The sequence below is a fragment of the Patiria miniata genome, unplaced genomic scaffold, assembly GCF_015706575.1.
Source record: "Patiria miniata isolate m_02_andy unplaced genomic scaffold, ASM1570657v1 HiC_scaffold_14, whole genome shotgun sequence".
In the NCBI taxonomy this organism is placed as follows: Eukaryota; Metazoa; Echinodermata; class Asteroidea; order Valvatida; family Asterinidae; genus Patiria; species Patiria miniata.
The window spans coordinates 13534986-13607074 of NW_024037052.1; the positions used below are offsets into that span (position 1 = coordinate 13534986).

At 41.4% G+C, this 72089-nt stretch overlaps 5 protein-coding genes and 1 long non-coding RNA gene across 6 annotated transcripts; all 6 read left to right on the forward strand.

Moving 5' to 3' along the window:
* The first annotated feature begins 10430 nt into the window (after positions 1 to 10430).
* LOC119722159 lies at positions 10431 to 13954 on the forward strand. Its single transcript, XR_005270422.1, has 2 exons — positions 10431 to 10549; positions 12610 to 13954. It is a non-coding gene; the product is annotated as an uncharacterized LOC119722159 (long non-coding RNA).
* A 787-nt stretch (positions 13955 to 14741) lies between these two features.
* LOC119722158 (cell adhesion molecule 3-like) lies at positions 14742 to 17610 on the forward strand. The gene has a single exon (XM_038192206.1). It carries the CDS (start codon positions 15061 to 15063, stop codon positions 16762 to 16764), a length of 1704 nt encoding a protein of 567 aa, XP_038048134.1. The 5' UTR covers positions 14742 to 15060; the 3' UTR covers positions 16765 to 17610.
* A 6683-nt stretch (positions 17611 to 24293) lies between these two features.
* Positions 24294 to 25804, forward strand: LOC119721806. Its single transcript, XM_038191763.1, has 2 exons — positions 24294 to 24476; positions 24739 to 25804. Exons 1-2 carry the CDS (start codon positions 24294 to 24296, stop codon positions 25768 to 25770), a joined length of 1215 nt encoding a protein of 404 aa, XP_038047691.1. The 3' UTR covers positions 25771 to 25804.
* Positions 25772 to 27048, forward strand: LOC119721807 (the record flags this gene model as incomplete). Its single annotated transcript, XM_038191764.1, has 1 exon — positions 25772 to 27048. A coding segment is annotated over one exon (351 nt), but the record flags the coding sequence as incomplete, so codon positions are not given.
* An 8577-nt stretch (positions 27049 to 35625) lies between these two features.
* LOC119722160 (kin of IRRE-like protein 2) lies at positions 35626 to 42217 on the forward strand. Its single transcript, XM_038192208.1, has 3 exons — positions 35626 to 36315; positions 40203 to 40548; positions 41064 to 42217. The coding sequence occupies exons 1-3, from the start codon at positions 35774 to 35776 to the stop codon at positions 41550 to 41552; spliced, it is 1377 nt and encodes a 458-aa protein (XP_038048136.1). The 5' UTR covers positions 35626 to 35773; the 3' UTR covers positions 41553 to 42217.
* A 25831-nt stretch (positions 42218 to 68048) lies between these two features.
* Positions 68049 to 71843, forward strand: LOC119722161. The gene has a single exon (XM_038192209.1). It carries the CDS (start codon positions 68211 to 68213, stop codon positions 70179 to 70181), a length of 1971 nt encoding a protein of 656 aa, XP_038048137.1. The 5' UTR covers positions 68049 to 68210; the 3' UTR covers positions 70182 to 71843.
* Positions 71844 to 72089: the final 246 nt, after the last annotated feature.

A 72089-nucleotide genomic window follows, 5' to 3' on the forward strand; every position in this document is an offset into this window, starting at 1 on the left:
ATTTATTGCTGAACAGAAAACTAAAATTCAAGTGTTAATTATTAAAACAGCACAAATGGATTTCAGGGTTCAGATTTTCATTTTCCCATCTGCCATATGTATTTGAAGTTAGTAACAATATCATTATTGTCGCTTTTTGGGTTGGTAAAATAACTTTTTCCATACAGAGTGCTGTGAAAAAAACAACAGTACGCTACTGTTTGTAATAGTTTTGAATTGGCATTACAATGCTCATGCTGATATAAGTTGAGTTAATCCTGCATGAGCTACTTAAATTGACGTCTTATTGTGAGTAATATTTTTCAGAATGTCAGGTGATGTTAAGGCCAAGTAAAAAAAAAAGTTAAGCTTCCTGCCTTTTTGAAAACAAGGACGGAGAAGGCCCTTTTTTTAAATGGCCCCCACTTGGACTCAGGCAGTGGCGTAGCCACCGAGGGGGGGGGGGGGGGGGGGGGGGGACTGCCCCCCCATGAAACCTTGTCGGGGGGGGGGGGGGGACTGCCCCCCCCCATGAAACCTTGTCGCCCCCCCAGTTGCCCCCCACTGAGATTTTGAGTTTCTACAAAAATTATCATTGATCTCCATGACGCCATGGGCCCTATTATGTACTACAATGTATCTTTTGCGTAGAAAATATTGGTTTAAGTGGTCAGAAATTGCCTCAGATAGCACCACAGAGCATTTAGAATCCAAAATTTTTCGGGGCCCTTAAGCAGGCCCGGAACCCCACGCCTACAGCTCAGAATTCTGGTAGCTGATTCAATGACTCCAACCTCGAAAACAATGTTCACATAATTTTCTTATGCCTTTAGCTGAGAAAACCTCGAAAATTATGTTTAAATTATTATCTTTTGTGCTAAGATAATTACTGGTTAAAGTGGTAAAAAAATTGCCTCAGATCACACCAAAGAGCATCGAAAATCCAATTTTTTTTCTGGGCCCTTAAGCGGGCCCTGAACCCCACGCTAATAGCTCAGAATACCGATAGCTGATTCAATGTCTCCAACCTCGAAAACGATGTTCAAATAATTATCTTTTGCCAAGAAAATATTAGTTAAAGCATGGAGAAAAGTCGTAAGAAATTGCTTCTAATCACACCACAGAACATCTAGAATCCAATTTTTTCGGGGCCCTTAAGCGGGCCCCGAACCCAACGCCGTAAGGGCTTCGCGCTTGCATCAGTTATGATCAAGGTATGTCCCCCCCCCCCACTTTTGAGAAGCGATTGACGCCCCTGCTTGACGCCCCCCCATGAAATGTTCCAACCCAGCGCCCCCCACTGAAAAATTCCTGGCTACGCCACTGGACTCAGGAAATGAAGTACCAGCTTTATATAGGCTAGATGCAACAGACAAAGAGGCCAAAATAATGTCAATGTTTAAAATGCATATTTTTTTTCAGGTTTTTTTTCTCAATTTTTAAAAGGAGGCGGTCGGCCTCCAAAAAGGAAGCGGGTGGGGACACTAAACATATTTTTTTTGGTTTTATTTGGCCTAAGAGGTGCTATCTATAGCCATAAATATCACGCCATTCAGTCAGATACATACACACGGTCCATAATTCAAGGAGGAAATAAAATTCAACCAAGGCAGCTCACGATCCAATAAAACTATCTAGGCTAGACCCATTACTGCCAGTGGCAAATAGAAAGATAGAGTGTCAGAGACTAGTGAGACGAAAGATTGCCCTGTGATATGTACCATGAACTTGCGTGTTTCTGGAAACACAGACTGGTGACCTGACAATGTGTTTGAGAACAGGCAGTGACCTTCACAATTCTCAGCTTTCATTGGCTATTCTCTAGGATTGTCGGTCAACTAGCCCCCTGGCCGACTCGCCCTTTACCAACTCGCCCCCTGGCCAATTTGTCCCCTGACTAACTCGCCCCCTGACTAACTCGCCCCCCCCCCCCCCGCCTACTCCCCCCACTGCCCAAATTGTCCCCTGACAACTCGCCCCTCAACCTACTAGCCCCCTTTCCAACTCGCCATCCCCCTACCTACTCGCCCCCTGTCCAACTTGCCCAACGACCAACTCGCCTCCTTGTCAACTCGCCCTGTGGCCAGCTGGCCCCCTAGCCAACTTTCCCGCCCCAAGCATATTTTTTGTCCTAAACTTTCTAAAACTCCTTCCCAGGCTTATATTTGAAATGACGACTGACAGGAAAATTCACTCTTATAGAATGAAATATATGTATTGTGTTCTTTTAGTTTTAAAACTTTCGTGAAAAATGCTGAAACAATGAAAGGCTTTAGTTTGGTGTCTTGGAAGGAATGATGACACTGCATGAGGCTAGAATGCCATGATTTTACCCAAAACAACTCCAAATTCCTTTGAAGTTCAATTCAACTATGCGAAAGTAACTTTTTTTGTCTGAAATAGGTTGTAGAAAGACTGAGTAAGGCCAACAAAAATGGTTCTGCTTCCGATTACATGTCGGTTTCAGAATGGGGTCAGTTGGTCAGTCGGTCGGGGAACATTCCATTTTGCACTTTTTTATGCTGATTTGCTCATGCTTTGGTCCCGGGTGTATTTCATATCCAGTAGTACAAAAAATTTGCTCCACAAAAGTCATCAAAAACTTGCCTCCTAAAACAACAAACAGTAAATTTTGCTTTAATTAAAATGAATGTTTTTACAACAGACGAGTGGGGAGTTTGATGGTTGCATGGGCGTCGCAAGGGCTCAGGGGGGGGGGGAAGAAAGAAAGAAAAATAGGTGCAAAGTCATATTGCTTTTAATTTGATGGGGTGGGGGGGTGTCGGTGGGTGGGCAAATGTCCCCCTGCCCACCCTCGAAACACTGATAAATTGAGAACATGCTGGAAAAGTACAGGACTTTTGGGGCAAACAGGACTGCTGGGGGGGGGGGGGGGAGAGGAGGGATGTCTCATGACATGTTGAAACCTAGGATGTTGTCTCCTACATTTTAAGGCAGTTTGAGAATGAACACATTTAAGAACTTTAGCATTCAATTGATTATTTTGCTGATACATGATTTATTGCTGAACAGACAACTAAAATTCAAGTGTTAATTAACATTAAAACGGCACAAATTGGGCATTCTTGATTAAAAATAAAAGCTATTGTATCTCTGGAATGGTCTAATGAAGATTCTGGCTTATAGATGCATGTTTGACTTGGAAAAGCCACATTTAAGACCAATGATCATTCTTTTTTTTTCTCAAAATTATGCAGCACATGAGAAATAATTGTGTCTGGAGAAGAGAGAAACTTTGTTAAAATTTGGCCTCTTTCAATAGTATCTTGCTGCAGTATGGATACCAAATGTCATATGGTAAACAGTTGTACAAATGTAAACTTAAAGTAGTGAGGGTTTGTGATGGTAACAGCATGTGGAAAAATCTCTTTTGAGAAGATGTGTGGTTCTGAAAAGAACCGTTTGGTTGTGAAACTCGACGTTCTGATCAGTATGCTCTGATCGTCTCCAGGAGAAAGCCAAGACAGGGTGGATGAGGCTGTATTTTTAGGGCTGGATGATTACTGAGGCGTGGAGTTGTGGACACTGAAGGCTGATCGCTGAGGCGTATAGTTGAGGATGCTGAAGGCTGATTGCTGAGGTGTGGAGTTGTGGACGCTGAAGGCTGATCGCTGAGGCGTGGAGTTGTGGATGCTGAAGGCTGATCGCTGAGGCGTGGAGTTGTGGATGCTGAAGGCTGATCGCTGAGGCGTGGAGTTGTGGATGCTGTTGGTGGGGGAGTGGTGTGTGCTCACTATGAAGCCGGTTCTTTTCAGAACCACACATCTTCTCAAAAGAGATTCTTCCACATGGTGTTACCTCAAACCCTCAATAGTCTACACTACCACCATGCAAAGTTTCAAATTTTTAAGGTAAACTATTTTCTCTTTCTCACAAACAAATTTGTTTTCCAGGTGAAAATTTAGACTTATGCCAACAAGCCATCACAACAAAAATGCATTTAAAACAATTAGAATCATTAATGATGTTTCAACAATATTTTGCATAATATACAAGCCATTCTGCTAATCTACAATCATTTAAACCATCCTACTTTTTTAGCAGCGAAGATCTTTAAAAAAGAACTAAAAATACCATTATTTCCATCAATAATTAGGATTTAATGAAAATGCTAATGACATACTATGTAATTATACATGTAGTCAGTGACATTCCAATTGTACACCTTTTAATCACGTAATCTAAGAATTTCTCGTTCGCTTTTTCCTCTACCCCTTAAAAATAATTTCATCAACTTCAAAATGGAATAGAAATAAAAATTGAAGTAAATCAAGTACTTTTTAAAAATCCTTTTTTAAAGTGTTAGTTTATAGGCCCTTTGCGTTGTTTATCTTTCCTTATTTTGCAGTGAACATTTTTTTTGTCATAAAAGTGAAATTGGTTCATGTTTGGAATAAATATCTCACAAAACTGAATGAGACAAATAAAAGGATTTGTTTGGTAAATGAATATATCCAATTCATCATAAAAGCTGCACTTTTCAATAGTGCAAAGTGGGGATTATCATCGATGGTTTGTTTGGCTGATTGGCTGTTAATTGATTTAAATCTTTATTTAACAATTGTTTTTTGCACCATATACAAGCCATTTCTAAAAAGTTTACCTTGATCATCTGCAATCACATGTCTTACATGTACTTTTAAAAAAAATTGATTTAAATATTTATTTAACAATTGGTTTTCTTCGCAGTATATACAAGCCATTTCTAATACGTTTACCTTGATAATCTACAATCATATGTCTTACATGTACTTTTTTTAAAATTGATTTAAATCTTTATTTAACAATTGGCTTTTTTGCAGCATATACAATCCATTTCTAATAAGTTTACCTTGATAATCTACAATCATAATATGTCTTAGGCCAAAAAAAAAAAGTCTCCGGTTTCTGGTATGGAGCTTGCCCAAAAAGTGGTGCGGCGACGCGGCTTTTTCTTTTGTTTTTACCTGTTTTTTTTGCTTCAAATGTCGGCTGATGACTGCAAATGGTGCCCGACTAAATTTAGTTTAATATTATGGGAGACCAGAGAGGCCACATAAAGCTTATTCTCGATCATAACCCCATCTAAAAACACGTTAAAATTGTGCAGCAGCAGGATTCCAGTCAAACCAGTGAGTTTGGTGGTTTTGAGACATCATCTTTCATTGAAAAAAAAAACTTTTTCATTTTGCCGACGCGCATGGCTACGGCGACGCGCGCGCATACCAGAAACTGGAGACTTTTTTGGGGGCCTTACATGTACTTTTTTTTTTTACTGAATATACCATTAATAAAAATAATAGAGAACATTCACCAAATTCGAATAAAAACCCTCCTATGCATACACACATTCTGTGCCAAGATGTCCTTTCAGTTAAAATCAATCAAGTGACTGTTTTCAACAGTTCACAAGCTCCCTGCCAACAAAGAACAGGATTGACTGGCTGTGACTGCTTATGTAACTTGACACGGCTATGCCTTGACTGTAGGTGATTGATAAGCCAGCTGTGTCTACCACTTGCCTGCTTTTGTCTGTTGACTGAGTTTGACTAGTCAGAGTGCTTCTTCGAAATATGATCTGACTGTTGGTGACTAGCCTGTGTAAAAGGCATGGCAGGGAAGTGGATGGAGTTTTGACTGTCTGTGACTGTTTAAACAGTTGGATGATTACAATATAGGATAGAAAGATGTTAAACTTTGTACAAAATTAAATTCCATTATTCCATTTTCATTGACAGTATTGATTAATCAAACAGCTGGTTCATTTGACATCAATTGGTAAATATAAATGATGCTAACAACGGAACTAGCTAATCGACCTGTCACGGTTTCCGAACATTATAGTCTTGACAATACCTCACCAAATATCTCAGTTTTGTGTTTTTGTGTGGAATTTGTTTCCCACACAAAAGCCACAAGGTGTTGTGGCTTGAGAATTTTGTTTGGGAAGTGTCTCTTTAAAGTGACCTTTAAATGTAACTGACTAACTACTTGAATAATTAATGAAATAACCTAAATACATACATTGTTGCGAGCTTCAGTCAAATTTCTGTCTCTCTTTCTCACCCATTCATAAAAGTAAACATAAGGAATGTTAAAGAAGGTTAAATGTATTTTTATTTTTTCTTATATTTTTTTTGGTGATTTTTTTTGGTGATTTTTTTTTGTGATTTATTTTTTTTTTGAATTTTTTTTTGAATTTTTTCGTCCGGCATATATTCATTAAAAGTAACAACTGATACATATTACAAATTTACAAATTGACTGTCAATTGAGTAAGATATAATGTATTTTTTTTTTTTTTTTTTTGATTTTTTTTTTTTTGATTTTTTTTTTGATTTTTTTTGTCCGGCAGATATTCATGAAAAGTAACAACTGATACATATTACGAACTTACAAATTGACTGTCAATTGAGAAAGATATGTATTTTTTTCTTGTACTATTTTCTCTTTATCATTGTAAACATTCATGAAAATAAAAACCTAAGAACTAAGATTATAATAATAATATATAGACAATTAAAGCGCACATTCTATCCATCTACTCATGGCGCTGCAGCAATACATGTACAATGATTAACATTGCGAAAACTGAAATCCATTACAAAAAAAACAAGTTAGACACAGTATGCTTGTGTAAGTAGCTGTGTCTTAAGCTCTGTTTTGAGTAAGAACTAAGAATTGAAAAGTAAAATCAGATTACAATCTGAAAACTGACAGTTGATAACGAATGAAATACCGCAGCTGCCTGATGAAAAAAAACAAAAAAACCTAAGAACTAAGAATATAATAATAATATATGGACATACATACATGTACATACGTGTATAAAGTGCACATTGTACATTACTCATGGCACTGCAGCAACACATGTACAATGATTAACATGAAATCCATTGCACAAAACAAGTTAGACACAGTATGATTATAGCAATGTCTTAATTTCTGTTTTGAATAAGAACTAAGAATTGAAGAGGGAAATTAAAATGAACATCTGAAAACTGACAGTTGATAACTGAAAACTTTTAATCAGTTATTATAAATTTGACCAAAGACATTGACTAGAGTGGGATCTAATTGCTCCATATAGCAGCCAATATCTTTTTCAACTTTTTAATTACGATACATACATTCATCCAGTCAGTTTACCTTTGTGGTTTTCACTGAGCTATCTTACTACACTACATGACTCAAATGGGATTAGCTCCTAGACTCTTTATCTACAGTAGCAATTGTTGGATTACTTTGTCATCTATTTCACAAATTACTCTTTAGTTTGATGTCTCTGTCGAGAAAAAAATCAATCTGAGCTGTCTTGACTATATAATCGTTGTATAGGAATGTATGCGGTTGCAGGCCACATAATAGTTTCTTGTCCCCTTGCTTTTGTTGAACACCCAGTTGCAGTGTTGACCAGGATCTTGGCGGGGGGGGGGGGGGGGGGGGGGGGGGGGGGGGGGGGGGGGGTGGGCAGGGGGCTCATTCACGTTCATTAACAGTCTCATTTTCCTTCCATCTTGTACTGTTTACATTTCTTGCCTGACATAGTTCCCTATGGTGGGTGTGCTCCATTACCTCTATTCGTCATCAAGCCGCAACTTGCCTAAGTCATCTTCTATTTCTGATGTTGCCTTTGGGGTTGTGCCACCAGTGCTCCTGCGTGATGATTTCTTGGATTCCGAGCTTGGTGTGGTTCTTTGGCTCATCTTAAGTGAAAATTCCTTCAGTGCTTCTTCGTCTGGAAAGCAGAGGTTTTTCAGTTCATCTGGTACTGGATTCGTTTCCTTGCTAAATTCACAGGCCTCAAACACTCTAGTGCTTGCATATTTATGTTCTTCGGACATGGCTTTGATTCTCTGCTTGATTTTCTTGATAAAACCTTGAGTGGTAATGACCCATTCCGTTGGCACAGGAAAGTTTAGCTCTTTTGCTTTTTCCTTGGGTACTTTGTGTCCAAGTGCAGCCCTTATCCTTTTTTCCACCTCCAAAACTGGTGTGCAGTCAGTTGGGTGAATGGGGAGGCAGAAGAGCACACCTGCAGCTTTCGGACACTGGTATTGTTTATTTACGAGACTCTGTACAGTCTCCATCCGATTATCAGTTCCGGGCGTTGTGTCAACTTGAGTGTACCCGATCTTGCAAAATTTCCACTCTTCCTGGCTATCCTTCAAGTCAAACGGGTAGTTTACAACATCACAATATATGATAGGCCTCTTTGCCTGACTTATGAAGTTTTGAGAGTGATCACGTTGACCTTTGTTCAGTTCATCTATCAACTCATTGCCATTTTTTCCTGTCCAAAACCAACGCTTGAAGTCCTTGAGGTTTTCTTCATTGTTCAGGATCAATTCTTTCCATTTTGGTATTGAATTACTTGCCATGATGAAGGCTGTAATTACTATGCTTCAAGATGGTGCAATTATTGACAATACTCCACCAGGACTATAAATATTCCTCTGATAGCTGTGTAGGTGGTTGTGGCCTTTTATAGTGTCTGGCTTGCTTGCTGAACAGAGGGAATGTTTTTTTATGATCATAATGTACTTGACGTACAGTGGAATATGGACTAGTTGATTCTTCAAAATAGGGGAGTACATGCACTCCAACATCAAAGCATGCCAATGTTCTTTCTCCCATCTATAATTTGATTGTATTGTAGTAACTCACACAAGTGTGTAAGCACCTTCAATCGTGGACCCCCTGTTGTCCTTCTTTTGTTTGTACACTAACTTTTTTAGGAAGACATCCCATATGTTCTGTACACGATCGTCAATTGTGGACCTTTGGAAATTGTGGACCCTATTGTCCTCTATTGTTCAACGTCCCCTACTTTAATGCAAATTGAAAACAAGCCCAATTCATTTCTGAATCTTTGTTGGCTCAAAGTGGCAAAATTACTCACTTTTGTACTGAACATTTCTTTTTCTTTATAGAGTTTTGTGAACTAAATCATTTTTGAAGGTTTTATTCCAGGATCCCTAATAAGGAGAACAGTTCATTGATAAGTGACGAGTAGCTCCATGCGAGACCCCAGTAAAATAACATAGAAAAAGTAAATAAATAGAAAGCAAACAGCGCACTAGTCCTAGTTGATAGAGTAATAACAGTGTGATATAAGGCATCTGTATTAAAGGGAAAATACAACATTTGCAAACATCAAAAAATAAAACCACCAAATCATTTTGAAATACCTGCTGGACTGTTCGTGAATGACAGTGTAAAGCATCCTATAAAATCATGGCACCTGGTATACTGTCATTTTCAAGAAAAGTGGTATTTTTGTATCAATTTCCAACGCTGATCGGCCGATCAGCGTTGGAAACAACTGGCTTTTTTTTTCAAATACTGGCCCCAATTGACCATCGCACTTGTTTGCAATTGATTACAAACCTATGAACAGGTACGAACCAGCTAGACTGGTTGTCTGACCTTACAATTCCCCAATGTATGTAAACTGCTCTGTTTCTTCTTATATGGAGTCAGGGAACCAGACTACAGAAAAATGATTGTTTTCATGGTTTTTATAGCATTTTCGAACCCAAAACCTCGAAAAAGTCAGTGTAACTATATTTGCTATATATTTCCAACCCCCCCAATTCCATCCATTTCTGAAAATTACAGCAAAAGCAAATGATGTATATTCTCTTTAAAGTTTGTATCCCACTCTCAGGAATCTGGCCAATTGGAAATTGTTGAAAATCTGGTTTGCTAAAATGCAAAGTTGAAGCTCAGGGAAATGTATATGAGTGTCCTTAAACCTAACTCCCTAGTGTCTTTACTAAGTACAGACTACAGGACCAAGTCCGCCAAAATCCATCACTGACCCTGCTTCACATATTAGCTTCAGGACCAAATTTGCTGAAATCTATCACAAGACGTGCGCCACTCATATAGGTGGGTTTTGATGGGCTTGGTACTCATGGCTTGCCTACCAAAACCCCCAAAATCATGAAAATGGGGAGATGGATTTTGATGGGGAGTTGGGAAGGTTAGGGTTATAAGCTGCATTTCAGAGCTCTCTGAAGATTACTTGGGAGGGACCTGAACCCATGACCTCCTGCTCAAGTACAGACATATCTTTACCATTTAACCATTCAGCTTGCAAATTAAATGTCACATCAGTTCCGCATGATATTAAAATAGATTCAGTAGTTTAATTGGCTTTGAATTCAGGGTCGTATTGAGATCAGTTTGGTGCGACGTAAAAGAACCAACATGTAAAGGCCAATGTGGTGAGAAAATGATACTGGTTTCCATAGTTGATCTCTTGTCTTCTGAACAGTAATTCTGTCAGGAAGAAACTGCAGGTCATGTGGGGGTCAACATGAGGTCAAAGTTCATCCTGTAAACCCCTGGCAACATAAAGTGAAACTAGATCTATTTGCCTTGGATTATGTGAAAGTTTTGAAACTCACAAACTAATTTAAGGTTCTTTTTTTCTTTTTCTTAATATTTTTTTTTCAGGGTGAAAGAGCTACCTTCTGTTCATCCCCAAATTGGAAAATACACTCGTCCTGACAAACCGTCCCCTTTGACATTGGAAAGCATACTGCCTGAATGTGGAGTAAAGGTGAGATTCCCTCTGGCTTTATCTTTCTCCCTCAGTTTTTCTATAAGTTGCTGGTTGTTCCCACGGAAAGTTGTTACCAAATTGAATAGGTGGTATTCAATGGAAAGTCAGTTCTGGGCGTTTCAAGTTTTTGTCCGCTTCATTACGCCTATTCAAAGGGAAATGACATGCAGTTTTTTCTACAAACATCCCACGCATTCTGACTCTATGGCATCATTTTTTTTTTTGGGGGGGGGGTTTCTGGCAATAAAAGAGTTCCACTATCAACAAGGAAGCTAGTAGCAAATAATAATATACAGAACTGATACTGGACTGTGGGAAAAAATAAACCCTGGATTTCTGTAGAATAGGACAAGAAATAGTTCCTCTTCAGAGCATTATACAGGGCGGATAAAAAAAAAATCTGAGATATTATTGCTAATTTGAACAGAAGTAGGGCACATGTGAATCAAACAGAGATACCCTCTGTTAGGGTTGAATCTCCTCTTTAAAATGACACCCTGGTCATGTCATTACATTCATGGTTGACTGAGCAGTGACCGATTTTATGAAAGGGTCTATTAAGAGACTTGCGCCACTTTTCAATTGTGGTTTTTGTTGTCAGTTGTCACAGAGTGAAAGGCTATGGTTGCCAATCAAGGCAGGTGGGGGAAAAAAAGAGATTTAACCATGAAAAGTGGCACAAGTCTTATAGACCCTTTCATGAAATTGGTCACTGCCCAGACAGCCGTGAATGTAATCACATGATCAGGGTGTCATTTTAAAGAGGAGATTCAACCCTAACAGAGGCTATCTCCCTTTGATTCACATGTGCCCTACTTCTGTTCCAATTAGCAATAATATCTCGGTTTCGTTTTATTTATCCAGCCTGTACATAGCTCCATAATGAACGCATTGATCTAATGTTTCATTCTTACGAACGTGACAATTTCTTAGTTTTCATTCAGTAGAAAATTTGCCATGTTATGCGATGTACATTTTGGTATTTGGTTTTGCACTTGACTGATAAATTGTTTTTAGAACAGTGTACTGAATGCTTTTTGAGAGCTTATGCAACAAAGAAAAAAAAATAGAGAACATTTGGGTGGGACTTAATGCTCAGTATGTTTGACTGTTTCGGTATTCAGTTATTCAAAGTTGGATTTGATTGAATATTCACAACATACCAATCAAATTTTTAGATGTGCCATACACCAGCCGAAATGGAATGCATCAGTTGCTAATGGTCTCCCAATTTTCTTTTTAAAAAATTGGTTAAATATCAGTCATTTCACTACCTCTACTTTACATTACTTATATCTTTGTCATTCTTCAACAACTTCAGGAGCATGCGAATACCTGATCAGTGACCAGTTAAAGGGAAGATACCACATTTGCAATCATCAAAAAACAAAATGATCAAATTATCACGAAATTTCTTACTGGACTGTTAGGGAATGACAGTCTAAAACATCCCGTAAAATCATGGCACCTGGTGTGCCGACATTTTAAAGTAAAGTGGTATTTTTGAATCAATTTCCAAAGCTGGTTGGCCAACCAGCATTTGAGAAAACTGGATTTTTTTCAATTCTGCTCCTTGTTTTTTTTTATTTAATTGTTCCGCATTTGCTTTCCAATTGATTACACACCTGTGAAGGGGTACAAGCATTCTAGACTGATTCCCTGACCTTACATTTCCCCAAAGTCAATAAATTGCTCTGTTGCATCTTAAGTGGGGTCAGGGAATCAGACTACAAGAACATGAGTGGTTTTCTTTGTTCTTCCAGCATCTACGAACCCAAAACATGAAACAAGCCAATGTAACAATATTTGCTATAACATACTTTTCCCTCCAAATCCATTTATTTCTGAAAATTACAGCAAAAGCAAATCCTGTACATTCCCTTTAAGGCTGGCGCATGTTAAACTTGATTAGCACATTTTGAGTATTTTGATCAAGTCCACGAATAATCAAATACTAAATTATAAAAAAAATGCACAGCCTTACAATATCCTGATTTTATATTCCATATTTGGTTTTCCTTGTCACTGCACACATGTTTCTTCCTTTGTATTTACAGGAAGCTAAGGGTTTGAGTTCCTTCTGGACAAACTACGGAAAGTTTCTACCGAGTCTGGAATGAGGAAATATCCGTCGTGTCCGCCAACAAGATGAAAATGAAGAGTGTTTCATGACAGCACTTTCTACTCCCTGATTTGTCGGGCACACAACTGACCCATCCACACTCACTGCAATTTGGAAATCTTTCAATATTCAAACCCTTTCCCCTGACTTCAGCTTTTGCATCATAAATGATTTGCTAATGTCAGACTTGGAGGTTTTTTATTATTATGATGATTTGTTCTTAAAATGAAATGAAGTGGATTCTCCACTGGCACTTGTGTAACTAACTGTACAGGGCGAGTCAAAAAGTGAGTGACCGAGTCAGAACAAGCAAGCGCAAACCTCCACCAAGGCTAAACAATTCCCCGCCATATTGTGAGTACAGTACACCCAAAAGAAACACTCGCATAAATGGTGAAGAACACTTGAAATAAATCCTGCATCCAGACCAAGATCCGGATCACTTCCAAAATTTAATCGAATTTTATGTGCAAATACATCCATAACTGTTTGAGTTATCTTGTTAACAGACAAACCAATAAGATAGATGTGGGGATTAATAAGATTGTGGGGATTGATTCATGCTTGCAGAAAATTTAATGTCCTACCTGATTGTAAAGTCACCAATGTGATCATTTAAGCATCCTGTGAAATCGCAGCTCCTGGTATGCTGTCATTTTCAAGAAAAGAGAAATTACCATCATTTCCTATGATGGTTTAGACGGAGGAATTTGCAATCAGTTCCATATCTGTAAATGAGAACCATTTTCCCAAGTCACAAACTGGGATCATACCACACAAGGTTTCAAGTCAAAAAGTATCAATAAACAATTTGGAAGGGACGGAGGGCATTCAACGGACCCTCTTTTTCTTGTCGATCAAAACGAAGATGTACTTTCACAGTCTTCCCAAAAGGAATATGTATTTGAGCTGAAATTTCGACAGATTAGTTTTTCAATATCCTGCTTCACATTTGTTGTTCCTTGAATTGGCACAAAATGTTTAATTTTTTTTTCAAATGGTGTCCATTACCTTTAACTTGTGTACATAAAGAGAAATTGTCATGGAAAATATTGGTTTCTCAAGTTTTATTCTGATAAATATTTTTATGTATTCATGTATTTCCTGAATCCAATTTGAATAATTAATTTGCCTACTGTTTTAAGTATATGTAAATATGTATTTATTGTCTGTGTTTACAGATTTTACAGGGCATCGTGTTTTATTATAATTTTTTTATGTTGAATTTGTATACTATACTGGATTAACAATAAATATTTGATTCCATAGTGCCTCCAAAACAAAGGCCTGCGTGTCAGTTTGTATATTTTGCTTCTCCTTTTTTTTGGACAGTCATAGAAATAATTGAAAAGTCATGCTCAAATCCATAAGTTGGCACTTTTCCAACATATAAACATGACATCCAATTCCCAACGAATTCCCTTTAAGTCGATATCCTGGAAAACAGCACCTGTCATTGTCCCATTTGTCCGGTCTGCAGTTTATGACGGGTTGCAAAAACACATCAGAAATTCGATTCCATGTATTGTTTGTTTGTTTAGGAGGAGGCAGAATCGAAGGGCCAGGCACTGGATGTGGATTTCCACAGATTGTGAAGGCTGCAACCCAGTAAATAAATCCCCATAGCCACGTCTTTCATTTTCTTTTCAACTTTTGGTGGGTTAACCGATGACTTTGAGAGAAATTCTCAGCCAAAGTAAACCAGCCTAAAACGAATTATGTTTCCCAAACTGGTAGCCATTTTGAAAAAGGATCCCTCCACCACATGGCTAAATAGCTTCACTTTCGGACCCAATTCATCAAAAAATGCTCAGAATTGGAAGCCCCAAGTCCAGGCCAGAGGTACAGGGCCATTTTATGTCTCCAATCCCCAAATTCCATGCCTCTCAGAACTCTAAAATGTTGAGAGTATAGGCTAACTTTTATAATTCGTGAGCTCGGCGGACGGTTCTCTGGCCTACTTACTGGGTTGCACCCCTGAAGTGGATGTGGCATGAGACAGCAAAAAATACTTGAAAGAAAAGGAAACGGTGGGTGGATGTACACCCGTGGCCTGTCCTTTTATAGCTAGATTACCCATCAGCAGATTCATTGCGATGTTTAGATTAGACACTAGTGCAGGTTCAGCATTGTGACAATTTCCATTGTTTTACGAGTTGTTACTAGTGTATGGATGCTTTGCTTAGAGATACCGAATTCACTTACAAGAAACTGGACTTACATTTTCATCTGTTGGAGTGTCTTGATTGATGTGTGACTTCTTGAATACTCTTTTGTGAATGTACTTTGATACAAACATATTTCAGACTAGATGTTGATCTGCTTGATTGTGAGTAAAGAGTGAAATCACCTTTTAATTTGAACTTGACTGATTGACAAAGTTGTGATGATGTGTACATCTAGGGTTGTATCGACGAGTGTGCTGTGGGGTCTGCTACTGTGTCTGGCAGCAGTAGGTGCCCAGCCGAGGATTGAGATCGCTCCTCAAACGACCACCGTCGTCGCGGGACGCACCGCTATCCTGTACTGCAAAGTCGTCAACAAGGGAATGTACACGGTCACCTGGATCAAAAATAACAAAATAATCAGTAACGATGGGTCCATTATATCCACAGCAGTTCCCTCTACTAGATACTCCATAGTCGGTGACCCCATCCAAGGCAACTACGACTTGATGATAACTGAGGTTTTTACTACGGAAAACAACGTCCCGTTCCGTTGCAAGCTCCGTGCGCCACCGTCGGGGGGTGAGGACATTGTTTCAGAATCGGCGTATCTGATCGTTCAGCATCCACCAGGGGAAGGTTGCCCTCAATGTTCCCCTGATAACCGTAGCACCACGGGGTTACAAGTCGGTCAGCAAGTGAACTTCAGCTGCTCCACGGAGAGGGGAGAGCCGGCAGCGCGTCTGAACTGGACTCTCGACGAAACGGAGGTCCCAGCACAACTGACCGAGTCACCTGGGTATATTAAACTGAACTTCGCCATCAATGTCGATGTGGAGGACGACGGGAAGAGTTTCATCTGCACCCTGACGCACGAACTTATGCCAGAACTGAGGGCTTGCGAGGTAGGACCTTTTGATGTGGTCTACCCGCCCGTAGAGACGACCATCTCAGCCACGCCGCTTGTTCCCAAGGAGGGCGGGACTCTTGTCCTGGTCTGCGGTGCGACGGCTAACCCAATCTCGGATATTTATACCTGGTACATCACCCCGCCAAGCCCAGAGATTGGAGACAGCCAAGCAAGCAGAGAGGATAGACCCGGAGCTACCGGAAGTTTATGGGTCCTGAGAGATGTGGCTTACGAGGATGAAGGCACTGTGGTTGTCTGTGAGGCAAGGAACGGTCTAGGAGCACTCAATGCCTCCTTCACCATTGATGTCTTCAAGCAAACCACGCCTCCCCCGCGCCCAACACCACCCCTTGTGGTCCCAACCAAAGCCCCGCCTCCAGCCACTCCTGAGCCTAAATCTGGTGACTCCCTGATCACAGCTCCTTACGTCATCATTCTCATACTGATAGCTGCGGCCTTGCTACTACTGACCATCGCTTTGGTCATCTTTGTCGTTAAGAGGAAGAAGCGACCGACCCAAGCCGTCATCACAGTGACTGATCTAGACAACATCCACGCTGACGTGCATTCCTTGGCTTCCTTCGGTGGCATCTCCCGGACAGGCACGCCTTATCTCGACCGTGTCGACTATGAACTCAATCGTAGTCGCTCCCACAGCAGGGACATGTTCGACAGCGTCAGCTTGGACTCAGCCTCCATTAACAGGTCGCACTCTCGAGACTCCCCTACCCACAGGAAGTACAGTGTCGACTCCCTAGGCAAACCCCTCCGTCATGATCATGGCCACCATGAGTACCGCAGCCCCAGCAATGGGTCTCCTACCCACCGTCCCGCCAAGCGCCTTGACTCATCCCCCATCAAGGAGCGCAAGCCAAGCGACTCAGCTCACAGTCAAGCCGGTCGCCCCTTGCCCAAGATCGCGGAGCCGATACAGCAGAACGAGTACGCCGAGCTAACACCGATCTCAGCCCGTAAGCGGTATAACGAATCGTTGACGTTCTCATCAAACCCTTGAATGACTCCTACCCACCCCTCCATTCTTCTAATAACTGCATCTGTGGTCGCAAGATGTCCCACGTCGAGGTCTGATGCTGGTATCAATTAGTCTGGTGTCGAAGAGTCGAGTGCGGTATGATCAAAACTTTACTCGTTAAGTTCCCTGATCGTAAGGTCCAAGAAGACCAGAACAAAACCATTGGTTGCTGACAAAAATACGTGAAGGACCAGTCCCTTACTCGTGGTCAGTTTGTGCATCTGAAGGACTTTTGGTCACTTTCTGCCACTCAAGACTATTTTGCATATAGTTTTGTGATGTGAATACTATGAATTTCCACCTGGCTGTGGTAATGAGTAACAAAATGGTGCACATGTATGAAAAACAAAATTGCAAAAACAGCTGCAAAATTGCGAATCAGTAACCAATATCATGGTCAAAGTGGACTCAGCATCCGGGAGCTGAGGTCAAAGGTAATGGTGAAAATGTCAAAGGTCAAAGGCAAAAGGGCTTGAACAAAAACGTAAAAGGCTTTTGGTTCGGTAGGTAAAAATCCTTGTAGCACTGTAACGTTGGGAAGAACTTTAGCCGTGACTTTCTTTTCTTTTGACAAAAAAATCTCTATCAAACCAAATTGCTCATCTGGAAGGAATCAGTCAAACGTGAATGTCGTGGTGTAAAGATAAATTGGTGACGATAAGATTGCAAAACAATCGAGTAGCCAATGTATGTCTGAGCAGACGGAGAACAGCATTTTTACAAAATAATGTAATGAACTGAAAATATACTAAAAAGAGTAAAAGCGGACGAAAAGTTGTATTTTTTGTTTGCGTTTTCCGAAAATTGACAGTCTGCTGCAGAGAAAGTTTACTTGTACAGAGCGTTCTAGTCAGGTGGCATATGGTCGGAATCGTGACCGACTGGTCCAAAGCACCAAACTTGGCAGATAGATTCTTATAGCCCTAGAGAAGATATTTAGAAGGGGTGACACCTGAAATTCTTTTGGGAAGGGTGCCTAATTTGCATAAATCGTTAATCCCTGCCGTGTTATATATTTATTCCCATATTTGGGTATATTTTTAATTTTTTTTTTTTTTTGCAAAGTGTATTTTGGTGATTCTACTTGCATATTCTTACTTCAATAACATTTTGTAAAACATATAAGTGACTGAATAATTAGGAGGACATAATAAACAAAAAAATTGCTACCATTTTACCCTAAAGTTACGCGCATTTACCTTTTCCTCATATATCATCAACTAGTCTCGCCAAACGTGGGTATTGATGAGCTTCAAATTCACAAAGTTACTTACTGGCATAGTTACCCTAACAAAAATAAGTGGGAAATCAAGTGAAAATTGATAACATCTTGATGTTTAGCCCAAAAGACCAAAAAAGGGGAGAAAATGTGGTGTCCGTAAATTGGGCTAGTACGGGAAGGGTAACGTGGGGACTTGAACAAGTTCAACGAAATCCCCCTAAATAAGAGATTATAATTGTTGTTTACAATAATTTTGTCTACGCCAAAACGTTTTCTCAACAATAATTTTGGAATTTCCTTGAACTTGTTCCAGTGTTCCATGTTAGGCAACCCTTCACCTACTTGTTAGCCCAATTTATGGACACCTCGTTATTTCCCAGTTTTTGTTTTCTGGGCTAAATATCACAATGTTATCATTGTTCACATGATTTTGCATAAGGTTTTAATAGGGTAACTGTACCAGTAAGCTACTTGGTGAATTTGAAGTTCATCAATGCTGATGTTTAGCAAGACTAATTGATGATATCTGGAGACAAGGTAAATGCGCGCAATTTTAGGGCATAATAGTAGCCATTTGGATCGTTACTATGTCCTCATAATTATTCAGTCACTTATATGCTTTGGAAAATGTTATTTAAGTAAAGATATGTAAGTAGAATCGCCAGAATACACTTTTCAAAAAAATAAAAAAATAGAAATATACCCAAATATGGGAATAAATATATTACACGACAGGGATTAACGATTTATGCAAATAAGGCACCCTTCCTAAAAGAATTTCAGGTGTCACCCCTTCTAAATATCTTCTCTAGGTCAATAAGAATCTACCTGCCAAGTTTGGTGTTTTGGACCAGTTGGTCACGATCTTGACGAAAATTAGATCTAAGCCACCTGACTATTCGTATCATGAAGTAACACGATCCCCATCATGACGTCATTAAGTTCGATTGATATCAGTTGCGTAACTGGGGTTTCACTTGAAGGGGAAACTTGGGGAGGACTCATTTTTGATAGGGGCACACAAAATTAATGAATTTGGTCATAGTTTAAAACAATCTGACGGTTGGTGCATTGGGGGGGGGGGGGCATGTCATGCCCCTCTTAGTTACGTGACTGATTGAGATATTTGAAATTGTAAAATATATGCAATAAATGTAATGTGCAAGATATTTGTGACGGGCATTATTGAAACCAGAAGATTGTTGACATTTTTTAATGTTTAAAGATAAATGAAAGTGCTTTATAAACTTGCTTTTAGAAACTAACTTACGAAATGATATGTTAGAGGTAGTCAAACTTAAGCTAAAAACACACAAAAATTTTTTTGAGGAACAAAATCGATGTAGACTGGGTAAAGACCTTTCTTTCGCAAATCTTTTTTTTGCGTGATTTGAATTACTGAATAAGCTCACGCTCATGAGCGTCGCGACGGGGGGGGGGGGGGGGGAGGCAAGGGGCGCTTGCCCCCCTGGACAAGCAAACAACCCCCCCCCTCCCCCCAAAAAAAGAGGGGGAAAAAAAAGAAGAAAAAAAGAGGCGCGAAATCATATTGTTGTTAATTTCATGGGTGGGGGTGGGGGGGGGGGGCAAATGTCCTTCCCACCCTCGAAAGAAATTGTCAATCGGGAAAATGCTGAAAAATATAGGGATCTTTTGGGGGAAAATATGCTTTGCCCCCTCTAGAGAAAATTCTGGTGACGCCCATGTGAATAAGATACAAACACATGCACACATACGTGCTTACAAAAGAAATGTCAATGAATATTATTGTTGGGCTTATCCCTTAATTAGTAAAACTGAAATTTCGACTTTAAATATTTATGGAACTTAGTATAGTTTTGATCTTTTTAGAGTGACATACATGAATTGAACTAAATTTGGAAAGATGGATGCTCTCTTTTTGAGTGTAGACCACAAGAAGAACCGACAATTGATGACTTTAAGCAAAAATAGTTTAAGCAGGATATCAACTTTTGAAGATTTACATCACAAAAAAAATGATGTGTCAATATTGATATGTGATTAATGTGTTTTGCTTCTTCTTCTTAATATGTACTTGTAAAACCATATCATATGATGATTTTTATAATTTTAATTTTTTTTTTATATATATCTGAGAACTTTTAATTTTGCAATAAAATATATTAAGTAAAATTAACTTACATAAAGTTTCTTATTTTTTGTTCTTATTGGGTTTAGTCAGTGTTCATTGTTCTCGGCTTCCGAGAACAAAACAGTGATCGTTTTCATGAGTTTGGGATCATAAGGATGCATGACGGGTAGATGGGCGGTTACTTACGACTTCGTTGTAGGGGAGGAACCCGGTTGAGCTGGACTTCAAAATAGGAGTTTAGCCCTCGAAACCTTTAGCTGATGGAGCTGTTTTGATTAATGTTCTTTTATTCGTGTCATTGTTTCAAATCTGAAGTATACATATTGGAAAGTATGTAGTATTCAGACGCCACTTCTTTGGTTGTGTACAAAGTCTATGAAGAGTCAAGAAAATTGAGTATTGAAAATTTTTCAGTTCCAGATTTATGTCTTTTCAACATTTTTGCAATGACTGACCTTTATATTATTGAGATGATAATGAAGAAAAATGTGGCGTCAGATTGCAACATTCTTTCCTGTATATTTTCTGGGCTCTTCAACATATCATCCCAACGAATTTTCATTCTTTTTTTCCGAATTTGTTTTTTTTTGTTTGTTCAATTTTGGGCCTCTGCATCATCATCTGAGAAAATATATTGTGCGTTTATAAAGTACTGCTGCTCAAGGCGCTACATCATTTATTTATTACCCTGCTCATTTGGGTCAATGAAACATTCTAAAGACAATCTCAGCTGCCTGGGGAGTATACACTGCTCGATGCTGTCATTTCGGCGCAAAGCAGCTAGAATCAATCACAGCAAGGTACCCACAACTCCATGGGAGGAGATCTAGAGAAGCAATGAGTGACAAAGTGCCTTGCCCAAGGGCACACGCACCAGACCCCAGGCTGGACTCGAACCCACAACCTGCAGAATTACCCGCAGACCACGAATTCAATGCTCCAGTCCAGACCACGAGGCCACGGCACTCCACATAAATATAAAAATATACATATAAAAAAAAACATACTTTCAGGTGGCCGCTCAACAACGCCATGACAGTAATTCTGTGCAGAAGACCCAATCATTAAATTAGTTTTCCACACGTAAAAATTAAAGTTGATACCCCGAACTCGTCACAAGCGGATTGTTTTCTCCTAACGAGTTTTCATTTTGTTTGTTTGTTTTAACGGAAATGCACACGTTTTTCTTCCTTAGTATTTACAGGAAGCCAAGGGTTTGAGTTCCTTCTGGACAAACTACGGAAAGTTTCTACCGAGTCTGGAATGAGGAAATATCCGTCGTGTCCGCCAACAAGATGAAAATGAAGAGTGTTTCATGACAGCTCTTTCTACTCCCTGATTTGTCGGGCACACAACTGACCCATCAATACTCACTGGGATTTAGAAATCTTTACATATTCTAATCCCCTTTCCCCTGACTTGAGCTTTTGCATCATAAATGATTTGCAAATGTCAGACTAGGAGTTTTTTTATTATTATAATAAATTACTTGTTTCTTGAAATGAAATGAAGTGGATTCTCCACTGGCACTTGTGTAACTAACTGTACAGGGTGAGTCAAAAGTGAGAGACCAAGTTAGAACTAGCAAGCACGCAGAGAGCGCAAACCTCCACCAAGGCTAAACAATTCTCTGCCGTATTGTGAGTACACCCAAAAGAAACACTCGCATAAATGGTGAAGAACACTTGAAATAAATCCTGCATCCAGACCCAGATCCGGATCACTTCCAAAATCTAATCGATTTTTTTTGTGCAAATACATCCATAACTGTTTGAGTTATCTTGTTAACAGACAAACCAATAAGATAGATGTGGGGATTAATAAGATTGTGGGGATTGATTCATGCTTGTAGAAATGTCCTACTTGATTGTAAAGTAACTAATGGAAAGCATCCTGTGAAATCGCAGCTCCTGGTATGCTGTCATTTTCAAGAAAAGAGAAATTAGCATCTTTTCCTATGATGGTTTAATAGACGGCGGAATTTGCAATCGGTTCCATATCTGTAAAATGAGAACCATTTTCCCAAGTCACAAACTGGGATCAAACCACAAAAGGTTTCAAGTCAAAAAGTATCAATGAACAGTTTGGAAGGGACGGAGGGCATTCAACGGACCCCTCTTTTTCTTGTCAAGAAAAACAAAGATGTACTTTCACAGTTTTCCCAAAAGGAATATGTATTGAGCTGAAATTTCAACAGGTTAGTTTTTCAATACCCTGCTTCACATTTGTTGTTCCTTGAATTGGCACAAAATGTTTATTTTTGTTTTCAAATGGTGTCCATTACCTTTAACTTGTGTACATAAAGAGAAATTGTCATGGAAAATATTGGTTTCTCAAGTTTTATTCTGATAAATATTTCATGTATTCATGTATTTCCTGAATCCAATTTGAATAATTAATTTTCCTACTGTTTTAAATATATGTAAATATGTATTTATTGTCAGTGTTTACAGATTTTACAGGGCATCATTTTTTATTACGTTATGTTGAATTTGTGTACTATACAGGCTTGCAACTGTTCCTTGGATCAGCTAATTTCCTCTTTTTGTTTACTTCCCATGTGTGCCATTAAAAATAGCAAAACACCCTACAAAGTCTTGGAAAGATTTGAATTTCCTCTTTTTTTGTGTGACTTCCCAGTGCATGCCTGACTATACTGGATTAAAAATAAATATTTGATTCCATAGTGCCTCCAAAACGTAGGCCGGCCTGTCAGTTTGTGTATTTTTCTTCTTTTTTGGACAGTCATAGAAATAATTGATAAGTCATGCCAAAATCTCTAACTTGGCACTTTTCCAACATATAAACATGACATCCAATTCCCAACAAATTCCCTTTAAAGTCGATATCCTGGAAAACAACACCTGTCATTGTCGGATCTGCAGTTTATGACGGCTTGCAAAAAACACATCAGAAATTCGATTCCATGTATTTGTTTGTTTGTTTGTTTTAGGAGGAGGCAGAATCGAAGGGCCAGGCACTGGATGTGGATTTCCACAGATTGTGAAGGCTGCAACCCAGTAAGTAAATCCCCATAGCCACGAGTGATAAATCCCTATACTTCAATTATTTGTTTAAATACTCAGAACTCTCACAGGTGTTCGGCTGCACAGAAATATGATAATCAACACGTCATCTTTCATTTTCTTTTCAACTTTTGGTGGGTTAACCGATGACTTTTTGAGAAATCTCAGCCAAAGAAGACCACCCTAAAACGAATTTTGTTTCCCAAACTGGTAGCCATTTTGAAAAAGGATCCTTCCACCACATGGCTAAATAGCTTCACTTTCGGACCCAATTGCATCAAAAATGCTCAGAATTGGAAGCCCCAAGTCCAGGCAAGAGGTACAGGGCCATTTTATGTCTCCAATCCCCAAATTCCATGTCTCTCAGAACTCTTAAAATTTTGAGAGTACATGTGTATATGCTAACTTTTATAATTCATGAGTTCGGCGGACGGCTCTCTGACCTACTTACTGGGTTGCACCCTGAGGTGGATGTGGCATGAGACAGCAAAAAATACTTAAAAGATACTTTTAAAAAATATCTTTTTAAAAAGAAAAAGTCAATATTTGGAATTTCTGATCGGTAACAATGACCACGAAAAACCAAAACTTGATTGCATCATAATTTACAGAATTGGATGATCGTTTTCCAGGCGGAGTAGGCCTATTTACATTTGATCACACAACAATCACCTTGGAATCCAGCCCTATCATCCTAGTTGCGGCTTCCGTAAACGATCTCACTGCGGTAGCTAGAACGGAACAGAAACACAGCTCAGACAACACCCAAGCAGGAAACAGTGGGCGGATGTACACCCGATGCCTGTCCTTTTATAGCTAGATAACCCATCAGCAGATTCATTGCGATGTTTAGATTAGACACTAGTGCAGGTTCAGCATTGTGACAATTTCCATTGTTTTACGAGTTGCTACTAGTGTATGGATGCGCTTCTTGGAGATACCGAATTCAGATACAATTTTGAGACTGGACTTATATTTTGATTTGTTGGAGTGTCTTGATTGATGTGTGATTATATAACTTCTTGAAAACTCTTTTGTGGGTGTACTTTGATACAAACATATTTCACACTAGATTTTGATCTGCTTGATTGTAAGTGAAGAGTGAAATCACCTTTTAATTCGAACTTGACTAATTGACGAATTTGTGATGATGTGTACATTCTGGGTTATATCACCCAGTGTGCTGTGGGGTCTGCTACTCTGTCTGACAGCAGTGGAAGCCCAGCCGAGGATTGAGATCGCTCCTCAAACGACCACCGTCGTGGCAGGACGTACCGCTATCCTGCACTGCAAAGTCGTCAACAAGGGTATGTACACGGTCAACTGGATCAAAGCAACAAAGTGATCAGTAGCGATCGGTTCATTATAGCCTCAGCAGTACCCTCTGCCAGATACTCCATAGCTGGTGATTCCATCCAAGGCACTGACTACAACCTGATGATCACTGATGTTTTGACATCGGACAACGCCCCGTTTCAGTGCCAGCTCCGCGCGCCGTCGTCAGGGGGTGAGCCCATCGTTTCAGACCCGGCGATACTGATAGTTCAGCATCCACCAGGAGAAGGTTACCCGCAATGTTTTCCTGATTACCGTAGCACCACGGGGTTACAAGTCGGTCAGCAGGTGAACTTGGCTGCTCCACGGAGAGGGGGGAGCCGGCAGCGCGTCTAAACTGGACCCTGGACGGAGCAGAGCTCCCAGTAAAACTGACCGAGTCAACTCCAGGGTTTATTGAGCTGAACTTCGCCAGGAATGTCACCGTGGCGGACGACGGGAGGAGTTTCATCTGCACCTTGACGCACGAACTCCTTCCAGAACCGAGGATGTGCGAAGTAGGACCTCTTGATGTGGTCTACCCGCCCGTAGAGACGACCATCTCAGCCACGCCGCTTGTTCCTAAGGAGGGTGGGACTCTTTTCCTGATCTGCGGTGCGACGGCTAACCCAATGTCGGATATCAGTTATACTTGGTACATCACCCCGCCAAGCCCAGAGATTGGAGAGAGTCAAGCGAGCAGAGTGGATAGACCCGGGGCTACCGGTAATTTATGGGTCCTGAGAGATGTGGCTTACGAGGATGAAGGCACTGTGGTTGTCTGTGAGGCAAGGAACGGTCTAGGAGCACTCAATGCCTCCTTCGCCATTGATGTCTTCAAGAAAACCACGCCTCCCCCGCGCCCAACACCACCCATTGTGGTCCCAACCAAAGCCCCGCCTCCAGCCACTCCTGAGCCTAAATCAGGCTCCCTGATCACAGCTCCTTACGTCATCATTCTCATACTGATAGCTGCGGCCTTGCTGCTACTGACCATCGCTTTGGTCATCTTTGTCGTTAAGAGGAAGAAGCGACCGACCCAAGCCGTCATCACAGTGACTGATCTAGACAACATCCACGCTGACGTGCATTCCTTAGCTTCCTTTGGTGGCATCTCTCGGACAGGCACGCCTTATCTCGACCGTGTCGACTATGAACTCAATCGTAGTCGCTCCCACAGCAGGGACATGTTCGACAGCGTAAGCTTGGACTCAGCCTCTGCTCTGGTCAACATTAACAGGTCGCACTCTCGAGACTCCCCTACCCACAGGAAGTACAGTGTCGACTCCCTAGGCAAAACCCCTCCGTCATGATCATGGCCACCATGAGTACCGCAGCCCCAGCAATGGGTCTCCTACCCACCGTCCCGCCAAGCGCCTTGACTCATCCCCCATCAAGGAACGCAAGCCCAGCGACTCGGCCCACAGTCAAGCCGGTCGCCCCTTGCCCAAGATCGCGGAGCCGGTACAGCAGAACGAGTACGCCGAGCTAACACCGATCTCAGCCCGTAAGCGGTATAACGAATCCCAAATGTCGGTGACGTCCCCTGAGTCTGGCTTTGGAGAAGATGACGTTCTCATCAAACCCTTGAATGACTCCTACCCACCCCTCCAGTCCTCTAATAACTGCAACTGTGGTCGCAAGATGTCCCACGTCGAGGTCTGATGCTGGTATCGATTAGTCTGGTGTCGAAGAGTGTGGTATGATCAAAACTTTACTCGTTAAGTTCCCTGATCGTAAGGTCCAAGAAGACCAGAACAAAACCATTGGTTGCTGACAAAAATACTTGAAGGACCAGTCCCTTACTCGTGGTCAGTTTGTGCATCTGAAAAACTTGTGGACACTTTCTTCCAAGACCATTTTGCATATAGTTTTGTGATGTGAATACTGTACAATGAATTTCCACCGGGATGTGGAAATGAGTAACAAAATGGTGCACATGTATAAAAAAAATTGCAAAAACAACTGCAAAATTGTGAATCAGCAACCGATATCATGGTCAAAGTGGACTCGGCATCCGGGAGCTGAGGTCAAAGGTTATGGTGAAAATGTCAAAGGTCAAAGGCAAAAGGGCTTGAACAAAAAAGTAAAAGGCTTTTGGTTCGGTCGGTAAAAATCCCTGTAGCACTGTAACGTTGGAATGAACTTTAGCCGTGACTTTCTTTTCTTTTGACAAAAAAATCTCTATCAAACCAAATTGCTCATCTGGAAGGAATCAGTCAAACGTAAAAGTCGTTGTGTAAAGATAAATTGGTGATGATAAGATTGTAACACAATCGAGTAGCCAAGGTATGTCTGGGCAGACGGCGAACAGCATTTTTACAAGTTAAATGAACTGAAAATATTGTAAAAGCTACCCCCAAAAATTGCGTTTTCCGAGAATTGACAGTCCGCTGCAGAGAAAGTTTAGTTTTAAAGAGCGTTCGTGTCATGAAGGTGTGACACGATCCCCATCATGGTTCGATTGAGATCAGTACTCAGTAGCGTAATAACTGGGGTTTTACTTGAAGGGAAACGTGGGGAGGGCTCATTTTCTGTAGGGGAACACAATGTTTTTGGTCAAAGTTTAAGACACTCTGACGGTTGGTGCAAGGGGGTGGGGTGGGGGTGGGGAGGGAGAGGGGGGGGCAGGCCATGCCCCCTTTAGTTACGCCACTTGAGATATTTTATATTGTAAAAATATGCAGTAAAGTAATGTGCAAGATATTTGTGACGGGCATTATTGAAACCAGAAGATTGTTTTACATTTGTTTTTATGTTAAAAGATAAATGAAACTTAGGGGGTTGAGGGGGGCCATGCCATGCCTCCTTAGTTACGCCACTGATTGAGATATTTGATATTGTAAAAATATGTAATAAAGTAATGTGAGAGATGTGACGGGCATTATTGAAACCAGAAGATTGTTGACATGTTTTAATGTTAAAAAGATAAATGAAAGTGCTTTATAAACTTGCTTTTAGAAAATAACTTACGAAATGATATTTTAGAGGTAGTCAAACTTAAGCTACAAATACGTACATTTTGGGGTTTTTTTGAGGAAGCAAATCGATGTGGACTGGGTATAGACATTTCTTTTGCAGTCCTTTTTTGCGTGATTTGAGTTACTGAATAAGCATTGGCGTCACGGGGGGGGGGGGGGGGGGGCGCTTGCACCCATGGACAAGCAAAAAAAAAAAGAAGAAGAAGAAAAAGAGAAGCGAAATCATATTGTTGTTAATTTAATGGGCGGGGGGCAAATGTCCCTGCCCACCCTCGAAAAAATGATCAATCGGGAAAATGCTGGAAATTATAGGGATTTTTTTTGGGGGGGGGGAAATGTGCTTTGCCAACCTCTAGAAAAAATCCTGGCGACGCCCATGTGAATAAGATACAAACACGTGCACACATACGTGCTGACAAAAGAAATGTCAATGAATATTATTGTTGGGCTTATCCCTTAATTAGTAAAACTGAAATTTCGACTTTAAATATTGATGGACTTCAGTAAAGCTTTGATCGTTTTGGAGTAACACCCATATGACTTGAACTAAATTTGGAAATATGGATGCTCTCTTTTTGATTGTAGACCACAAAAAGAACCGAAAATTGATAACTATAAGCAAAAATAATTTAAGTGGGATATCAACATTTGAAGATTTACATCACAAACAAATGATGTGTCAATATTGATATGTTATTAATGTTTTTTCTTCTTCTTCTTAATATGTACTTGTAAACCTACATGATGATTTTTACAACTATTTTTTTTATATATATTTCTGAGTACTTTTAATTTTGCAATAAAACATATTAAGTTAAGTAAAATCCACTTATATAAAGTTTCCTAATTTTTGTTCTTATTCATTTTTTGTCAGTATTCTTGGCTTCCGAGAACAAAATAGTGATCATTTTCATAAGTTTCGGATCATAAAGATTGCATGACGGGTAGATGGGCGGTTACTTACGACTTTGTTTTAGGGGAGGAACCAGATTGAGCCGGGTTTCAAAATGGGAGTTTTGCCTTCGAGACCTGTAGCTGATGGAGCTTTTTTGATGCATTTTCTTTTATTCGTGTCATTGTTTCAAACCTGAAGTATACATTTTGGAAAGAATGTTGTATCCAGACGCCACTTCTTTGGTTGTGTACTCTGTGGAGAGTCAAGAAATTCATGTCTTTTCAACATTTTTGCAATGACTGACCTTTTTGAGATGATATTATGAAGAAAAAAAGTGGCGTCAGGTTGCAACATTCTTTCCTATATATTTTCGTGGCTCTTCAACATTTTGTCCTAACGAATTTTCATTCATTTTTGTTTTGTTTTACGAAAAATTATTTTCGTTCTATTTTTGGCCTCTGCATCCCTCTGAGAGGAGAAAACATGTGCATTTGTAAAGTATTGGTGCTCAAGGCGATACATCGTTATCATTCTGCTCATTGGGTCAATGAAACATTCTAAAGACAATCTCAGCTCCCTCGGGAGTATACAGCTCCATTCTTCCATTTCAGCGCAAAGCGGCTAAAATCAACCACAATAACCATCTCTGCCCTCACAGGTACCCATTTACTCCTGGGTGGAGAGAAGCAATGAGTGACAAAGTGCCTTGCCCAAGGGCACATGCACCATGACCCCAGGCTGGACTCGAACCCACAACCTGCAGAATTACCCGCAGACCACGAAATCAATGCTCCAGACCACGAGGTCACGGCACTATATAAATATAAAAAAATAGATATAAAAAACATACTTTTCGGGTGACTGCTCAACAATGGCATGACGGTAAATCTGTGCAGAAGACCCAATCCTTAAATTAGTTTTCCACACGTAAAAACTAAAGTTGATACCCCATGCTCGTCACAAACGAATTGTTTTCTCCTAACGAGTTTTCATTTTGTTTGTTTGTTTTAACGAAAAAAAAAACCTACTTTATTCCGATTTTGGGCGTCTGTAACTTTCTGAAAAAGGGCTTTCATGTTGTGCATAAATGAACCCCATAACGAGAATCGAATTATTGTCTGGCAGCTAATAATTCGAATTTTGTGAAAGAATAACGTCGGTGGATTTTTTAGTTCGATGTCTCATTCAAAAGTGAACAACTTGCATATATTGTTGTTAAGATAGCAATTGGAAAACAAAATCTATTTTCGAGTTGAAACTCCAAAAATAGCACAGGGAGCCATCTTTAAAATGAGAAACGTGAGAGTCATGTGGTCGTCCGCAGTGACCTTTGTCCTCAAGTTTGTTGGGTTTTACATCATACCGGATGGGAGATATTTATCCAGCGGAAACAGAGACTAGTCAGTCAGTGTATCCGTTTCCCGCAAAAATGAATCTTAAAGTTGGAGGTTCTGACCTGCATTGGAACCTTCCAGAGCCTTTCAGCCGGAAATGCAAAGACCGGTCTGTTTTTATGACTGATGTATTCCATAATAGAAGCGTGCTTAGTCGGTATTATGGAAACTGTTAACTCAGTCAGACGAAGCGTTTTGTAATTCACAGGCGCGGATCCGGGGGGGGGGGGGGGGGGGGGGGGTCCAACTCCCCCCCCAGCTCTGGCCCCCCCCCCAAAAAAATCATAGAAATTCATTAAAAATAATGCGACCCCCCCTCCCCCCCCCCCCCCCCCCCCCCCCCCCCCCCCCCCCCCCCCCCCCCAATACTGTTAATAATGTCCGCCTGTGCCCAAAATACGGTTAGAGGCAGCTTGGTTAGGGGTATTTGTACAGTATTATGTAATATCGTGTTAATAATCGTCGGATTTGAACAGCGCCCCCATTTAAAGTATGGTACGAGTCCCCCCTCCCCCCCCCCCCCCCTCCCCTATTGATTTTCGGAAGCTATGTGTCCGGAGAGAAAAACATGTCTACATTTGAGAATTTATGGCTGATGAACCCCGCCCCCTCAAAAATTCCTTGATCCGCCCCTGATTCATTTCACACTTCTCGAGCCTGTGCGTCATTTAGTGAAGAACATTTTTTTCCGGATGGAGTATATTGATCAAACAGAACAGAGACTAGTCAGTTGGTGTGTCCGTTTTCCGCCAAAGTGAATCTTTTCACAGGTTCAGAGCTGCATTAGTTTTCAACATGTGCAGAATATTCCATCAGTAGGCCCTCCTAACAATGACATTTTGTTAAATGCAATCCTTGAAATGTACCTTTGTATTCCATTTAACTTTATTTGTACTCTTCATGTTCCCATTTGAAGGTCCTTTTGGTGCCTTTTTGGTTTTTATGTTATGAGCGCAACTGTGATGTCATTCAAGGCATGCGCAGAAACTTAAGTTTCACATCTGCTTCAGCATAAAAAGTCACCAGCACTTTTGGGGTTTACTTGTGTTTTTTCTACTTTCAGTGGTTCATTGTTGTTTCGGTATATGGCGGTACGATAATGAGAAAATTGTAGGCACAAATGTTTTCAATAAGCAGAATTTGGGTTTAAAAATTCGAAGAAAAAAACCTAATCTGAAGAGTGTGTTCCTAAAATGACATCATAACAAAAGCGCCTTCAGTTGTCAGTAAAAGCATGAAACATTTATAATGTTTAAAAAAGTGCACTTTGAAAAATGTTTAAGGAAAACGGATTTCTCATACTGTTTTTATATACATTTCAGAAGACTACATATTTGCCACAAATATGAAACAGTGCAATTTTCGTTTCATTGACTCTTTTAAGCTAGATTGACCAATAAAATGACCCCTTCTTGACCGCCCGGCCCTTTTCTTATCTCAGAAATGTAAATACCGGCCGATTTTCAAGACATGAGGTACACCTATGTTCATAAAAACAATCATGTTTTTTTGGTAAACATGGTTTCTCAGACGAAGCGTTTTGTAATGATTCAGTCCTCGCCTTATCTCAACCCTTTTGTGTGTTTTTGAATTCAGAACATTTTCCCGTTTTCTGAAAAGTTTCGTAGTCGTAGAGCGGATCATGGTTTTGAAGATGGCACGAGGCTATCTCACCCTCATGGGCGTCGCCAGGATTTCTTCTGGGGGGGGGGGGGGGCGCAAAGCAAGTTCTCCCCACAAAATCCCTGTATTTTCCAGCATTTTCGGATTGATCATCTTTGCAAGAGTGGGCAGGGACATTCCCCCCCCCCCACCCATTAAATTAACAACAATATGATTTTGCGCCTCTTTTGTGTGCCTGTCCGGGGGAGGGGGGAGGCCAAGCGCCCCCTTGCCCCCCCCCCCCCCTTCGCGACGCCCATGCTCACCCTCTTTTTAAAGTTTTTCCTGTGTTTATGATAGCCGAACACTATCGTTTAAATTTATTTTTTTGGAAAACAGCCTATTTCTCAATACATACTAAACTTATTACGAACCCAATACGTAGAAGCAATAGACAATGTCAATGTTTGTTACTAACTAACGGAGATACATGATAATTTGAGCTGCTATCCCGCAGCTAAAACTAACACAGAATGAAAATTCCTTAGGTGAAAAAAAAATTCCATTTTTTTAAGAGCACGAGGTATACATCTTTAATATGTCCATGCATGCAGCCTGCATCTTTTATGATTCGGTAGACTGATGTCTTGCGGACATTTGAAGAAGGAAAGAGCAGCCCTTGGATGGCAAAAACGACCTAAGAATGTGGCATTTTCAGAAAATGGAATAAAAAGTTTAGGCCTATATGTTTTCCTTTTTGTTTTAATAAATTGGATGGAAACTGTGTGTGAATGTTGAGTTCAATTAAGGAACGTTCTGTATTTTTTTTTCACAAATGGTTTTTGATCGAAGGTTCTGGAAATGTACTCAATTTTTGTGAATTAAAATTCTTTTCCACGAAATATGACAAGTGCGTAACTTGGATACATGGATGTTAAAATATAGATCTTAAGTTAGAAAAGTAATAATAGATTATAGCTTCTTAACTTCTCGTAAGACTTTACTTCCTCATAAATTACAAGCTGGTTTACCCGATCATAGATCGGGTAGGGCGTAGTGTTGGGGATGAAAATGTGGGGAGTTAAATGTAAATGGGGGATATAGTTGGTGAGACATGCAGTTAAAGAATATCAATTTCTGTGGTGTGATCTGAGGCAATTTCTGATCACTAAAACCAATTTGAGCAAAAGATCATCTGTGAAAGTTTTGAGTTTTGAGTAATTGAATCAGCTACATGTATTCTGAGCAATAGAATCATTATTGTAGGCTACAATATTTTTATTCGGGGAAGAAAAAGTGTGTGGGGGGGGGGGGGGGGGGAGACCAAACAATGTCCCCCTCAAAATGTGTGTGTGTGTGTGTGTGTGTGGGGGGGGGGGGGGGGGGGGGGGTTCCCCTGTCCCCCGTCGATTTACGCACATGATAATTATGTACCATGGCAACTGTCTGTAAATGTTGCCGTTGGTCTGTTAAATGGGCTTTTTGTGAGGCAGTCGCATTTGGAAAACGAAGATCATCTTTTAAACATCATTTTCGAGTTTGGTGTCATTGAATCAGCTATTCTGAGTAATGGAATCATTATACATGTAGTAGCTACAATTTTTATTCGGGGAAGAAAAGTGGGGGGGGGGGGCAAAAAAGTCTCCACCGCTTTAAAATGGGGGGGGGGGGGGGTTGGAGGGGTTCCCCGTCCCCCACCGATTGACGCCCATGATAATTATGTACCATGGCAACAGTCTGTAAATGTTCCCTTTGGTCTGTTAAATTGGCATTTTGTGAGGCAGTGGCATTTGTGAGAAAACGTACTTGAAAGGCTTGCCGTAGTACACAGGCGAAGGCTGATTAAGAAGGTCATAATTAAGTTTCAGTATATTGGACTCTTCAACAAACGTAAACTTGAACGTCTTACAATTTGCGAGACTGTCTGCGAGGAACTTGTCGAGTCAACTGTTATTCAACTTGGGTCAACCATCTATATAAGAGCAAATTTTACTCGGCCTCCGAGAAATGTTTGCTCCTGAAACGATCTGAGACCGCGGTCTTTCGCGACGCCAAAATCGCTCCACGTCCGTGGAAAAATGTGGAGGGTGTCTTCCGCCGGATCGGACACATTTTCGTTGATTTTTGTGTGTGACTGCGTTTAAGATCGCGATGTTTGAAGCAATGCATCGATCCTTCGTTGATCCCAGACAGGCCCCCGAAATTATAACGCAACACTGTGGCGGGCAGCGAACTCACAACGCTCAGCCTTGGTGGAAGCATGGAGCTGTATTAACACACGATGGAAGCAACAGAGCACTATACACGTCACTCACATGTTTGTGCTTCAAATCATGCAAATAGCGAGCACCGTAGACCCAACCTCGTTTCCAGGGTGTGGAGCAGGCTGCAGTACGCGTTGCCATCGACAGTTTTGCATAGCCCGGATATACTACGCAGTGTAGACTTTCGATTGGTCAGACCGCGCAAGGCATACTTAATGTGTAGTCCTTCTGAGTATTCGTTGCACTCGGCGCAGGGGCGGCAAGCGAAGCATATGAAAGAATAGGGGCACTCGGTGGCTACGCACCATGGAGAAAAAATATTTTACCAAGGTCACCCCATATCACAATTTGGTGAACGCTTTGGCAGTACGGCTGAGTAGAACACGTAAACGAAACCCCTACGTTGACCTCGCTGACCTCGCACAGTCTAGACTCGCAGAAAAGCCAGCACAGGGGGCGACCAGGCCGTCGACGTGAAAGCGCACACGACGGCAAATTCCTGTGCAAAATGCTGTCACGAAAAATAGACGAAAAGGATCGCCGGTCCGTACGGGAAAATCAGGACGACCCGAAGTGTCCGACCCGGCGGAAGACACCCTCCGTATTTTTCCACGGACGTGGAGCGATTTTGGCGCCGCGGGAGCCCGCGGTCTCGGATCCTTTCATGAGCAAACATCGTCTCGGAGGCCGAGTTAAACTCTCTCTTATATATATAGATTATTGTTTGCGTGTAGCCGGCTGTGGGGCGAGTTGAAAAGGCTTGTCAAATACCAGACATATTTTGACCGATTTCTACCAACTTTGTCAAAAGTATCAGTAGCCCAGCTCATTCATGTCACATGACCAAAATGGGGTCAAAGGTCATCATGCGGTCACTGGTGTCAAAAACCTGATTTATTAAACTCAAAACACAACTCCTTCCAGAAATTACATGGCACAATCACGTGACTCATGCATGAACACGAATTCGTTGACCCGCAGCTTCCGAGATATTTCCGATCCAGCTTGTTTAACGGGTGAACAAAAATGCTTTAGGCTATTCTGATTTGGGGCATCTGAAACCCTCTAAAAAAGACTATTAAATCTGCGCACAAATGACCCTCCCTGCGAGAGCCGAATTATTGTCTGGCTGCCAATAATTCGATTCTTGTGAAGAAATAATTCAATAACTAAACAAAAGTTGAATTTTCGTTCGATGTGTCATTCAAAAGTGCAACTTTTATACTTCTAAGAAAATAGCACTTAAAAAAAATAATCTATTTTTCGAGGTGAAACTCGAAAAGAGCAAGGGGAACGCATCTCTAAAGAAAAAAAAAGGGTGGGGGGGAGGGGGCTAGGACCAAGCCTTTTTTTCGGCGGTCCAAAGGGGGAGGGTGGTCAACCCAGCCTCACTTGTGCCACTCCCCCCTCCCGCCCAGAGATTCGAAAAAATGCTCCCCGAGTGTGTAAATGACACAGCCCTTTATAATGTGCTCAGCATGCTCTCGGCCCGGAAAGATACCCCCTCTCCCCACCCCCTCCCCCTCTCATTTTTTAGTTCCACCGCTGCATCCCGGCTAAAAAAACTAGGCAATTCAATACATGGAATGATTTGGGAAGTAATAGCCGGCACTTCAGCATCACACAGGTTGACAATTTTAGTCCCAACAGAGGACGCAGTGCTAAGCTTACGGTGCACCGCGGTGGCATCCTTGCATTTACACAACGGAAAGGTCGTTGAGTGTGTGTTACGTAATCGCTTTTGATCCGTTTACTAAGGGAATTGAAAACTGCACGCATGTTATTCAAGGTATTGAAGAGTTTACCAGAAAGTTCCGTCCCCTAAAAACAAACCATATATACATGTAATATTTATTTATATATGTCGAGTAATTTGGTATGAATGATAAAAACTTACTATCTGGTGTTAAGAAGTCGTGACCTCATTTTTTATACCCCCTCGACTTATGACCACCTTCTTTTCTATAGAATGACACGGTTTTAGCATAACAATAGAGGCCACGGTTTGGAATGCTTTGTAGTAGATTATTCAGGTCTTACTGAAGACACCCACGCCCTACAGTCAGCGCAAGGAGTGTTGGAGTGACAACATTTTGCATTTGAGACATCGGAGAACAGAGACGTATCTTCGCGAAATATCTTCCTCTTAGCGTGTCCCGCAGTAACTCCACCCGCGGAAAATGCTGTATTTACTCCTCCTATCCCTGGCGACTTCGCCGCTGGTCTTTGCCGTGGCGGACACCCCGCAGTTTGTTCTCCAACCGCGGGATACTTCGGCCATCAGCGGCGAGACGGTCACTCTGTACTGCTCAGTCAGTGGTCAGCAGGGTGGTCAGTTCGTCTGGGTCAAAGACGGTAACGTTATCACTCGTGGCTTCAGCATCCTGGTAGCTTCAGACTCCCACCGGTTCTCCATCGGAATGACCGGCGTTGGTAGCTACAACTTGGTCATTTCCCACACGGAGGCAGGTGATTCGGGTTCTTATCGATGTGTGGTGACCACAGGCGGTACAGGTTTGATCTCCAACACCGCTAACCTGCAGATATGGTCCTCACCCACCGTGGAGTATCCTACCTGCACCGGGGCGGGGTCTGGCGAGGTGGCGGTCGGGGAGACGCTCGCGTTGGCCTGTGATGTCGAGGGAGGCAACCCGAAGGCTCAACTCTTCCTGAACAGAGGAGACGTTGCCGTTGAGACCAGAGAAACTGCTACGGGAATTGCGTAAGTTGAATTACTATCATTGAACAAGTGTTTTTTTAATCAGATTACGGTAATCCTTACTTTTAGGACCTCTTTCCTATATAAGGTAAACAAAAAATAAAAGACTCACCAAAACAGCTGACTAAATGACACACAAAAGTGACATTCTGATATTTATTGACACATTTGAACATTTGGCAATGACACCTCTTGAATATCAGCGGGTTTGATTTTGTAGAAAGAGGGCAGGGTTTTGATTTATGAGGGGTTAAAGACGACGATGACAAACAGAAAATAAATTTTAAAAGCAAGATGGCGAACTGCAAAAAAAGGTAGGAAAGTCACATTTTCTTTGAAAGTGCTTTCAAAATTATAACTAACATGACTTACTCAGTTTGTCTAAAGAAAAAAAACTTCTTTAGCCTGCAAAAGTCACTTTGGTACTGGACAGTCATCCGCAAAAGTCAGTTTTGAACAGAACTCGTACAAAATAGAGGTGTCCTAAAAGTAAGGATTACCCAGATTACATGCTATTGGTTGAATTTTGTAAAGAATAAAGTATTATGACGCCACTGTATCCCCATGAACACTCATTGTAAACATAATCAACGATTGAATACTTTGAAATAATGTATTTAAAGGGAATGTACAACATTTTCATTTGCTTCAATTTCAGAAATAAATGGATTTGGAGGATTAATATGTTATAGAAAATGTTGGTAAACTGACTTGTTTAACGTTTTGGGCTTGTAGATGCTGGAAAACCAAGAAAACCTATCATGTTCTTGTAGTTTGGTTCCCTGACCCTACTTAAGATGAAACGGAGCAATTAATACACTTTGGGGAATTGTAAGGTCAGAGAATCAGTCTAGCAGGCTTGTACCGCTTCAGAGGTGTTTGATCAATAATTGCAAAGAAGTCAGAATAACTAAATATGAAGAAAAAAACCCCAACTTTAAAAAAAGAAAAGTTTTTTTCCAACGCTGGTCGGCCGACTAGCGTTGGAAAGGTTTTCTTGAAAAGGTCAGCACACCAGGAGCCACGATTTCAAAGGATATGCTTTAGACTGTCATTCCCTAACAATTCAGTAAGGTTTTTTCGTGATAATTTGATCATTTCGTTTTTTGATGTTTGCAAACGTTGTATTTTCCCTTAAAAATTAATTCCTCATAATATTTTTAAAAGTGTTCCCATTTACTTTTAAGATACATCTACACGTACAACCTACAACGTGCATCTCAATACAACATTCCAAGAAAGTTATTCTGTCAAGTTCATACTTTTTTACCCATAAAATTGTCAATAAATGTCATTGTCACCTTTTACCATTGACATTGTTGTTTCTGAAACACAATTTTTTGACAACATTGAAAAGATTAAGGGGCCTACATTGCAAAAAAATTCAGCCAAACTATAAGTTAATGTTAAAACAAATTCGAGCTTTGATATTGAAGCACTTAATCTGTGAAGTTTGTCATGGAATTTGATGCAACGTATTTACGAAAGTTGTATTGAAAGGCGCCCTCTCGTGTTATTAAGTGACTCTCTTGGCGATTCGATCGCACCCCAAACCCTGCAAACAGGACGCTAGGATAGGCTAATGAATTTAAGCTCAGATTGGATGGATAGATTTTTCCGTGACCTGTAACCTGCAAGTCAAAACGTCCACGACCCTGCAAGGTTTGAAACGCTCAAGTTTGAGTTAGCACTCTTTTTTCCCTTTCATAACTGCTGTTTTTCGTTGAAAAGCGTAATAATGTATGAAAATCTGTAAAACCTATCTGTTTTTAAAATTGTCAATACCCGTCACTTGCGCAGGCTCCGTTTCGAATTCACGACGGATCAAATTGTATATTATGCGACGCTCAAAATTTGTCCACATCGTCAAATCACATCCGGTATGGATTGGTGTACATTTCTATGAGAAGGTTTTTGGATAGCATTTGCGTGCATTGGCTAACTGCGGTCTTAAACTGCTGCAGCCAGATGCTTTATACATATAGGCTATACATATAGGCTATTCCTTCACAAGATTCTGTGATGCTCATCAGCGATTGCTCCCAAGTCCCTTTGTTCAAGTTCATTAGATCTGATTCCTTAGTAAATTAGTGTACGTGCTGTCGCTGGACCCTGTAAGTTTTTTTTCAATTGAATGGCCTTTAGTAACCAATCAAACTTTCCTTTCTGTCAAGGGTGTTTTGTGCCCTCGAGGTTTTATGCTAATGTAAACGTCCATATTCATGAGTAAATACTGACAGTGATGTCATTCAACAGTTCACGGCAGAAATTTCAGTGTCACAGCTGCTTCAGCACCAACAGTTGCCAGAATGTCGGATTTGGTAAATCAACTGGTTTTTGTGTTTCTTGGTTATTTCGGTGCATGAAAGTAACTATTTGCAAACTTGTTAGCACACATTTGAAAGAGTAAACCTTTGGGTCTACAAGCCCCAAACTGAAAAGCGTGTTCCTAAAGTGACTGCACAGCAAGAGCGCCCCCAGTTGTCAGGAAAAGCATGGAACATTCTAAATTAACAGGGATGTCTCCCAGTTTGCCTAGATTTCAGAGGAATGGAAATGTAAAAATTCATGCCATCAAGCTATTTTTGTATATGTGAATTACTCAGTGAAAGAGTGTAAATATTGATGTCAAATTTAAAGTCATTATAGAATGCATATGTAAACAACATAGCGACCTCTATTGAGCCAGGCTGCGCGTCATGCTCTCCACTAAGTAGTGATGCCATCATCCTTGAGTTACATGGAATATATTTTACATTCTGAGAATTTTACTTGACAACGTTATTAACTTAAATGTCAAGATAAGGGGTTCCTATTAAGTATCTTTCAACTGTAAGTAGGCGTGTCTGTTCTATTGCTAACCTATTCGTCATAAAGAGAGCTCTATAATTTGAATTCGATGCAATTAACAATTTGCTAATTAGAAATTTACAAATTGTTAATTGCACCGAGTTTTACCGACGAACCATCTGGCTAGTACGTTCGCTTTTCAATAAAGTAAGGTAGATCCCTCTGCTCGTTATAGCTTACTCCTTCTTCCTATCAAATTGCAGCTCTCTATCTGACAATGTGTGCCAATTTTTAGTCGTTTTTGAAGCTGGACAGAGTACACTTTATTAAGGCTCTTCAAACGCAAAATGGCATTTAGGTTGGGCAAGGAGCGCAGTTCGCGCCCCTTAATGTTGGGTAAATATTTACAGTTGTGGGCCCACCTTTTTAAGGCGCTTGTCATCCACGCTTAACTTAAGTTGTTTACAAACCACATGTTGTGGCCACGTGACACTTGCTTTCACTGAGAAAGGCAAGCCAAGTCAGTATGTTGTTCATCACTTGAAATGTAGGGGTTTAGAGATAATGAAATCAACGTGTACAATGCAGAACACAAAATGTCAAAGACTATTGGGTCTCAACAGACAGAGAAAAACATGATACTCGACCGATTGCCAAGACGTTGGAACGGTCGACGTCATCGACACCCCAATTTCCCATACACGACGAGGAATATCGGTCTGCCCGTTGGCATAGGCCTATTGAACACAGGCAAACAAAATGACATTCCATGCGTGTGCCACTCGCGCTTGTGGGTTAACTAATAACATGACCCACTGAGCAACTGAGGCAAATGAGGAATGTTCCCTAAAATTTCGATTTCGGGCCATTGGTTCTTTTTAGTTTCCAAGGTATCCAAAAAACGCATGTACTTTTATATTCTTTTTTGGAGTCAAATTACCCCAACAGATGGGGAAAAAACTGACATTTTCTGAAGGGCATGTCTCGAAAGGCTTTAAAAAATGAGATTCAAAGTTCAATGTGAAATCCAGTACCGGTAAGTCACATAAATCATTCATTCAAACTGCTCAATAATTCCTCATTGTTCTCTTCCTCAACAGATATGACTGGACTGTGGCCGAAACTGACGAGTCGGCCGAGTTTATCTGCATCGGCACCCAGCGCTTCTGGGCCGAGCCTCGGACCTGCAGAATGGGTCCATTCCGTCTGGTTCGCGGCCCACCCGCCGTCAGTCTGGTACCGGCTGAGACCACCATTCAAGCAGGCCAGTCTGTGTCCTTCCTATGCAATGCCGAGTCTGCGCCACGAGCAGCCTACAAGTGGCTGGTAGGCGGTCAAGAGGTGGATAGCGAGGCGGGCAGTACGGCGCGGATGACGGTACAGACGATCGGGAGCAGCAGCGTCCTTCTCGTGAATGATGCTGGGAACGAAGTTCAATCTGTTCAGGTAAAGTTTTTTATTCCTTCCCAAACTCGTACCAACCGTCCTACTACAAGGGCGCTGGTGACAGCTAATATCTCTGAGTGCTCATTGGCTACATTATTAAACCAAGACGCATGCGCATGAAGTAAACGTGCAGCATTATAAAGGTTATTATCGGATATGCTGTTTGAATGAAACAAACTGTTTTCATTATTGCTGACAATAGTTGGATGATAAGTGATAAATACATATCTGCAGGTATCAATTTCAACAAGTTCATTTTAGCTTCTGGGTCTCTATATAAAAGCACTCTCTTAGTTTGTATGATGTATTATGTGTATATGATGGAGACGAGAGCTGTCTCAAATTGGCTTATTCAGTCCCGGAGCCTGACTCTATCCAAAGACAAATCAAATGTTCAGGACAGGATGCACTTCGGTTTACACCCTGAGAGGTCAGTGTAACATTCACTTATCGTCATGAGTCAGACCTTGTCATAAGATATCTTAATTTGAGATGTCTATCTTCACATTTTACAGATTCTGTGCGTTGTGAATGCAGCGACGGGCACCATGTCAGCTCGCGCTGTCATGCATGTGGAGCCCGTTTACACTGTCGTCACTGGCCCTCCCCCGACTGGAGAGCCCTCATCGGCAGAGACCGACCAGGATGGACAGGGCGCCCCCAACGGTGGCACACCCACTGAAGAAGACGATGAAGGCCCCATCATAGATGAAGGACCTGAGGACTACCAACCAAGCACTCTGCCCATGATCGTTGGTGGCGCTGTGGCAGGAGTTGCCGGCCTGCTGATCCTCATCGTTGTCATCGCGTTGGTTGCTAGGCGTGGACGTGCCTCCAGCACCAACAGATCCACCGAGAAACTGGCAGAGGGCGCCCCAGAAGACAATGATGTCTACTTCCGTAGCCGTTTCGTAGGAATCGCGCGCTCTTGGCTGTTCCCAGTCCATCAGGATACCCAGAAGGGAATGGCAGCGTCTATGGCAAGTCAGCCTAATCAGTCTTAGATTCTCACCCACCGGAATCAGATTTCCTCCCCTTCTATTATATTAACTAATCACTATAACACAGCTCATAAACCACAAGATTTTTGGTACATGGATGAAAAAATCGCAACAACATAACGCAACGAACTTCTGGTATAACAAATTACCATCATCTAAATCTTGTTTTATGTAACCTTTTATAACTTTAAAAAAATTGTATATGTAACCATTGATTTTTTTTAATTTGTAGAATAGATTAAGTTAATTTTGATGTAGTTAACAAATCAAGTAATTTACATGAATTGATCCTTAAAAATGGACCCCCAAATGGTTTGTTTGAGTCTTCCGGCAAAGTTGGGCAATTGTAGATTTACAACTGTAAATAACTGCTACATCGTATTTAAACATTCAAGAAAACTGTAGATCTTAACTTTTAGATTAAATTTTTATAAGGCAATACATGTACTTAATTGACTTTTTAAACCTTCCACGTTTCTTACTCAATAAGTCCTCGAATTGGTTTTTGAAACAAGCAGCAGAAATACGACCCAAATCCTGGATATTCCCATGGCAAGTATGATGTCACTTCCTAAACATGGTGTCTTGCACCTCGTGTCTTCCGGTGTGTAAACTTAGTGACTGGGAAAAGTCGGGTACCGCAGGGAACACTCGAAGATCTCGTTCTGCACTAATATAAAACAAATCATGCACCGGGAAACGATGGCTTGCTATTATGCAAACGGAGTTCTTAGTACATATCATGTTCAGAGTGAAACGAAATTTCTAAAGTGTTTTAAAGTAAACTTCAAAATAAATTAATGATTCGAAAAATTTCCCCTGCTTTGAACTGTCGCGACATGTCGGTACAAGACTCATAATAGATAGCTTAACAGTGTGTATCAAAAAATATTCCCCAAAAACAATGGATTAATGTTAAAATCACAAATTGAGACACAATGTAGTTTGCATGTCAAAAGTTGGTTGACCGGTGTTCAGTTGATACCTTGGACCCCTGAAGTCATAGATGACATCACTACATTGTATTCGATATTTTGCCAAGTCGGCCCCATGTGGTGGCTTGCGCTGACCAAACAATGAACACACGCACACCTTGCGTTTTGAAATCAAAGGTGCTCCGTCATTCATTACTGCAGGGTGCAAGTAGGTGACAATGGAAAGCTGATGAACCATCCATAAGATACTTTTACATTGATAGTGTTACAAGTTCACATGGACACATAATTAACCCATTATTTTTGGATTACTTTTTTAATTGTACATCGTGGTGGTAAGCGTTGCATGAAATGTGCTGCATCTTCATGGCGTAATAAGCACGTGCCTGGTTTTGTTAGAGAAAATCCAGAGATAAAGGCCTGAATGGTAATGGACTAAATAAAACGTGGCAGTTGCATGACAGTAGAAGGAAACGTTAGTCACTGCTAGCTAGGGCTTGTACTTAGATGACCGACATTGGAATATGCTAGCGGCGTGTACTGAAAGACAGGGGGGTGGGAGGAAGAAAAAAAACAGGCTGATTTGTGGTACCTGGGAGACAGTGTCGCTTGGGTCTCAACTCTGGGATAAGTAGCTCCGATCTTGTCTGGATTTGGTTCGTTTGGGGCTTCTGTTTGGCGGCATGCGGATGACATTTATCAGGAACTCATTTCATTCCCTTCGAGGATTCCTAAATCTGAACTGATATGATTGGGAAGGACCGCGGCATTATTTGGTTGTAAACTTAACGTTGAGAATCGGGTGGGACCTCAGCAAACCTGACGGGGGGCTACCACTGCCAACATGTAACCTGGGGGCCAATAATTAAGCCATTTAATTGCGAATTAAATTCGAGTAACATCTGGCACCCTGACTTGCTCGAATGTTTGGCTCATTTTAACTTTGAATTCTCCAGACCAAAGAGACTGTTACTAATTACATGATTCGGGGCAAGCTTTACGCTAGCCACCCCAACTCCGGGATGGTCTGGTGTCTTTGTGCCATTCTCACCCATTGTGAACAATGTATATGCTGAGCGTCATTTGCGTAACTTTGAAAGAGATTGCCCGTGCCAAGCATTATGAGCAAGTCAGTGTACCAGATGTTATTCAAATTTCACTCGCAAAAGGGTAAAGGTTATTCGCAAATGGCTTATTTCATGGATTCGCTAAGCAAAGAAATTTGCTTAGCGTGAAAAGTCTTCCTTGGCAAAAACAGGATTACCAACCAAATGTCGATGTGATGTACATTGCTTATGATTGGTATCCAGCTGTTGTTTGCAAATCCATGGAGCTTTGACTGGTAACCTGCATTAAAGCCAGACTGTTTTGTGCTCAGCAAATTTTTGAAATTGGCCCCAGCTCATTCGCCAAAATACAGTACATTGTACTTCGAAATAAGCTGGAATTATTAGAGGGCCGTATCTTGACATTTTTAAGCCCCAGCGGGCGTTTCCATGCATTACTTATTTGAATAATTTTATTCATGACAAAAAAGGTCATTGTACTCTAAAACTTCCGCGAGGAGACAAGAAATTGAAACGTTAGCGTACATTATTGCTGTCATCGCGTTATCTCGGTGTGCTGTCAATATTCATAACGCCAAGTTTGGTCACATTTTTCAGTATGGCTAACCTTTGATTTCATCCCCCCATCCGAAACCGGATGTAATTATTAACAATCCAAAATCCACCCTTTGTTTTTACCGGTGAGTGGTCATCATTCGTGCATTAATCATCGCTTTGTAATTAGCTCTCATATCCTGATGTTTTCCTATTATTGTTCATGATATTTTAAGACTTGTATATATATACTTCTTTGTCATAAGGGTTTCGATTTTTTCCTTTCTTTTTTGGTTATATATATTTTTTTTATATCCAATGTAGTAATATTTTTTTGGTGTGGTGCCATATAGTGTTTTTGTACTAATCCGATATTTTGATGTATTGATGCAGATTATTTTCCAGGTCTCTAGTCACGCTCAGTAATCCATTTACTGTAGTACCATTTTGCTAATAAGACTACGAGATCAAATAATAAAAATCACACTTTCAATTCTTCAAAAAAAAGTATGTCTGTTTTGTGTTCTTTATTCATGGCATATCTGATACTGTGTGGAAACACCTGATCAGGATAACGTTTCAAAAATCGGTTGCAGATGTTCGTGAATGACCTTGATCTTTCACGGCGATCTTCATATGGCTGATATTAACTTGGCGTTTTAAAAATAAAATTTTGAGAAGTACACAGTGTAGTCTGGTTCCCAGACCTAGCAATTCTGATGAATCGTAGGACAGGTAGCCTGAGGTAGACATCACGGCAAAAATATTCCAAATTTCCTTAATTCGTTTTCGTTGATGCTCCGTTACGTCCGCGATATCTCGGGTATTCTTTGAATACACTGTATAACAATTGTGATATTCTTTGGATATACAGGTAATCGTTTTATGTTTTTTTTTAATGCGACGGTTACCTGACCTTCGATCTATCGCCCTTTCAGGTAAACAGACTAATCCGTCGGTCATATTATTATGCATGTAGTCAACCTCGTCCCCAGTGCTTACTTTATTTTTAACCCCGTTTCCAATAGTAAGCCCTGGATAGGAAACTTTCTCAGTCCTGTATCCTGATTCGATACCGCAATTGGTTAGTAATCGATTTATATCATGTAGTTGGTGTTGTTATTTCCAACGTGTATTACGTGTTTTCACGATCATTGTGATTATAACGTCCACGCCTTCTCAAAAATACTCTTTTCCAATTTGCTCATAAAATTATGAAATGTGATATTGCATATTGGCGGGATAAGATTATTTTAACTTGGAAAACAATCGTGTTTTCGTAACTCACGGTGCGACGAATAGATGCTGTTTTTACTCCAGACACCGGATACAAAAACAAACGCTAATGTAACGCACATGCAGGCACCAGACTATTCCTCATTTGCATACGTGTTCAAAAATCTGGCAAATGCAAATTATCCAATACCAGGGTGAGAGAGCAGGAAGTGGTGGGCGCGCACTGCTCGACACCCTGGGGACGAGGTTGGCTTGAAGTAAGATTTGTGGCAGAGGACCCCCCCCTTATGTGTTGTCATTGCTTTGCCAGAATCTCAGGAATTCTTGTTAGATATCGAAGGGATGTGTTGGGTACCAATCAGTCTAGAGGTGCATAGGGTATAGGGACACGGGGGTGGGGGGGGGGGTACCCCACTGCCACAAATCCTGCTGGGTATATGCCGTCGGTAGCTCCTGCCTATCTCAATTCGTTTTTTTTCTACTGATAAACAGTTTCTTGTTCCTTATGACCAAAGGTTCAAAGACAATGCCATCTGTGAATAGAGTGTAGGCTAAGAATCGGTTGTACAATTTACATATATTCATAAAATTGATTTTAGAACTATCAATGCAATTGATTTTAGAACTATTTGTACGGATATCCAAGATTGTTGATCTTGCTAGTATCAATTACAGTCGTATTCTCTTTATGACACCGTGTTACCTCAGACTAGAAGATATACTCGCATCCGGTCTTGCTGACAGTTGTGCCGGTTAAATAAAGCATAAAGATTTAAATCTATACTCAACCTTGACCTGTTTCTGTGTGTATGGGATGGTGAGTTGACAAAGGCTCTCGAGACCAATCAAAGTTGCGCTGACAGGATTGATTTCCTTTGATTTTGTTTGACCTGACCTAATTTGACGCTTGCTTAGACTTTTGATATCCCTTGTGGTCAGACTGGGCATCGGTCAAGTTAATTCCCGAGTCCCTAATCTTCAGAGGTTCTTGAACTGGACTTCTTCGCGGGTGTCAATTTTAAACGGTCGCTGAGCATGAATGAAGATCACGGGAATCGTTTGTCGGGGAAACGCAAGCATCTTGAGAATACTCAAAAGATCTGAAAATCATTTTTCAGATGAGTGAACCTGCTCTTTTAAGACATACTTCATCCATGTGCATTGAATTAAATTTTATTGCTTTTGAGAAAATAAATCAAGAATCCAGGTAACTTTCTTTTTTACTCATCGTGCATAGGAAATATACAAATCGAAAGTAATTGGTAAATAATCTTGTCAGTGGCACATAATTATGGTGAGGGTCAGTTTCCCCTGCACGAAAATGTGGATGCTATTTTTTTTACAAAAAAAATACTTGGCCTCCCACTTCACCAAAACGCGAAGACAATGGAGAACGTTTTTCGGTCAAGAAAAAGTTCAACGTGAAAATAATCTACTTTGTTTGTGTCAATCATAATTTTGATTTCGAGTGTTATTTTTCTGAGCATTCTCCGACTAGCCCACTCTTACATACATGGGAATTCGGTCGAAATTAAGACCTTATGTAACCTGCTGAAATATACATGGTTTGAAAGCCCACAGTGTAAGCTTCTGATTTGTATATAATAGAGCTCCATAGCCCCTCCCATTCTGGAGATATGATGTATTTGCATATTAATTACTATACCTTAACCACACAACGGAGAAAGCAGGCTTTGAAATAGCTGGCTGTGTTGTAAAACAACAGAACGATGCACACAAAATGGTTGTTTTTCCACTTTGTTCATCAAACTCAACATTTCTGTGAACGAAACCTGAAACTGTAGGTATTAAAGATGTCATTCATGAACAAAAAACGAAAATCACATTTTGACGAAATGTTCACCCTCTCAATGTTGAGCGAGCTATTACACAATAATGCACAGCGCAACTTAATGCCCTTTTTTCTGGAGCCTTTCACACTTTTATGAGGACAAACTTTATGCTTGATTTTCAACGATTTTGCATAATGATTTCTTTAGCTCGTAATCTGCGCTGGGAATAATATTGAGTACTTTAAACTCAAGCAAACTCCGCTTTATGAGAACAAAAAAATAACGTGGTTTAAATATGCTTTCTGGCCTGAAAGCGAAGAGAGCACTATTTTTAGGCAGGCAGGATGGGTACAATTTTCTATTAATAGACGAAGGAATCGTCCATGAATACACCGGCCCTTCCCGTGTTCGACTGCCGAACCTGAACGAGGATGAAAGGCATGGTTGAAGGTTCACGCCTGTCTTCGTCGCTGAGCGAGCGGTGCGGCTATGCGTCACACAGGGAATATGTCCCCGGCACGGAAGCATACTTTCAGAATCCAGATGACAAAGACATGGCAAAAATACAAAAAATTAAAAAAGAATAAAAAGGGCGCCTAGTTAATTACTTTCAATGATATACGATATTTTCTTGGAATTTTGCAAAAAAATAAATCTCATTTGTAAGATGGCTTATGATGACCTTACCGGAATTGCCCCAATTGCCATGCTCTTTCACTTTCTTGATTTGTAAAAAACTTCTGCGATTATATAGATCCTTTGCACGGCAGCCATTTTTGCGGTGTGTGCTGTTGTTCTTCTACGGTTACGCACGAGTAAACCCACTGAAACAGTTGTCCATTTATTGTAGATAATGCATCATGAAAGAGTCTGCTGAATGCCATTGATCATGTTTTTCGAACAAATTACTGCTGAAAGAGACTCCAATACAAGTACAAGGAGCGCAGTGGCAGCGATGCCTTTTTGTAGCGGAGGACTGGCATCTAGTTAAAAATAGGGGGGGGGGGGTGCTTGACGCAGCCAGACTCTAGGGGGTGCTGCACGTACATGCTATAGTAGACCCAGGCGCGGCTCTAGAGCCTATATTTGGGGGGGGGGGGCTAGCAGGGATTGATCCAGAATTTGTTGCAGGGAGGCGTGCTGGGGAGGGGGGGGGGCGCTAAAGCCCACCCTAGCCCCCGTAGAACCGCGCCTTCGTAGACCAAACTTGGAGCTCTTGTACGGTCGAAATTAAATTGTGAAGATCTAGGTAGCTTCAGATGAAATCTTTACCTGCTCTGTTAAATTATCGGGGGGGGGGGCATCGCCATCGGAGTCCACATCTAAAAACAAATTGGGAAGGGGGGGGGGGAGGCGGCATGCCTTCTCCGTCCCCGGGGATCGCCGTCCATGAAGAGGGGACCCAAGGAGGAGTGTGGGAGAGATTGGATGCCATTGAACAATGGAGGTCGCACTCAACACATAATACACTCCTACATGTTACCGGTATAAACACAAAGGTGGCTGACGCGCATTAGGTCTTCTCTTCGGTTTTTAAGGAGCTAGTTTTTACTCTTATCTCAGAGATGCAATCGATTCAATCACAGGTCAAATCACATGTCGGGTCACCATTTTTGTTTTTACATAACTTGTCACAGTTTAATTTGCTGGTCTTAACTCCTGTCCACTTCGATCAAGACCTTGACCTGAGACTCCTGAGTGCAAATGACTTGGACATCCCCCCGAGATATGCCTTGTTGCTATTTGATTGGACCATTTCTACATTTTGTAATTGATCGAAAGTTTGAAAGGGTTTGAAAAGTTTGAAACTGTCCCTAAAAAGTTCAGGAATGGATCCAGGCCCGTGCCCAGGGAGGGAAAGGAAGGGAGGGGGTGCACGCAGTGAGCGTACGCACACCCCCTACACAAATAGTTTGTAACGATTGTTTTTGCCAATGTGGCGTTTTGTTCTTCATCAAATATCTACATTATTTTTTTTCCGATGTTGATCGTCCGCTACACATCTCACCTAAATTCAGCGGGAAAAATTCAAGGGATTGGCTTTTAATCTATATCTTCTCCGATCTGACTGGTGATTGAATGTTATGTCGGGGTCTCGTAAAGTCTACTTTTGTTGTTTAAACATTCTCTCCCCCCACAAAAAAACCCCAAAGTTTCTACGACTTCACAGGAGAAGGTTTTTGAAGCAAACATCTAGAAAAGCGTTTTTGGACGAGGGTCGAGGGGAGGGTCATTACTTAGATTGTACATAGCGTGTCAAGTCAAGACTACAGAGTGTGAGTAGTGAATTCACCGGAACTCGTGGTAATGGATGATGCATGGTGACTCAGAATGGCAGCAGTCGACACGAGATGTATAGCGAGGGCAAAGGGCTTGTAGTCAGCCGCAAGACCCATCGACCCCAGATTTGCGGTGCAATTCTGCTCTATCTAACCGTAAGGTAGTCGCCGGCCACAGATATCGGATTAAAACGGCGGAGGATTTCCAGATTGTTGAACAATTATGTCGCCACGGTGGACGGTCGTAGTTGGGTTGGTGCTAGGGTCGATGGGACTGACAACCGAAGCCATAACTTGGATCGTCCGACCTGCTGATGTTTTGGCCTTCGTAGGGCAAACTGTTACCTTGAGCTGCGGCATTAAGTACGCATTAACGGGCTACGATAACCATCACTGGGTGCGCCTAGATCCCAAGAGCGACCAGCAATCATTCCTGACGGAGGGGAAGTATATCTCAGCGGCGTTGACCGCCGATAAACGACGGAGATACTCAGTAATAGCTCAAGTATCGTCTTATGGATACACGCTACGTATGAGCCAAGCTACTAATGCAGACAGTGGATTATATGGCTGTCTTGTGTACAGTCGCACTAACGTCCATAGACGCTCCCTGTCCAGTTTTGCCAAAGTCGAGGTCGTGCCTCGAGCTTTACCAACAGGCACGCCGATGTGTAAGGTGGAGCCACCCCACCCACAACCAGGAACCTCGGTTCAGTTTAGCTGCTCTAGCATGGTAGAAGGATCCATCACCAATTTGTCCTGGTCGTTGAATGGCGAGCCAGTGCCTGCCAACAATGTCTTAGCGGGTGACAGATCAACGCTGACCTTCCGTAAAACGTTAGGCGATATGGATAACCAGGTCGTATACACATGTACGGAGCGATGGCCAGCAGTTGGCAGTCAACGAGCTTCTTGCAGCATTGTCCCTTTCGACATGCCTGTGAATGTGTCAGTTAGCCCCATAAGAAAGCAAGTCGCATCTGGTGAATCGGCAACCTTCGTCTGCATCGCAGAATCAGTCCCCCCGGCCACCAGTTACATGTGGTACTACGAGGGACACCCAGTCGTTGAGAGACCAGACCTATTTGAGATTTTTGACGATGGGAAGAAGATGAAGATCCTGAGTGTTGTTGGTGAAGATTTCACTAAGTACACCGTGCGTTGTACTGTCAAGAATGTGCTAGCTATGAAGAGAAGTGTCACCGCTTTCCTGGACGTGATCCCGCTGGCCCAGCGGAATGCCATGCTGGAGAATAAATTCAAGAATCAGACTAGTGACCAATCGACGAGCGCGAGTGATGCTGAGAACGACAGTCACGTTAGGCTCCAGCCCCGTGGAATGCACGATAGCACTCTAATAACCGTCCTGATCGCCTTAACTGCTTCCGTTGGGACGGCCATATTGTTAGTCCTAGCCATGGTCTTCATAGCCTGCTTACGACAGCCCATCAAACGACGGCTGAGTTCACCAGAGGGAGACAGCGATGATCAGCTACCGTTACATGTTGCTTCCTTCCCCATGAAAGAACGCTCATCAACCTCCGCTTCATCACCCCCTGGGAAAAGTGTTTCGTCGCACGGGAGGCGGCGACCACTGTCCTCCTCCTCCTACCAACCCTTATGCCGGAATCTAAGCATGTGTAAGAAGAAAACCACGCCCATCAGAAAAATCTCCTTACCAGCCATACCTCAGAAACACCTCAAGAGCGTCTCGCTCTATGAGAATGCAACACCGCTTCGATTGTCTCTGTCAGAGGGGTTGGACCGAGATAGGGGGTCCAAGTCAAGCCGCAAAGGCCCGTTTGCCCCAGTATCTATTTAACATTGATCATAACTTGAAAAAAGTAAGGAAAACTCACTTCCAATGACACCCAAATATCGAAGTTAAAGTGAGCTGGGCTCACCATTATCAAACGTTTTGCTGGGCAAATTATCGGGGGGGGGGGGGCATAAGAAATCTGTAACAATTTACAGTTAGCCCTGAACCTCAACTTTTGGATACCCTTAAATAAACCACGCATTTGACTTAAATCAAACTTGTGTGTTGCTGGAACTCCCACTATAAAGCTGGGACTTCACACTGTATAATAATCCCAATTTCAGGGGTATTATATTTTTCGTCTGTTGTGTTTGTTTAATGACAAATGTACGCAAATATTGGACGTGATGTATGGGATATGCAATGAGGATCTATTAATATTATTTGTGTAAACTCCAAAAATATTCCTTTTAGACCGATACCTTTAAGTGATCCATGAAAGGTATTATTGTTATTCTCTTTGTCAGACAAACTTGTGTGTTAGTAAACAAAGTATTATTTCTACGAAGGCCAAATCCATTGGGGATTTATAGTCGTCCGTTCTGAGTTGGGTACTGTCACTCGCTGAGATTAGTCACAACAGAGCGTTGGCAGGCTCTCTTTCCGGAATATTGGAAGTAAAAAAAAAACCTCCTTAAACAGGTTAATGCACTGGTACCAAAGGAGTTATGTTGGTTTGGTGAGAAGTGGTCATTGACTATACTTGGTTGCAGGAAAAAAAAATTGCAGCCAGGACAGTGTGCGTAAGCGGCCATTTTGTGCATGTTTCTAAGATATGCCAACAATGACATTGTTGGATTATGAAACCCAACCAATCAATGGTATGCTTTCCGCAGAGTTACCAAACTTGAACGAGGTTGCACCACGCCCTCTTGCAACAGCTTGAAGTGTCAATCACTGCAGCGCCCATTGGCTAAACATTCAAGTTGCGTTAATTTCCGATTCCATTCTTGCTTTGCTACGTCGTGTGAAGTACGCGTGGTTACGATGAGATGACGTCACACTAACGAACCGGATAGGGATCCCTTGTGTTGTTGGCCGGGCGGTTTGGAAGTAGTGGTTGTGTTGGTTGTGAGGGGGGGGGGGGGAGGGAGGGGAAGGGGGGGCACGCAGGGCGGGCCTGTCGGAATCGTACTTGTCACGGGCATGTCCATTTGATTTAGATTTCGCACCAAAGAGTTGTGGACAGATATCTCTGGAGACATTTGGCTTCCCCTGTCATTCGTTGTGTTGAGTCAGCTTGTCATTACTCACCTTCGGACACGGGAAGTTTAACATGTCTCAATACCGGTAGCTTGTACTCGCCGTTCTATTAATAACCCAAACTTACAGCGATGTAGTGCGGATCGAAGGATCACCACAATCTTGTAATTCCATTAATTTGAAATGAATGTTTTATACTGTCAGCAAAATGTTAACAGCAGTAAATGACTTTTATGAGGAGATGGGTTGAATATGTGAACACACATAGGTGTATTTAGAAAGGTCGTTTTCGGATGTTCTAGGGTATGTCGCCAAACTGAAATGAAAACATTTACAGGATAAAGTAATAATAATATTCTTCTCGTTTGAATGATTTACTATTATATCATATATATGAAAAACCATTTATATATTTTGAAGGTAAGGGTCTTCTTCCCAGAGTACATTTATTATAAAAAAAGTTTTATTTTGAAAAAAAGTAATATGTTTATGACTAATAGATGATGTCATTATCAAGGCTGCAATTCGAAATCTTTTTGTGTGATATAAAACATTTATATTCAGTAAGATTTGTAAATATGATTTTAAAGCTGATCGACTTTTAGGAAGCTGTTTGTCACGTTGAAAAGATTGTAAGAGAATTTTTCCCTCGTCATTTTGATAGTTTTGTGCCGTTACTTTACTCTCTATATAAGTTTCAATATAAAAGATGACAGTAAAACTGTTCGAAAAAAGGATAATTGATGTGGATCGATTAAAAATAATTAAGGAATTGTTGTAAATAATAACGAAACAATATAGATTTGACTGAAAATAAAAATGAGAATGCTGCGTTTACCCTTCCCTGGAGGAAGGTTAAATAGAATTTAAAATTCGAAGATGTAAATTGAATTATTCGGCGATGTGAAAGTATATATTTTGGAAATCTTGTGTAAACAGATGTAGACCGATGTTTTTAGTAAGAAAATTAAACAAAGAAAGAAACAAAGTTATACTGTTTCTTGTGGGTGTTAATTCTGTTGTCGCTGTGGACATTGAGGCAATGCAGGAAATGAGGAATAAAGTGGAGTAAACTTCGTGAGTAGAGAGATCGTGCTAGGCAGAAGCCGTGGGCGAATGTTCTTTTCCCAAACTACATCCGCATACATGGTTGTTTAGCGCCCTCTACGATACTTTTATGATACGTAAGCAGGTTTACGATATTTTTTCCTTACGAGCAGTGCGATAGCTCAGTCGATACAGGGTCGTGATTTTTCACCTTTGAGGTTGCGGGTTCCAATCGCCATTTTGTACTCGAATTTAATTTTCTCTTCTATCCCGAGGCTTCGGAGGATTTTTTTTTAAAGGGAAATAAAGTCAAAATTTCATTACCCTTCGAATGCATTTTTTTCTTCAAATTTTATATTTTCTTCTCATGTTTTCTAGAAAAGTAAAGTCCAAAATGCCATAGCGTATATACCCATATATTCGGATGTCGTTTAAATTCGCGGGCCGGGGAGGGATATGCCTCTTAACTACACGTACCAATGCTTTGCTAAAGGACACACCGGGAGAAGGAGGGGCATGCCAATGGCAGGGGAACTCGGCTGTATATATTCGAATTTGAATTTCCGCTTTGACGGGAAGTTTGAAATTTCTCTCAAATGTCCTTTTATGATAGACAGGGCCGTATAACGCTTGTGGAAACATAACCTGGCAGGCTGGTTTATGATAAGTGAGCACATATTCCCTGTTCGAAGCTGAACACTGATGGTGTAATCTGGACCGATAAAATGATTCCGTGGCCGACCCTTTTATCATGTGAGCACCGCACTCGAACTCGGGTTGCAAACTATCGACCAATCACAGAGCTGATCGGGCGTGATTTAACGATCGATAAGGCCAAAAAAAAAGTCTCCGGTTTCTGGTATGCGCGCGCGTCGCCGTAGCCATGCGCGTCGGCAAAATGAAAAAGTTTTGTTTCAATACAAGATGATGTCTCAAAACCGCCAAACTCACTGGTTTGACTGGAATCCTGCTGCTGCACAATTTTAACGTGCTTTTAGATGGGGTTATGATCGAGAATAAGCTTTATGTGGCCTCGCTGGACTCCCATATATTTGCACTAAGTTTAGTCGGGCACCATTTGCAGTCATCAGCCGACATTTGAAGCCAAAAAAAAAAAAACAGGTAAAAAAAAAAAAACCGCGTCGCCGCAAAGGTACAGGGTTATACCTTTGTCATACTGCTACCATTTCGGTCACGTTCCCTGTACCCACTGAATGATAATGTTTTGTTTTGTGCAAAAAGAAACCAGATTTTTTTCCAACCAGCCTCGCTGTGGTTACGTTGAATTGAATGGGAAAAACTCAAGATGGCCGCAACATGATAACAGTCTATTACCAATGTTCCCACGTGCCGTGAAAGTGGTCTTCGGAACGTGTAAATTCACAGGTGGGTTAAGCACTTAAAGTGATGATAAAGTCCTTATATTTTGTGTCTTATTTTAAGACCAACAAATTGAAAACCTTATACTAGATGTTAACACGTCTTCCACGGGCGTCGCCAGACAATTTTGAAATGGGGGGGGGGGGGGGGGGGGTTCCATAATAAAATTTGCCAAAGGAACGTCACGCAAAAAGAGTGTAATTGATAATTTCCGCCGAAAATGATCCCTTTCACTCCATTTTTGATTTTCTTCACGAATATATAAGTAGTTAATTAATTATTATGTTCATTACTTTGAATGGATGTAACTTTTCAATGGGATAAGTTCAACTTCAAAAGTAAATCGTCAAGATTTTGCCCGATCATATTGAAAAGTTTTGGACACTTGCTCATTGCAAAACAGCGAGTACACGCTCAGTACGTGTGCGCATACCTTGTTCAGGCCCGTCCCCTGATACCAGACTGTGGGGGGGGGGGGGGGGGGGGGGGCTTTAAATCCTAAAGTGAAACTTTTTTATACCGGACGCGCGGAGCGCAAAGCCCTGAATGCGTGGAGTCCGTGCCTGCTTAAGGACCCTGGGAAATTTTGGATTCAAGATGTTCTGTGGTGCAATCTGAAGCATATCTTGGTTAATTTTACTTTCCCCTGACTTTTTGAATTAAATGTGTTCGAGTTTAGGGAGATGGGGGGTTGGTCATCAAAGTTAATATATTACATCACAAACAACACACATAAACTGTAGCTTGACTCTCTTTCGAGATTTGCCCTCAGTAGCTTGATCCATGATTTTGAGTCGTCACTAAGAATCAGCTCTATTCGTAACTGCCTGCGAACGAGCACGTGGTTGTGTTTTGCACAGCTGTAGCTGTCAACCACCGGATATGAAGCGACCTCGCGCTGCAGCTCGTGCCGACATGACAGAATGTGCAATCTTTTGCCACAGGTAACAGAACCGGATTTTAGCTTCCTGGGGTTTTGAGCAGCGGTGTTTATTACTTACATTCTCCACTTTCTTCTTCCCCCCTTTCTTTCCCCTCCCTTCTCCTTTTTTCATCTTCTATTTTGCCGACAGCACAATGATTTTGCCGACAAAACTGCCCAATGGGGGAAGGGGACCCCCAACACCCCCAGAGTGACGCCCGTGATGTCTTCATATTGTGTATCTCAATTTCATATATACGCTGATGACAATATCTTTTAGAGAACTAACAACTAAATGCCAATCATATTTTTCAATACTCTTCCTCCAAAATGGATTGACAAGCCTGAACTTTATGCGACAATGACCTGTTATAGATTTTGGTTGTGTAAGAGCTAAGGTCAAGGCCGGCCCTTGTCGGATAGAGTTAGTAGGAGTTGGCTGTCCAGGGTCTAAATGTCACTGATACTTTAGAATTGTCTTTTGAGTATTTTGATTGGTGAAAAACGGTAATACGATTGGACTGGATATCGCCTCAGCCAGGCACGGCATACAATGTTGCGCGAATTGAGAATAGTGTTTTTTTTAACACCATGTTATTTTGGTCATCAAAATACTTAGGGGCATGCCCCACCCTAACTCCTGGAGAGCTACCCATGACGTGATTCCAAGTGAAGGAATGAGATAGACTGGAAGGGATTACTTCATTATTAATCACTATTAGCTTCATCCATCTAGGGGTATTTTTTTTTGAAGACGGAAATGGCTCTTTCCCTGTTTCTAAATACGGGCACAACATGACATTTTTTAGCCAGACTTAGATACCATGTTTCATTTTTAGTAACATTAACATGAAAGTAACACTGTTTTACGGATTTTTTTGGGCATCCTTTGATTAAACTTCCATTCACTTTCGTGACGCGAATGCGTTCCGGTTGTCAGAAACTTCTAAATATAATATTGTTCAGGAAGAAGTAGGAAGAAATTTGTTAATGTGACAACGTTTATAGGAAGAAACCATTAAGCCACATCTATCAATATTTCATCAAGGTAGTGGTATGGCCCCGTTGTGTTTGTTTCGGTGTCTTCCGTTTCGCATAACGTTCCCTCGACATTTAACGAAATCGGGGTCAGACGTACGTACACCATTTCTTTGGTATTAAATTAATGTGATTGTCAAATGGGCTTTGAAAATCGAGATCAAACAAATGAATATCCTTGACAAAAAGAGGAAAGACCGAAAGACTACAATAACAGTACATCACCGTTGTTGAGGACATAGCAAGGGCGTCGATCGCTTCTCAAAAAACTTGGATTCTAGACGCTCTGTGGTGCAATCTGAGGCATTACTGACCACTTTAGCGAATTTGTTTTGTTGAGCTAAAGTTTTTGCAAAATTTATTTCATTAAAAACTTTTGCTATTTCAAAGTTGCTTATAAAAGTTGAGAACAATATATTTTCATTTCCATGTTGCCCCCTTCTTTGGGAAAAAGAGATATAAGGCATGTATATGGCGTAGTTTAAATATTGTTGGAAGAAGGATGTTCTTTGATATCTGCTTTAAGCCTTCTTCAAACTTTTGTCAAGAGGTTTTTATAAGTTTTATGCGAGTAACAAGGACATGCTTACATCTGTTTTTAATAATGTATTGAGTTCCAATTAGAAATCGGTTCAATTTAAGCAGAACACTTGCATCGTCGTCATTGTCGTCGATGAATCAGCTAGAATCAAATGGGCCTTATACAATTTTTATTCAGTGACAAAAAAAGTGGGGGGGGGGGGGGACCAACCATACAACCATATATATTCCCCCACTTTATAAAGTGGTTGTTTGGGGGAAGCCGGGGGGATTATGTCCCCGTCCCCAACCGATCGACGCCCATGAGACATAGGAGGAGAAACTTGCATATTACAGTATACCCTACAGTAGGTCCTATACCATACAATATACCCTGCAGAATGCATGTAGTGGAAGATGAGAGTGCGAGGGACCGTACACTCGAACACCTTGGGAATAAGACTGGGGATATCCGTTCACGTCATTTATCGCAGCTGTATCGATTGACCAGGCTCCTTGCCTTGACATGCGTTGCCTGATGAAGATCCCGTCATAATATTCAGTTTTCGTAATAATCATACATTACGAAGTCACTTTGCCATGGACGCCAAAATATTGACCCCGCATCTGTCACCAAGCCAGATGTTAGCCATTTCCGATACATGGAGACCCAAGAGGTTCGTACTCCTTGAGTTGAGAGCGGAAATGACCGCGCATTATGTGTCTGGACACGGCAACTGTGTTAGTAGGCCGAGCTGACTTTTCTAGTTTAGTCCGAGGAGATCTAAGACAAATAAAAGTTTGTTCGTGTGTCATCGCATCATTACGATGTCTCACTATAGGTCAATGAGCTGATTTGAGCACGCTATCACTGTCCACCGACGGAGGCCCCTATAAATTGCTATCATTGGGCATTTGCTTGGCGCAATAGCTAGCACAATGCCTTCGCCATTGAAGGGAGCCTCGGTGAATATACAATGAAAGCGTGCTGGGTTTGGTCCATAATATACAAATATTGACGACCTATTGGGGTAGCAAAACTAGTCTCCCGAGGTGATCCATGAAGCATTCTATTTTTCCCGAGGCGAGGCGAGGGAAAATAAAATGCACTACACCACGAGATAAAGCAGTCACTATTTGTTATATAACATCTCTCCCACAGATTTTGCTTGATTTTAAGCGAAAACTAATAAATTTAATCTAAATACAATTAAAGTGAACTTCAACTTGAACTACTCCTTCATGTTATGTTTAATAATAATAATATTGTCTAGTGTATAATATTGTCTAGTGGCATTGAATTAGCCTTGAAATAGCCACAATAATAGTGTTTCACTTCAAATACTATATGATAAACAAAATCCTCTTGTTAAGCGTACATCGAAAGACTTTCAACAGACAGCGGTATACGAAAACATTTTATAGCATATATTAGCTGGTGTAATCAAGGTATAAACTCTCTCACCCAAGTAGTAACAAAAATAACCGTTGATGTATCTTTACACTTATTAAGCACGAAATAAATACGCTCGTCCATGGGCACTGTTACTCCATTTCACGAAAACTCGTGAAGGAAACGCAGGCGTCGCAAAGCAGTGGTATGCTCGTGCGTTTTGTACGCAGGGATCGTGCGCGGACGGAAGTGCATTCCCTTGGTTACTGACTGAAAAAAAAATGAGAAATCAAAGAAGTTTGAGGTCGCTAGCATCCTCGTATAGAGGGCGGTACGTGTCTGCGGGCGGCGCATGAATTAGGCACCACCAACGTCACGTGCTGATCTTGAAGTGCTCTCATGAGACAGGAGGTATATGTCTTGACTTCCGCAAATGGTCAGAATAGTGCCCTTTGATTTGCTTTGACATGATGTAAAGGTTATTCATCCACAGTCCTACTTTAATCAATGCAAAGTTCATCAGCAGTCTTGGTTAACCAGCAAACTAGGTTCTTTAGAGTGACCTTGAAAATGTCAAACCCCAAAAAGTTCGTAATCCTACGAGGTGGAAGTCTTCTTTCAAGGTCTGAATGAGTCAAAATACCCTTCGAGATTACGGAGATAGTATCTTGGTGATCCAGCAGAAAATGAACTAAAGGAAACAGTTGGCTTTAGACTTCGCCACTGTAGCTTAGGTTTACATGCACTTTAAAGATTATCAATGAGGTCCACTGTCAAAATAAAGGCTGAAAGGAAATACATATGGGTACGGCTGTTTTTTGAGTGCCCGTCCCAATATAGCAGTCATGAAGGGATATTGATGTTCTTCTCGTACCCCGGACGTGGTCGTACCAGCACCATACAAATCTGGATGAATCATGGGATCAATCGAAGAGACATCGCAGTTTACGGGAAACTGACATACCCACGCAAAGCGACAGAACATGTCAGATCCAACCAATTACCAATAGCTGTGACACATGGGTCTACAGCCCCATACAAGCCAGGCTGTCATACAGGCGGGCCCGCGCTAGCAAAACATCTGATCGAAAAAAAAGATCGAAAAAAACCACCTCAAGTTGCAAATAATGAAACAGTATAGAATGACCGATCTGAAACTCGGGCGAAAATGACAGATGCTCGCTGGTTAAACCATGAACTAGCAGTAGTACACTGGCTCCATTGCACGGTTCGTAATATTTCAGTTCAGTTGTTAATTCCAGATATCGGTTATACCTTTTGTGTCGCGATTAGAAATGCTTTTTATCGCGACGTAATCTCGAAATTTACACAAGTGACAAAGATGGCAAACCAGAACGATTTCATGAGAGATCGACCGTCTACAACTTTTGTTCAGTTGCATTACAAGCCGTCACTACAATGTACCAATAACAGCCTCTGTCTAACAATGCATGAATGTGATACAATGAAAAGGGTGGCAATTCGAAGTGCCAATGACAACTGCTAAAAGTTTCTCTCAAGTTCGACGCCTCATGTAGGCGTGTTTTTCTGTGACATGGATTATCACTATCTGCAATACATTTAGCTGGCACAGTTATAACCCGACCACTGTTTGGTGACCAAATTAGGTGTCATATACTTTCTCCTACATTGACTCATTCGGAATGGCAATGAGGGACATAAATGTGTAATAGTGAAGGCCGGTTGACGAGAATGCGACTTGAATGTCAGGAAACGGTCGCTGCAAAGTTCGACAGAGTTAAAATGTGTTTAACTTTTGCAATTTTCAGTTGAACGACTTTGCAATTTTCAATTGAACGGCGACTGATGATGAGGAAGTTCTTCAAAGCGCCCTCTTTAGTTTGTGTTCGTAGACCGTGATTGTTTGAACCGCATCTCTGGGAATTAGCGTGAGTGTCTGTCCCTGCCAAGGAATTATGGACAATTATAGGAAAACAAAGTTCCTGCTCGACCGAAAAAGACCACTGAAATGTTGCCGGGACGTTAAATTGACATGAACGCCAAAGCCCGAAATTATTTGTGTTGCAATGCAGTAAAAACATATTTAGATTCAACGATGGCCCAATGTTTTGGACTGGAAGTACGCGTATTTCTGCTGAACCCTTGGTTCACTTGGTAAATCGTCGCATAACGAAGAGCCTGAACACCTCGAACACCAGTCATGTTTTGTAGTATAAACAGTGTAACTCGGTCATTTGGTTCTCAAGAAAAACTTGCAGAATTGTCGGTGTCATATGAAATTTGGACTAAACCTGGTCCCGTAATACCTTATGCATGACGTGAATTCTGTCCGCTCATGCATGCACAATCACTGTGTCCGGTTTTTCGTTGTGCATAATCTCATACTACACCGGAGGTTGTGGAGTGAGCTGAAAGGAAACATAAATGATCACCATCACCACTGCTCATCATTAGTCAGCATCACTTTGACTTTCAAAAGAAAAGTCGCCAGGGGCGCAAGTTATTATCCCTGGGCTACAGGGATTGACCCTGTTTACTGACACGCTACTATTACTGCCATGACATCTCGCATCAGGACCTCACTAGGATGAAAGTGTCGATTGCGCTGTTGCTAAAGGACATATGGGCGCCATCGCTGATTCAGTTCACGCTCAGGTCCAAATTTACGAATCCGCTAAGTAGAACATATTGCTTAGCATAATGCTCAGCATAAATCAGCTGCGAATCAGTCACAAACACATACATGTTGGCTGTCGCATACATGTTGGCTGTCAACCTGTGTTTGGCTGGGCAGGTATATTTCCTGTGTTTAGCAAACGTCTGTGCTTATAAACAGCTCCTTGAAGCTGGCTCCTACATCCAGGCCAGCTTGACCCGGAATCTGGGTTCTATACTTGGCTCATTCGATTTTTTTCCGGGTGAAAATGACACTTTTCCACGTCATGTTCCATTTTTTTCTCGAAAACTGTCATTTTGACCTGGAAACGTGTTATTTTAGACCCGGAAAAAGTGTCATTTTTACCCGGAAAAGTGTCGTTTTGGACTTGGAAAAGGTCTGAGCCAAATAGAACCCGCATTCCGGGTCAATCTGACCCGGATGTTTTAAGAGTGTGGAGGTGCGTTCCTCATACGCAGATCCGAGGGCTTTACATGCCCATTCAGATCAAACTTGGCCGCTTACACTCATGGGCTCTCGCGAGCAGACTTGGGATGCAGGAACAACCAATGCGTCGTCCTCCGTTGCATCTTGAGTAGGCCACTAGCTGTTCCTGCACGCGGGCCATAATCACCTGCATACCTAATCTTACACTCTTGTAAGCTCTGGATCCGATTTGACTAGGAATATATATGGATCATACTTTATCGGGTCAAAATGACACTTTACAGGTAAAAATGACTCTTTTCGATCATTTTCCGTTATTTTGACCCGGAAATCTTGGCAAATCTGTCCTTTTGAACCCAGGCTAAATCTGACCCAGTACTTTTAAGAGTATATTCATCAATATCTGACATTTCTTCTGTACGTCGACATTATAGTTTAACTTTTTTTTCATTTCTTATTAAATTATGAAAATAAACCTAACGTGAAATTGAGTTGAAATAATGTAGACCGGCACGCTTTGTTTGCTGCTAGCTGATGAGAAGCTTTTTAAAGGCGAACCCTGCTAGAGCCTACCAAGCTCAGCTCAACCACAGGGGACGTAGGGTTGCATCCGTCCGTACAGGAAACGAATGACTCAGACCGCCTGATAAGCTAGTCCTTCCAGTCAAACTGAACAGCAACCAATAAGGGTTGATGTTTTATAAAGAATGTAGCCTCCAAAACTGGGCGTGGTTCAAGACTGGAAAAAATAGGGTGGCTCGTACGTTAATAACTACTAAATAAGCCTATTATTGTCATAATATAGATTACCCGGCTTGATAGGGGAAATGAATCTTGGTAAAACTGAAGTAAATTTGCAACGATTTTGTGCATGCCTTGAAAGGTTAAGACCATCATGCGGCGTTTTTTGTTGAAGGTTTCCCGGACAGTAGTGACGAAGGCAACGTGTGCGCTATTCCCGTGGTCTCAAAATGGAAAATACATTAATGTTTATCTTTAAAGAAGACAACATGGCACCACAAAGCGTGACTAAGACCAGAATGTTCTCTGTTTTCACAATCACAATTCCCTGGGCGTATATGACGGACATGAATTACCACATGCAATTCTGGATGCAACTTTCAAGTTAAATCGGTGGGATTTGGAGTCGTCTGCAGAGTAGGCTACGACTTCCGTGTTGCATTTCATGATCTTAGGGGACAGACACCTACCGCTGTGGACAGATTCGCAAGGAGGAAGGAATAAAGTAAGATTAATACGGAAAGGGCATTGCTGGAGCACAGATTGAATCAGCTGTGTTTGGGTTTGACAGGGAACACTGAGTCACCTAGGGCGATTCCTGCGAATCAGGAAAAGCTCAGCACTAGACTGGACACCTGCACTTTTTGTGCAGGTCACTTTGTCATGAGACTTCTTCGAGGAATGAATCAGTAGAGGGCGCTGTATGCGAGGACAATAGTCTGGGTCCCTGACTAAAAGATTCTGACTATTCTGCCAAATCTGAGATCAGGTAGCCACCACGTTTAAAAATAAACATGCCCATAAAACGAGCAGGACCCTGCCCGTTTCTGATAAGCCCGAAGGTTAACAGATACACTCGGATATATTCGCAATAGCTCGGGTATTTCCGGGCGAGAGAGTTTATTTACTTATTACTTAAGACCTGTCATGCTTGTTATCAGTTTTGAAAATTGTGAACGTACATACATTTATTGCTTGCATTTAAAAGTTCCAGTGTCAGGCGTATTGTCAATAACTCTGTAATAAATGCCCAATGTAAACTTTGCGCCTGTAGTATGACTCGCACGTGGGGCGGCCTTTGCTGCGTCATGTACCTATGGTTGCCGACCAGTAAGATTGCCTACGCCGGCCAAAACACGATATGCATGCCCTCGATTTTCAGGCTGCTATTGGAGCATATGTGGACCATAAACAGGACTGCGAGCTCGTATTTCTGTAAAATTTTAAAGAAAATTGGCCCTGCAATTGCTCTTCTTTGCAATGGATTGTAGGCATCATTTTTCCAAATGGCGATAGGCTTCAAAACTACTTTTAATATAAGGGTGATCAGCTTTGGATGGAAATGAGTCCAAAAAGGCATCGGATAACCCTCCAAAATATGAACGGATATTGAAAGATGATGAAATAAGATTCAATTTGATGTGAATCTGCATCACCTTCGAGAGTTGTTTTTCTCCTGATACTAATTGGAGTGGGGGTATTTACCACTGGGGTCTATGACAGTTATATCTACTGGTGTGCAACCTTAATAGAATGTGACGTTTACCTGACCTACTGTATATTATGAGATGTCGGGAACATCTGGTCAGGAAACCAGACTAGACGAGGACCTCAGGGTGCAGACCAGTACATAGGTCCGAAATTGCCTTCACCGGCCAAATTGCAATTGGCATGCCCTACAAATCTCCGGTACGAGCATTTTTAGGGCCGTGAACTGGAGGATTTGTAAAAAAGAAGGTTGGAAGCCATGCAGAGGACTGCAAGCTCGTATATTAGCATGCTCGTACATTTGGATGAAATTAGCCCCTAAAATGGCGCTATATTGCAATAGCAAGCTTCCGTTTTCAAAATGGCGATGGATTTCAGGCCTGCTTTTAGGGGTGATCATCTTTGGATGGAATTTTCTCCCAAAATCATAAAATAACCCCAAAATTAAACAGAAAACGAAACTATACAGCGCAGACAAGTGATGCAACAGTGAAGTTAATCACAGACTTCAAACAGACCCGGCATTATTTACTATCACTCTACTGTGGTATTGGTTTCAAACCCTTGATAGAATTTCTCTGAATGCTGGGCCGAAAATGAAAAACGAAACCAGACTAAAGGGCACTTACAGTGATATTTTACGTTGTTGGTCTGCAGTCGACTCTTGAAAGCAGTGAGGCACAATCCAAATACTTTAATTTGAGGAAATCTCTGTTGAAAATCTTATTGTAATTGCCTTTTTAGGTTGACCTGACTGTACTTTAGTGCATGGTTTTGTCCGACTTACTTCAGATGGGGCGGCAACTCTTAAAGTTCTGTCATAAAATAGCATTTCAATGATTTCGAAACGAGCTGTGAATTGTTATATAAACCTTGATCAACTGAGTAATGACAGGCTGTACGACTACCACAATTAGTCAGTAAAATAGCGCATGTGCAGTGGGTTTACGTCATAGCTAAAGCCAGGTAAGTGACTGGATTAGTGCGATATAATTTTGTTGCGTAAGCCGCGGACTTACTGTTAATCTTTCGTGGAATATGTCAACAAATTGAAACGTTTGCGCAACTTACGAAATAAAACAACGTGGCGTGGGTGGAGTTACGAATATTGTGCAACGTTTCATGAAATCGGCTGCTGGTTTAAGGTCTCATCAAGAGCACCCCAGTTTTCTTGTGGTTGAAATCAACGTTCAGATTTTGAGCGTTTGGTAAACTTTGATACTGACGAAACAGTTTTTGAATAAATTGACGGTGTACTTTTTCTGCGACTCGAAAGGAGACGTCTGGGTACCGTCTTCTTGTATTTTGCCATATGACAAAAGTTGGCAACATTTCAAGCTGGTTTGCATTACATTTACATCAGTATCTCCCATATTAAGCCGGTACTGGAAATGATTCAATTGGAACCAATGACAGAACCAATAGAGTCGATGACAAGAATATGTTTTCCAGACATTGTTTTCTCGATTAGCCGTACAAGCACACGTGATCAATATCAATTTCTGTCCAAGTTATCGTTTTAAATCGCGCGTAGCCTCGTGGTCATTTCTCCAGTAGACTCCTCTCAAGTGGATTGTACTGCCGTCTTCAAATGCACCCTTTATTATTGTGACCTATATACGATCACTCTGGTAAAGCCTTTTCATGAACCCTTGACTTCCTCCATCTGGCTGAGTGACGGATATAAGAAACCCCCTACGTCATAAGAGACTCTGAAGCCTTACATTTTTGTTATCGCCTTTAATATCGATATTGCAGCATATTTGAACTCGCATCTATTTCTTAACAAAGCGTTTTCAATATTTCACCAATGGAGTGAAAGGCTGTTCAGAATAGTGTATAGAACGCCAGATCTGCCTTCAGTAGTTCCTTCCATTAAGAAAGGTTTAATTTTACCATTCAGCACATTCATCATTCTATTCCAATCTGAAATGGCAAAATCATCAATCCATTCGGCCAAATCATCATGATTCCAGTTAGCAAATGCATCGTTCCTTTCGGCGGAGAACGATGAAATTGCCGAATGGAAGGTCGGATTCGGCGAGTGGAATGATGAGTCCGACGAAGAAAGTGGTGTGAATGATTGAAAGCATCTTTGACGTTCCATTGCAGTGGCACATTTTGTTTAAAAATGATGCATTTAGAGAAAAGATATTAAGAAAACTAGCTCTTATTCTGTTTAATAATAACTTATATACGCTTAAAAATGATTATTTCTTAACACAATGCTGTTTTCTCTATCTCATTTGAACACCTACATCCAGACAAAAAAACCCCGGTTAATTGAAGGGATGATATGTCAATGTGGTCCAATTAGCGGCAAAGTGGATGAAAGGAGATTAAATATATCAGCAATCTATCTATTGGCCAACTTACCTATCGTTCTTTGCCAATCAATAGTGAATTGGAAAAACCTCAACTTGAACCTATGTTTCATTGATAATGTAATCGTTTACATAAGCATTGGAGCACAAGTCTAGATTGTTCCAACCCGATATTGATTGGAAAAGAACAACAGGTAAAGTTGGCCTATAGAAAGAAATTGCTGGCATGTTAATCTCCTTTCATCCACTTTGCTGCAAATTGGACCACATTGACATATCGTCCCTTTCAATTAAATGTCTGTATCTCTGCATGTAGGTGTATAAAATGAGACAGGATAAACAGCATTGTGTTGAGAAATAATCATTTTTTAAGCGTGTACAAGTTTTTATGAAACAAAATAAGAGCTAGTTCTTTTAATATGTTTCTCTCATTGTTTCGTACACACTGTACACGGTTATTAAAAAAAACCCGAAACCCAAATGTTGAGACTATTGTTTTATTCTGCATATAGCACTTTCAAAATCTGGGTTATAAAAACGCCAATTCATAAGCTTTCTTTTCGTACAAGAATCATTCAAATCACTCAAAGGCATGTAATTTTCAAGTTACGGAATTTTAAACACAACCACAGTTTTAAAGTTCTGTCAACGGATCACAAAAAGGTAAGTGTTCTTTCAGCAAAACGGAAAAACATCACAAAGGGATGTGTGTGATTTGTTTTCGTTTTGCTGAAAAAACGCACACCTACTTTTGTGATCCTTGGACAGAACTTTAAAACGGTGGTTGTGTTTAAAATTCCGTAACTTGAAAAGTACTTGAGTGATTTGAATGATTCTTGTACTAAAAGACAGCTTATGAATTGGGCTTTTGTATCCTAGATTTTGAAAGTGCTACATGCAGAACTTCACTTAAATAATAGTCCCGACATTTGGGTTTCGTTTTGTTTTACTCACCCTGTATAAACATAGCTTCTACAGGGAGGGGCATGCAGTAGAAGATGGTGGTTATAGGATTACCTCGTAATGCCAAATGAACGGGCTACATCCGCCCAATTGTGAACCATCACTAACAGAATGAGCTTCCAATAATAATCCATTCTGAATCAATTGAACAGAATTTTGTGCTCTCTGGGGCCAGCTTTAACGAGCTTGCTTTGTCTTGTCATCGAATGTCTGAGAAAGAGCTCCTTGAGTTGACAGTGAAATTCCATTCCGTCTCTTAGTTGACGATTATTATTATTATTATTTTTTACATAATTCAGTGATTTTTAATGCGTGTGTTTGGTTCAAGTTAATGACTCAAAGAAGTGACGGAGTCAAACAAACGCGTTGGAAATAATAGCAGATTATGAGAGGTCTGCATGAGAAACTTGTACTTCAGTAATTTTTTCATGTAACTCGCATGCCGAGATAAACACAAGCCTGGACATTTTCGTTTAAATTGTTTAGGCCTACTAGAACATGGAACTGGTCAAATCCTGTTGAAAATTAAATCATGGTTAACAATGTAAAGAGATATACAACACAAGTGAACCATAATGAAATCAGGACATTTAATGGAGGACTTCCTCTTTGTTAGGCCGTGACCTCCCTTGTTTATGCACTGCATTGTGAAACCAAGGGAAGCGGAAACGCGCCACAATATGTGTGGTTCCTCAATTAACCGGCCTCAGACAGTAATAAACGGAAAGCAAAACAGATAATTGATGGGTATCAGTACTATGTCAGGCAGTCAGCTCAGTGCGTCAGAAAGTCATATCAATAGTCGTCAGCCAGACAGGCTACAGAGTCATCTTGTGAAAACAAACACTTTTCATGTGATTAATTGACAGTTTACATGAGAGGAAAGGTTTAAAGAATGCTGTGTTACGGCATTGTTCTCGTCACCATCGCGTTGTCATCAGTGACAGCGCTGGATTTCGTCAGCGGGCCCGGTAGCGTGATCATACCGGCCGGTGGTACAGCTCGGCTGAAATGTGTCGCAGATCTACGCACCGTGCGTGGATCCTTGACACTATACTGGTACAAGGCACAAGATGGCGGTGGCTACTACATCACGGGAGGATCGGAGGTTTACGCCCGGAATCTGGGCGCTGAGAGATACTCTCTTGAGACAAGCAGCGTCAACGGGGAGTATTCGTACATCTTGAAGATCGCCGCGGTTGAAGCCGTTGACTCGGGTCAGTACCGGTGCATGGGTGTTGATGCCGGTGGCTCTACTTCTTCACCACGAGGTACCCTGAGTGTCGTACAAGCTGCGACTAGCGAGCCCCTTACCTGTAGTTACTACCCGGAATCGCCCTCTCTGGGGCAGACCGTGACGTTCGCCTGCACCGCGCCAAGGGGTATCTCCCCCGAGATGTTATCCTGGTGGATGGCTGGCACGGTCCGCATCCAGCCATCGGCAAACCCATCCACCAACCACGGCATCTCTTTCGTCAAGACTCTTGACAACAATGATAACTTTGCCGAGTTCACCTGCCTGGTGGGAACATCGTTCGACACCGCGAATAATATGAACTGCAGCGTAATGCCCCTCGCCGTACCCATACGGGCTGAAGTCACCCCACAGACCGCCCTCGCACTCCTAGGAGGCAGTGCTACCTTCAGGTGCCGTGGTACAGCTATCCCGCGTGTGACAAGATACCGATGGATCTGCGGCTCTGGTGTATCCACCGTCAAGATTGCTACGAGTAGAGGGAGGTTCACGGTCATTAACAACGGTGATTCATCGACTCTAACCATCGGGAGAATATCAATGCAGGACAATGACTTGAGTGTACGCTGTGTCGTCATGAATGAAATAACAAAGAACATTGGCTCTGCAACCATACAAGTCACAACGCACATTCAGACAACGCGGGCAACAACCTCTCTCATGTCACCATCCATCTCACCAGTAGGAACCACGGAGAAACCAACAGAGTCTCTGAACCCAATTCAACCCAGAGAACCCATGGACCCCTCCCAACCCACACCATCAATCAGGACCACTGGAAAGGTCTTGGGTAGCACCAATCAGCAGATCAGCACAACCAATGACAATGGCGACGTGATCAACATCTTAGGATGTGGCAAGGACTGTGGTGAAAAGCTTTCTCCTCAGCAAAGCCCAGATGGCGAGGAGGGATCAAGCAACAGCGCCCTCGCAGCAGCACTCAGCGTACTCGCCATCTGCGCACTGGCCACTGGAGTCATCGTCTACATAGCTTATACCAAGAGAGGGCGCACTAGCGGGCGGGTCACCAAGAGAAAGAGGAAAAATAAGCCCTTAAAACGTCTGAGATCTCTGCGTCTCTCCGTTAGTAACTCTAAGCCTGAACTCATCAATCCCGACTCCGTCAGACTGAAAACCATCGAGGTGATTGTCAACTCACCACCTCCAGAGTGGCAACACCGAGTCAGGGACGTGGAAAGCGAAACAAAAGAAGTCCAGGAACAAGACCTCCCCAGGCTGGAGGTGACTCCGGACTGTGATGCCTTGTATGCCAAGCCGGACAAGACGAGGAAGAAACGCCACCATGGCGACGCTGTTGGCGACGACACGCACCCGGTCGCAACAGCGCCTCCTGCCGTCCCCGGTCAGTATCTTTCGGCAGATGCCGACGACTGTTTGTCTGACGACGTTTCCGATGCATCTACCTGGGATATGAGCAGTGTGGACTCCGGCTGCGAAGAGGAGACGGACGAGATACGCGAAGATGCCGCCGCCTACACCGAGCTTGACCTGACTAAGGCGGGCGAAAGAGACAAAGAATGTATCCCACTAACTGAAACTGTTGAGTATGAGAAGACTACAGTTACCAAGACTAGCCTTCCTCGCCATTGAATTCACACTATGCTGGAAATCCTAAATAAAGTGGTAACAAAAATACGGAACCTCATACTTACACTACCTTGAGACTCAAACCACATGGACCAATGTATGGAGAATCCTTTTAGAAGAAAATGAAACCAAGATCGCCCGATTCGGTGCAGTAGTTTTTGTTCTAGAGCCTATTTTATGAAGCAAGATAGGGCCATTTTTGTCCCGTTGAATTTATAAACCGTGCCCGGGAATTTGACTTATATTATAACTGATAGAGGGATTGTTATGTAATAATACCCACATGCAAGTGTGCTTCACAAAATAGGCTCTGCAGCAAAAAGTACTGGAACGAATCGGGATATTATCGGGGTGATATCATAATTCTTTTAAAAGGATTCTTCATCAATTGGTTCAGGTGGTTTCGGTCTCAGGGCAGTGGATGTATCAGGTTCCGTTTTTTTTTTTTACCAGCCTGTATATATAATGAACACCACGAACACCATAATGGTAACTAATAATGAGTATGTGGAACACCGTATAAATCCAGAATGTAATAAGCTGTAAATAAAACTTTATTTAATCAATCGATTGCCACAAAATTCTATATATCCGACGAAACGGAGGTATCATACGAAAATCCCCTTTACTAGGAACACTTATTATCGAAAAATGGTTCAAATAGTTATGGAAAGCTTTATCTTACCGTTGTCTTTGTCTTTAAAGTTACATTTACTTAGAGATTTTATAGATGCTTTAGAGACTTTTAGAAATGTTTGTTTATACCCCATTAAACACAGTTGCTAGTTTTATGCACATTATTATGTATACATATATATTTCCATGTAAAGTAAAACAATGGATTATCATAATTTGAAGGTTACCAGGAAAGACAGGAAACCAGTCAGCGGAGGTGGTCATGCCAGTTCCTCTGTATGTTTCCTCTATACTCAGATCCAATCTGTTGTGTTATCCAGAAATCCTTGCCCTAAGAGACCAAACTGGACCAAGCGACAATTTCCTTCTTTTTGGTGGATAGGGCTTGTCAGATAAAATTATATCATCGCAAATTGAATGATTCATGAAAAAAAAAACTAAATTTGCAAAACAATGCTCAATCGAGAATCCTTGTGTCGGCCTACAACTTGCTTGAATTATTATGGATGCGATCCGCATGCTATTTCCGAGTTTCATCCCTAGAAATAGATTCCTTTTCTAAATTGCTTTTTTTTTTAGCAGTGCAAAAGTTATCCACTTCTGAACGAGACGTCGACCAAAAAGAAAACTCAATTACAATTGTGAATTATTGGCTGCCCGACAATAATTCCGTTATTGCGGGGTAGGCTGGTTCCCACCCCACAATCAGTACCGATAATGCACGGACCGGGAGCCAGTCTGCTCGCAGAGCGGATCTGTTTGTGTCCAAAAAGAAATTAAAAAATTCAGACGTTTGCAAAAGTCGAAAAGAAAGTTTTGATTGGAATTAAAAGTGTCAGCTGAACAGTTCTTAATCGAAAAAAATAACGGATTCGTTGAAGAGCACGGGGAACACAACTACAAAGTAAAACAATTCTGAATGTAGAAAAATCCTTCTTTTTTTTAGTGATTATATCAGACAAAATGTAAATAAAACTTCTATAATAGAGAATAAAGTATTTGTATAGTTATCTATGCATAAAAATCTTATTAATAACATGATGTTCTTCATTTTCAGCGGTTGTTTCCCGCGGGGTTTTGATGTCTGAAGAGCCGCAAAAAGAGTTTTATTTGCGTTCGTCTTACGTTTTATTGGTAGATGTGAAAACTACGGCCTTAAAACTTCGTCTTATAAGGCCGCTGTGATAGTAACTCGACTGATATCAAGATATCCCTAAAAGGATTTCGATATATCATGAAATATATTCATATCTTGTTGTCTCAAAATGATTACAA

Excerpts from the sequence above, each read along its gene's own strand:
- LOC119722158 (XM_038192206.1), top strand. The coding sequence starts at position 15,061 with ATGATGTGTACATCTAGGGTTGTATCGACGAGTGTGCTGTGGGGTCTG.
- LOC119721806 (XM_038191763.1), top strand. The coding sequence starts at position 24,294 with ATGTGTACATTCTGGGTTATATCACCCAGTGTGCTGTGGGGTCTGCTA. Across the intron at positions 24,477-24,738 it reads ACACGGTCAACTGGATCAAA|CACCACGGGGTTACAAGTCG; the intron begins GCAACAAAGTGA and ends TGATTACCGTAG.
- LOC119722160 (XM_038192208.1), top strand. The coding sequence starts at position 35,774 with ATGCTGTATTTACTCCTCCTATCCCTGGCGACTTCGCCGCTGGTCTTT. Across the intron at positions 36,316-40,202 it reads GAAACTGCTACGGGAATTGC|ATATGACTGGACTGTGGCCG; the intron begins GTAAGTTGAATT and ends CTTCCTCAACAG. Across the intron at positions 40,549-41,063 it reads ACGAAGTTCAATCTGTTCAG|ATTCTGTGCGTTGTGAATGC; the intron begins GTAAAGTTTTTT and ends CACATTTTACAG.
- LOC119722161 (XM_038192209.1), top strand. The coding sequence starts at position 68,211 with ATGCTGTGTTACGGCATTGTTCTCGTCACCATCGCGTTGTCATCAGTG.